The sequence below is a fragment of the Idiotropiscis lumnitzeri genome, unplaced genomic scaffold, assembly GCF_059441095.1.
Source record: "Idiotropiscis lumnitzeri isolate Australia: NSW breed Sydney's pygmy pipehorse unplaced genomic scaffold, RoL_Ilum_1.0 HiC_scaffold_109, whole genome shotgun sequence".
Classification (NCBI taxonomy): domain Eukaryota; kingdom Metazoa; phylum Chordata; class Actinopteri; order Syngnathiformes; family Syngnathidae; genus Idiotropiscis; species Idiotropiscis lumnitzeri.
Window position 1 is genome coordinate 560346 of NW_028283647.1, and position 72089 is coordinate 632434.

The following is a 72089-nucleotide window of genomic DNA, read 5'->3' on the forward strand; positions in this document are numbered from 1 at the left end:
TTCTTGTGACAGGTAAGTCACGCCCTCATGGAACATCAGCTGATAAAGACGGGTCACAAGACACCATCATGTGACACTCTGAAGAAGGCGAAAGACTTTCGTATTGTGACATCCTCAAGGCCTAAACACTCATCCGAGCAAATATAAGGTAGATTTTGTTAACCTGCCCGGAGAAAAACATAAACGAAAATAATTTGTATTTGTTTTAACCAGTTGGTGGCGCTACCACTGCGATCAAAAATAAGTTGGCAGCCGTCTTCAGGGCCTGAATATCCTCAAATGTGAAAAATTTCAAGAAGATGGATCATCTGAATCATTTTGCAGGAACTTTTGTTGCCACGGAGATTAATCAGACTCTGCGGCACCGTAATAGCCACGCCCTTCGAAGGAAAGTCACAAAAATAGGGATAGAGTAAGATCAATGTCTTGAGTCTTTTCTAGCCAATTTTCAATCGGATTCGTTAAAAGGGCACCGTGCAGTACGTCAAAATGTAAAAAATGATATTGATTGGCGCAAGGTGTATAACTGAATATAAACATATAGATGTCTTCAGGTACCGACTCTTTATGTACATGTGAAGTTTTGGATTTTTAGCTGCATGTGCAGGAGAGTTATTAAGCATTTTGTCCATTGCGGCGAAGGAAATCTTAAGTGAAAACTTCGAAGCCCCGCCCCCGTTCATATAGTATTTCGGAAACAAAAAATTTTAGCCCCAGTGTTTGTCCCAGGTCTTAAGATGCTACAGACAGAATTTTAAGGCAATCAGATGAAGCCTTTAGGATCAGGGTGCAAAAGAATGACCCCTGTAAACATGCAAAAAAGGGCAAAAGTCGGACTTTCAAAAATCCATAACTCACTTCCTGTTCATATTAGACGTTAAAATATCAAATTTTTCGCCATGCCCGATGAGACTGCCAAGTTTGGTGAATTTTTGTGCATGTTTCGGGGGTCAAAAATGCGATCGAACAATCGGAAAAATAATAATAAGAATAATTTCTACAAAAACAATAGGGACTTCGCAGCGGTCGCTGCTCAGGCCCTAATAATAATAATAATAATAATAATAAAAGTAATAATATTTTCTACAAAAACAATAGGGACCTCGCAGCCGTCGCAGCTCGGGCCCTAATAACAATAGGGACCTCGCAGCGGTCACTGCTCGGGCCCTAATAATAATAATAATAATAATTTCCACAAAAACAATGGGGACCTCGTAGCGGTCGCTGCTCGGGCCCTAATAATAATTTCTACATAAACAATAGGGACCTCGCCGCGGTCGCTGCTCGGGCCCCAATAATAATTTCTACACAAAGTCCATTGTGGTGACCCGCCCCCTTTTAAGTAAATTCAAAATGGCCGACTTCCTGTAAAACCTATCTCATTGCTCCAAGAGACTTTTTTGTAGGTCTTGGTCTTATACATACAGTGAACCCTCGCTACTTCGCGGTTCACCTTTCGCGGGTTCAGTGCTTCGCGGGTCTAAAAAATATTCGGGGGCATTGTAGTTTCGCCGAGCGGCACGACGGGGCGCTGGAGCGGTTAGACGGCCGGCGTGCGCCGAAGAAGAGCGTGGGCGAAGAGGAGAGTGGACGAAGAAGAGCACGTTCCCCCGGACACGATCGGTGGCGACGTTTCGCGCGGTTCGGACCGTACCAGAGCTCCGGCCGGCGTGCGTGGCAGTTAAGCCGTAGAGGAGCACCTTCCCCGGGCACGGGCGGTGCCAAGCGGCCCCTAAGTTTAACCGAATGGAAGCTCCGGAGGAGGAGGGCATGCTCGCGACACAGTAAGCCGAAGAGGAGCACCTTCCCCGGGCACGGGCGGTGCCAAGCGGCCCCTAAGTTTAACCGAATGGAAGCTCCGGGGGAGGAGGGTGGGCGTGTGTCACAGTTAAGCCGAATCGGAGCACCTCTTCCGCGCACGAGCGGAGCGCGAAGCTGTCAGTTATGAATGAATAAATGAATAAATAAATAAATAAATAAAGAATGGCACCTTTCATTTCACAGGGCACACCGGACGGCGTACCAGCAGGTAAAAGTCAGAGTAATTAAATAAATTAAAAAAGAATGGCTGGGGAATAAAAAAATAATACGTTTGAATAATAATTTGGTTTTTTTGTTATAACATGAATTTCACTCTCTCTCTCTCTCCCCGTATATATATATATATATATATATATATATTTATATATTTATTATATATATTGTATTTTTTTTTAAGCATTTTTGAAGGTGCGCCGCTACTTCGCGGATTTTCAGTTTTCGCGGGTGGTCTCGGTCCCCATTAACCGCGATAACCGTGGGTTCACTGTACTCCATAAAATTTACAAAAAGCGAGGTGAAACACTCAACCAGGGCTGCTTTTTTGAACATTTCTCGAGGGCCATGGCGAGCCATTTAAAAAAAGCTGCACAACTAACGTATAAAATATTGATAAATTTGCTCTGCCTGATGTGTGTGTAAAGTTTCACGAGTTGTCGTTCATATTTAGAACCTCATAATCAGCGTTGTTTTATTGCCGAACAGTGCAATGCCACTCCCACAACTTTTCACGAAAAAGGATGAATTTCGTATTGTGACATCCTCATGGGCGAAACAGTCATCCGAGCATATATGAGGGCGACCTTGTTGAGTTGCACGGAGAAAAACATCCAAGAAAATAACTTGTATTAGCTTTTACCAGTTGGTGGCGCTACTACTACGATGAAAAATAAGTTGGTAGATGTCTTCAGGGCTGAAGTATCCTCAAATGTGTACAACTTCGAGAAGATAGGATCATCTGAGTCATGTTGCCGGAGCTTTTGTTGCCACAAAGTACAATCGGACTTTTCAGCACCGTAATAGCCACGCCTTTTGCCAAAACGTCACAAAATTCGGCAGAGAGTAAGATCATTGTCTTGAGTCTTTTCTGACTAATTTTCAGTCGGATTCGTCAAAAGGGCACGTTGCAGTACGTGAAAATTAAAATAAAAACACATTTTTTATTCCACTTGGCGGCGCTCTGTGTATAACAAAATAATAACATTAAGATGTCTTCAGGTCGGGACGTTTTATTTACAGGTGAAGGTTTGGATTTTTAGGAGCATGTGCAGGGGAGTTATTAAGCATTCATTTATTTGTATTAGGTACATTTTGTCTTCTTATTATTGATATTTGACTGATTCATTAAAAGCAGACAATTATGTTTTAGGTTAATTTTTTACCTGACATGTTTCGGCGAGTCTTTCGCCTTCTTCAGAGTGTCGCATGATGGTGTCTTGAGACCCGTCTTTATCAGCTGATGTTCCATGAGGGTGTGACTTACCTGTCAAAAAAATGAAAAATCAGAGCAGTAAAAGAACAAGCACAACATGAACATTACAAATCAGCAATCACTGACCACTGCAAAAGGGAAAACCACATCATGGACCGGGAGAAGGGCAGGGTCATCCGCACCGAAGAGAACAAACAACAGCGCTGGATCAGAAGGCCATTGAGATCTGCAAGCGAGGCATAAAAACCATGAACAGAGACAAGGGAGCCTTCATCCTCTCTACCACCTGGAGCAACATCTTGGCGGAGTGAACGGACAGCGGGGGGCGTGACTTGCCTTCATTCTTGTGAATGGTAAGTCACGCCCTCATGGAACATCAGCTGATAAAGACGGGCCACAAGACACCATCATGTGACACTCTGAAGAAGGCGAAAGACTTTCGTATTGTGACATCCTCAAGGCTTAAACACTCATCCGAGCAAATATAAGGTAGATTTTGTAAACCTGCCCGGAGAAAAACATCAACGAAAATAATTTGTATTTGTTTTAACCAGTTGGTGGCGCTACCACTGCGATCAAAAATAAGTTGGCAGCCGTCTTCAGGGCCTGAATATCCTCAAATGTGAAAAATTTCAAGAAGATGGATCATCTGAATCATTTTGCAGGAACTTTTGTTGCCACGGAGAATAATCAGACTCTGCGGCACCGTAATAGCCACGCCCTTCGAAGGAAAGTCACAAAAATAGGGATAGAGTAAGATCAATGTCTTGAGTCTTTTCTAGCCAATTTTCAATCGGATTCGTTAAAAGGGCACCGTGCAGTACGTCAAAATGTAAAAAATGATATTGATTGGCGCAAGGTGTATAACTGAATATAAACATATAGATGTTTTCAGGTACCGACTCTTTATGTACATGTGAAGTTTTGGATTTTTAGCAGCATGTGCAAGAGAGTTATTAAGCATTTTGTCCATTGCGGCGAAGGAAATCTTAAGTGAAAACTTCGAAGCCCCGCCCCCGTCATATAGTATTTCGGAAACAAAAAATTTTAGCCCCAGTGTTTGTCCCAGGTCTTAAGATGCTACAGACAGAATTTTAAGGCAATCAGATGAAGCCTTTAGGATCAGGGTGCAAAAGAATGACCCCTGTAAACATGCAAAAAAGGGCAAAAGTCGGACTTTCAAAAATTCATAACTCACTTCCTATTCATATTAGACATTAAAATATCAAATTTTTCGCCATGCCCGATGAGACTGCCAAGTTTGGTGAATTTTTGTGCATGTTTCGGGGGTCAAAAATGCAATCGAACAATCGGAAAAATAATAATAATAATAATTTCTACAAAAACAATAGGGACTTCGCAGCGGTCGCTGCTCAGGCCCTAATAATAATAATAATAATAAGAGAAGATAAGATAAGATGTCCTTTATTAGTCCCACAATGGGGAAATTTGAAAGTAATAATATTTTCTACAAAAACAATAGGGACTTCGCAGCCGTCGCAGCTCGGGCCCTAATAACAATTTCTAGAAAAACAATAGGGACCTCGCAGCGGTCACTGCTCGGGCCCTAATAATAATAATAATAATAATTTCCACAAAAACAATGGGGACCTCGTAGCGGTCGCTGCTCGGGCCCTAATAATAATTTCTACATAAACAATAGGGACCTCGCCGCGGTCGCTGCTCGGGCCCCAATAATAATTTCTACACAAAGTCCATTGTGGTGACCCGCCCCCTTTTAATAAATTCAAAATGGCCGACTTCCTGTAAAACCTAGCTCATTGCTCCAAGAGACTTTTTTGTAGGTCTTGGTCTTATACATACAGTGAACCCTCGCTACTTCGCGGTTCACCTTTCGCGGGTTCAGTGCTTCGCGGGTATAAAAAATATTCGGGGGCATTGTAGTTTCGCCGAGCGGCACGACGGGGCGCTGGAGCGGTTAGACGGCCGGCGTGCGCCGAAGAAGAGCGTGGGCGAAGAGGAGAGTGGACGAAGAAGAGCACGTTCCCCCGGACACGATCGGTGGCGACGTTTCGCGCGGTTCGGACCGTACCAGAGCTCCGGCCGGCGTGCGTGGCAGTTAAGCCGTAGAGGAGCACCTTCCCCGGGCACGGGCGGTGCCAAGCGGCCCCTAAGTTTAACCGAATGGAAGCTCCGGAGGAGGAGGGCATGCTCGCGTCACAGTAAGCCGAAGAGGAGCACCTTCCCCGGGCACGGGCGGTTCCAAGCGGCCCCTAAGTTTAACCGAATGGAAGCTCCGGAGGAGGAGGGCATGCTCGCGACACAGTAAGCCGAAGAGGAGCACCTTCCCCGGGCACGGGCGGTTCCAAGCGGCCCCTAAGTTTAACCGAATGGAAGCTCCGGAGGAGGAGGGCATGCTCGCGTAACAGTAAGCCGAAGAGGAGCACCTTCCCCGGGCACGGGCGGTGCCAAGCGGCCCCTAAGTTTAACCGAATGGAAGCTCCGGGGGAGGAGGGCGGGTGTGTGTCACAGTTAAGCCGAATTGGAGCACCTCTTCCGCCCGGGCACGAGCGGAGCGCGAAGCTGTCAGTTATGAATGTATAAAAGAATAAATAAATAAATAAATAAAGAATGCCATATAACATGTATTTCACTCTCTCTCTCCCCGTATATATATATATATATATATATATATTTATTATATATATTGTATATTTTTTTAAGCATTTTTGAAGGTGCGCCGCTACTTCGCGGATTTTCAGTTTTCGCGGGTGGTCTCTGTCCCCATTAACCGCGATAACCGAGGATTCACTGTACTCCATAAAATTTACAAAAAGCGAGGTGAAACACTCAACCAGGGCTGCTTTTTTTAACATTTCTCGAGGGCCATGGCGAGCCATTTCAAAAAGGCTGCACAACTAGCGTATAAAATATTGATAAATTTGCTCGGCCTGATGTGTGTGTAAAGTTTCACGAGTTGTCGTTCATATTTAGAACCTCATAATCAGCGTTGTTTTATTGCCGAACAGTGCAATGCCACTCCCACAACTTTTCACGAAAAAGGATGAATTTCTTATTGTGACATCCTCATGGCCGAAACAGTCATCCGAGCATATATGAGGGCGACCTTGTTGAGTTGCACGGAGAAAAACATCCAAAAAAATAACTTGTATTAGCTTTTACCAGTTGGTGGCGCTACTACTACGATGAAAAATAAGTTGGTGGATGTCTTCAGGGCTGAAGTATCCTCAAATGTGTACAACTTCGAGAAGATAGTATCATCTGAGTAATGTTGCCGGAGCTTTTGTTGCCACAGAGTACAATCGGACTTTTCAGCACCGTAATAGCCACGCCTTTTGCCAAAACGTCACAAAATTCGGCAGAGAGTAAGTGAGTCTTTTCTGACTAATTTTCAGTCGGATTCGTCAAAAGGGCACCGTGCAGTACGTGAAAATTAAAATAAAAACAAATTTTTGATTCCACTTGGCGGCGCTGTGTGTATAACAAAATAATAACATTAAGATGTCTTCAGGTCGGGACGTTTTATTTACAGGTGAAGGTTTGGATTTTTAGGAGCATGTCCAGGGGAGTTATTAAGCATTCATTTATTTGTATTAGGTTCATTTTGTCTTCTTATTATTGATATTTGACTGATTCATTAAAAGCAGACAATTATGTTTTAGGTAAATTTTTTACCTGACATGTTTCGGCGAGCCTTTCGCCTTCTTCAGAGTGTCGCATGATGGTGTCTTGAGACCCGTCTTTATCAGCTGATGTTCCATGAGGGTGTGACTTACCTGTCAAAAAAATTAAAAAAATCAGAGCAGTAAAAGAACAAGCACAACATGGATATTACAAATCAGCAATCACTGACCACTGCAAAAGGGAAAACCACATCATGGACTGGGAGAAGGGCAGGGTCATCCGCACCGGAGAGAACAAACTACAGCGCTGGATCAAAGAAGCAATTGAGATCTGCAAGCGAGGCATAAAAACCATGAACAGAGACAAGGGAGCCTTCATCCTCTCTACCACCTGGAGCAGCATCTTGGCGGAGTGAACGGACAGCGGGGGGCGTGACTTGCCTTCATTCTTGTGACAGGTAAGGCACGCCTTCATGGAACATCAGCTGATAAAGACTGGTCACAAGACACCATCACAGGGTTCGAAGTTAACTTTAAAAACTGCTTCCCCATAGGGCAAGTGCCACTAAAATTTGCCTTGCCCGAGTGGCCAAATTACTTGCCCAACTTGGGCAAGTGACAATTTTTTTTCTCTTGCCCTGAGTGACTTTTTGTATGACAAAGTGTCTAATTACAAATTGCATGAATTTTTTTGTTCGGACAGTTCCCGCCTAGAAAGAATTAAAAATACGTTACAATCATAAGTGTTGCTTATATAAAAATGTATCATGTATTAACACATTAATTAGGTGTCTGCTGACCCAGGATTATGTTATTGTTATGTTATGTTATATATCAAAGAGAATGTGGAATGACACTGAACGATGGAAGGTGGAAGGATGTGGAAAGATCGTGAATGACATTGAATGATTTGGAATGACACTGAAAGATTTTGAATAATACTGAATGACACTGAATGAAGTAAAACTCTCTGGGAACGGGCCAATTCAAGATAGCTGCCGCACTGTGGGGGAGGCTTTGGTACCAAATTTGGAAAGAGACCCAAACGGTTGGGTCCATTTTATATCAGTGTGGGGGTGAAACGTTGGTCTTGGCGGAGCTGTCTGAATATTGGAGAAGTGAGAAGACAAAGTAAAACAGAACAATTAAAATCACTCTTCAAATACATATTGTTTGGTAAGCAGAGCATGATTTACAGCTCACCATTTTATTGCATGCACCAAGCATGTTATACATTTTTCTGTCCACGGGATGGCGTAGTCAAGAAAAATGAAGCATCTCGAAGCCCATTCGTGTGTGAAGTATTTCCCTGCAGGGCTTGGCTGCTTTATGGGGCTTCATTTTGCCATCACTAGTTTTAGATAGTTTTAATTTTTGAAAGAGCATTTTCATTTTACAGTGAACCCTCGCTACTTCGCGGTTCACCTTTCGCGGGTTCAGTGCTTCGCGGGTCTAAAAAATATTCGGGGGCATTGTAGTTTCGCCGAGCGGCACGACGGGGCGCTGGAGCTGTTAGACGGCCGGCATGCGCCGAAGAAGAGCGTGGGCGAAGAGGAGAGTGGACGAAGAAGAGCACGTTCCCCCGGGCACGATTTGGGGCGACGTTTCGCGCGGTTCGGACCGTACCAGAGCTCCGGCCAGCGTGCGTGGCAGTTAAGCCGAAGAGGAACAACTTCCGCCCGGGCACTAGCGGGGCGACATTTCGCTCTGTTCGGGAGCGTACGAGAGCTCCGGAGGAGGCCGGCCGGCGTGCGTGGCAGTTAAGCCGAAGAGGAGCACCTTCCCCGGGCACGGGCGGTGTCAAGCGGCCCCTAAGTTTAACCGAATGGAAGCTCCGGAGGAGGAGGGCATGCTCGCGTCACAGTTAAGCCGAAGAGAAGCACCTTCCCCGGGCACGGGCGGTGCCAAGCGGCCCTTAAGTTTAACCGAATGGAAGCTCCGGGGGAGGAGGGCGGGCATGTGTCACAGTTAAGCCGAATAGGAGCACCTTCCCCGGGCACGGGCGGGGCGAAATGAAACCGAGTTCAATCGAACGGAGACACGCTTCGGGGGAGCAGGTCCGGCGTGCATGACAATTAAGCCGAAGAGGAGCACCTCTTCCGCCCGAGCACGAGCGGAGCGCGAGGCTGTCAGTTATGAATGAATAAATGAATAAAAAAAATAAATGAAGAATGCCACCTTTCATTTCACAGGGCACACCGGACGCCGTACCAGCAGGTAAAGGTCGAAGCAATTAAAAAAATACAAAAAGAAGTAATTGAATAAATACAAAAATAATGGCTGGGGAATAAAAAAATAATAAGTTTTAATAATAATAATTTTTTTTTTTGTTATAGCATGAATTTCACTCTCTCTCTCTCTACCCGTGTATATATATATATATATATATATATATATATATATTTATTAATTTTTTTTTTTTAAACATTTTTGAAGGTGCACCACTACTTCGCACTTTTTTTTTAAAGCATTTTTGAAGGTGCGCCGCTACTTCGCGGATTTTCAGTTTTCGCGGGTGGTCTCGGTCCCCATTAACCGCGATAACCGAGGGTTCACTGTATTTTTTTCATTATCGAATTTTATTTTTTTCTATTCAAGTTTTGAGTTCATTTTCGTTTACTAAAATAACCTTGGGCTGCAACTACTATCACAGCAACGGCTCATTATATTTTGGCTGCTAAATATGCCAATTTGTCAGAGAGAAGACCGTGACAAAGAATGGCCCAATCGCAATAAACACTCTACACCATACGTTCCTCGTTGACGTGTACATGGGGTGTTGCAGAGCACAGGTTCCAAGCGTACCGATATTGCAAAATTGGGACAATGCGTGTGACGACACCAACTTCCGCCTCCTATGTCATCGAGCTTGGCGGCACGTTATCATTATGTATTTATTTGTAACAATTTTGACGTTGAGAGTGATATTAAAACTTAAGTAATGTGGTAGTTAGGAAAAAACCCTGGCTTGGGACCCACCGGAACAAGCTATAGCTTCATTTGTACTATTTGAGGCGCTCTCACAATCTGCGGCGCATGCACACAAGGTCGCTAAGTACGCTAGCTGCACTGGGACAAAACACGTAGGTGACTTTAAAAGAGTGACCGAAATTGCACACATGCAACTGTTTATCATAATGTCATAATTCGATATGTAGATTTGAAGAGAATTTTTTTCAGCATGGGCACAAGAATTCCACCGAACATCGCCAGTTCAATGGGATTTTGGTTAAGTCCGCAAATAATTGTGGACAATATACTTTGGCTGCGCGCTCGAATAATTTTACTCGTATATACTTCAATGAGGGTGTAGTGTGGGTATCGGGATCTTTAACACGCCCTAACACGAAGCTGACTCTCCAACCGCCACAGCCTTTTAATGACGATATTATAAAATAAACAAAAACACTGTTCAACAACATAAAATAAAATAAAAAATCACATCATACTTACATTTATAAACTTTAATCCTCAAGAACATTATTCTCAGGTTGACCGAAAGACGAGGACACGGGAGCGCCTCGGGCATGTTCTTCTTCCTTGTGTAGGCGAATGACATTTTAAGGTGCTTGTCCGCCACCTGCTGTGCTGAACTATGTATTAAATAAGAAAAGCAAATTGTTGAATGTTTTTTCCCCAATGAAGACTGAATTGTAAAATACCCGGAAATGGCTTTTCTGTTTTATTGTGCATTTAAAAAAAATTCAGATTGTCCTTTTTTGTTGAGATAATTGTTGAATATTGAAATTGCACATGTAACTGGTAATTTAGTTTTAGATATTATTTGAACCAGTGGAGGGCCATGCATTTCACACCTGGGCCTTCAATGAAGTCCTACTTCGTCCTACTTGAATAAATCCCCCTCATAATACCATAATTTATGACACCACGGGTGGACAAACAATATACAGAAAAGCACTTAGACAGCACTGACCGAGTGTTGGACGATATAGCTTCTCTTGAAAGGTCCGTGTTGAAAATGGCCTCGCAAGTGAATCTTCAATTTCTAAAGATAAAGATGTCTTTTAATTGTCCCATAACGGGGACATTTGCAGTGTTACAGCAGCAAAGATATACATCACACAGTGGCACCGACGTAATGTAGCCGTTAATGTATAACATTGGCAGCAGGCATTCATAAAAAGCATGCAAATATACACAGTATATACGTATATACTCAGATCCCCATGTATATACACACTTACAGCCCACAACATATACAAGTGTAAGGAAACACTCCTAATGCCTGTCTATGGTTCAGAGGGGAAATAAATAAAAACGCTGCAATGATAAAAAAAAATACTGAATGATTGAAAATACTGCAATGATAAAAATACTGCAAGAATAAAAGTACTGTACCCAGCCAACATGTCCAACTGGGCCCCAAATGGGGTAAATGCGGGATTCCTGGGTACCAAGTGGGAATGGGCTAGAAGTGGGCAATGGTACAGGGTTCCATGTGGGCGCCATCTGGGATTGGTGGGCATGGGCTTAAACTGGGCAAATGTTGTGGGTGCAATACGGGTTGTGTATGGGCTAAGTGGGCATGGGTTAGAACTGGTAAAGATAAAGATAAAGATGTCCTTTATTAGTCCCACAATGGGGAAATTTGAGGTGTTACAGCAGCAAAGATATAGCTCACACAGAGTCGGCGGCGTAATGTAGCCGTTAATGTATAACATTAGCAGCAGACATTCATAAAAAGCATGCAAATATACACAGTATAAACGTATCTAAGTGTAAGGAAACACTCCTAATGTCTGTCCATTATACAGAGGGGAAAATGCTGTAATGATAAAAACTACTGAATCTACTACTGAAACCATTTATAGGTCCTATTTGGGTTATGTGTGGGCTAAGTGGGCATGGGTTAGAACTGGTCAACCATGTGAGGGTCTCATATGGGCTGTATATGGGCCAAGTGGGCATGGGTTAGAGCTGGTCAACCATGTCTGGGTCCTATTTGGGTTATGTGTGGGCTAAGTGGGCATGGGTTAGAAGTGGTCACCATTTATCGGTCCTGTTTGGGTTATGTGTGGGATAAGTGGGCATAGGTTAGAGCTGGTCAACCATGTCTGGGTCCTGTATGGGTTATAGATGAGCTAAGCGGGCATGGGTTTGAAAATTTGTTCTGGAGCCTTTTTGATATTTAATGCATGCTATGCTAATAGTAACCACCCGAAGACTATTCTCAGTAGAACTATTCAATGGATGCCAAAACGATAGAGACATGGCCATGGAGCCTATGCTGCGAGATTGTGAAAGGACTAAAATAAGTGTAGGATTTTTGAGGACCAGAAGTCAGCTTTTATTAGGTTTGACATTGATTTAACTTATGGAACAATGCAAATTATGGTCGGGTTGTTGTTGGACTTTTTCCGCTTTTGACTAAGGGACGGGTGTTTTTATTTTCTGGGACTCTTTAGAACAAGCGGCACGGTGGCGGACTGGTTAGCAAGTCCGCATCACAGTACAGAAGTGCAAGGTTCTCCCTGTGCCTGCTAGGGTTTTCGCCGGTTTCCTCCCACTTTCCAAAAACATTCATGATAGGTTGATTGGTCACTGGTCCAAGGTCTGAGTGTGAGAGCGGATGGTTGCTTGTCTCTGTGTGCCCTGCGATTGACTGGCAACCAGTTCAGGGTGTACCCTGTCGACTGCCCGAAGACAGCTGGGATAGGCTCCAGCACTCCCGGGGACCCTTGTGAGGACAAGAAGCAGTACAGAGGATTGATTGATTTATTAAAATTAAAATTAAATTCATGTATTTATCTATGCTAAATTTAACAAGGCTGGACGTTATATTTTGTGAATTTACATGTACCCCCAACTGTGACTTAATAACCCTTAAGGGACAAGATAACATTTTATAATATTCCAGACAGCTAAGATTGTCATCTATGAACTATTTGACAAGGCAGGTCCAGCATTGTCAGCCACATCCAACAGTCAACACAGTTACTTTTTTTTTAATAAACAAAATCAACATTATTAATTAATGTTATTTTATTAATTCTGTATGCTGTGAAAGATCTTTATTCAAAGTATATTTGAAGTTATTTCTACCTTATTGCTTGATTTTTGTAGATTCAAGTTGGAGTTGTCAAAATTACAGATTCTTTTGAAGGCAGCATATTCAAACTGTGAGAAAAGGAGCGAATGCAAGCTACGCGGTCTTTGAGGTGCGGCAGAAGAGCTGAAAGCACGGTGAGTCCCGAACGATAATTGAATTAATTAATTAATCTTGGGTAAATGTCTGGCTCTCATTTTTTAGACTTACTTTACAATGTGTTTTGTAATTTTTCAAGGTTGCCTGTGTTGGAAAACTGCTTGGTGCGTTAGCTAAAACACAGTATGCTAAAATGATAAGTGACGAGAACACAGAGGGTATATCAACAACGTACGTACTCGAATTATTTTGGGGAAAACTTAAGTACATTATAATCACCCTTTTAATAATACTGATAAGCGTTGTGTGTTTTATTTATTTTTATGAGGACCTTTACAACGAGCTACATATTGTTAGCATTGGGCCTACGACGCTAAACACAGTGTCCCTCGATCTCTCTCCAAAATTCTCCAAAAGACTTAAGCTTTCACTCAAATTAATACAATCTACTCCACTCGCTCATTTAAGGCTTTTTTGTGATGTGTTTGATTTGGGTAAGTAAAGCAAAACATATTAACTGTTGAATGTTGCCTGTTATTTAAATAATAGAAATTCAAGATGAAAGTTGAACAGATATTGAAATGCTAGATTGGCTCATTCAGAATCATGCCACAATGTGCTTTGTATGTTTTGTGTGTGGGTTTATCAAGCTCTAATTCAATGCAGTGTCCAAAACGAGCGCGCATAATTGTTGGATGAATGTTGGTTAATAGAGTCAGATAATAGTTAAAATTCCAACAGTTGAACAGATGTTGAAATGCTAGATTGGCTCATTCAGAATCATGCCACAATGTGCTTTGTATGTTTTGTGTGTAGGCTTATCAAGCTCTAATTCAATGCAGTGTTGAGCTGCATTTGAGAGGAACTACGTAAGTAACTAATGTGGAAAAATTGTGACTTCTTTGTGTACTTTTATTTTGAATATTCAAATTTTGTGGGTAAAGGTTAGAGAAAATAAGTTAAAAATGAGAGCTGTACAGGTATTTAAGTTTTTGGTTTGTAAAATACCCGAATGTGGGTTTCAGCAGGTGAGGCAATGATTGGACAGAGCAAAAGCTATGCTCCAAAATAGAAGTGATTACACCTTCACTAGACTAACCTGCAGCTAATTACATAATTATAAAATTAACACTTTAACCTGGCTTCCCCATCACAGATGTATTCTTTTAAATGCAAAGCTTTTTGTTCTAGCTTTTGTTGTTAAATGACATTCATGCCCAAGTGTCTATGCATCCATTGCAGGGATGTTTTCTCAAGTGACGAGTCTGAAGCCTGTGATGACGAAGTACCATCTACACTTCCCCATGGATTGTCACAGAGAAAAAGCTTCCTAACCAAGAGAGGCGCTGCAGAAGGTCCTTGAGTACGTCCAACGTGTTGAGTCTGTGAGTCTACTGCAGGATCTAATGCAGGTATGAAAATGATGAAATTTTAATGTATTATCTTCAAAATTATAAATAATTATTTAATTTCTTGAAATATAAAATTAGGTACCCTAAACCCAAGTAGGAACCCCAGTCCCAGTACATTCCTGATTCTGGAGCTACAGAGATCAAACCATCCTACTGTATCACTAAATAGCCCCACCTCTAAAACCCTGATTCGGAAGGCCGAGTTGAAAGACTTCAGAGTTCAAGATGGTCAACTGCAACTATGATAAGCCGAATGTGTTCACCCCAAGTCGGAAACTGAGAAAAAGACTCAATTTTCACATGATTTCAGTCCCTTCTATATTTAAAAGAATGTATTGGGGCTCTAAAAATGTGAAATATTTTTACAAGTATTTCTTTTACTACTCATAGGCAGTTTCATAATAATAGTACAATTTGGCATCGTGTATTGTTTTTTGGTTCCATTCAAAATGCACAAGACGTATAGACATATTTTGTTTGTGGATCGCTGCAGCATCACACGAGCGCACAGAGACAAACGTGGCAGCAACTTAAAACAATTAAAATATCGAATCGAAATCGAGAACTGAAAATCAAAAATCTAATCGGGGCTTGAGTGAATCGTTACCTCCCTAATCATAATCATTTTGGTAGAATGTTGGGCTCTTGCCCTTTGAGTGTATATGGCGTTACCGAAGCTGTTCACTTAATCAACAATTCCTTTCCTGTGACGTTTATCATACCCAGTTTAACTGCCAAAATATTTTTAAGTGTGTGATGATTATCTGGATCGAGTGACACCCATGTTATAATGGTTGCAGGTATTGGTGGATTGGACGATAGTGTCAGAACAATGATGGCGTTCATCATGACAAATCCTCTGTCTCTGAAGTACAATCTCTTTGGACATCGTAGCAAGAACAAGCGCCGAGACCTGCCTTTTTCTGATGTTCTATACGGTAATATATATATATTTTTTTTTTTTTTTTTAAGGGATTGTGGTGTGAAGACATTTCAGCATGTCCCATAAGGTTTCACAATCATTAAATAGCTTTACTAAGTTGGCTTCTTGTCTTTTTTGTTTTAGGAGCACTGAAAAGGAATGGAGCCACAAAGGACATCAACGAGAAGGACACAGGCAACCCTGTCCAAGTGGTTCATGGGAGCTTGTGATCAAGGTGGGAATAGGGCAGTTCGAGCTCGGAGATCTCAAGGCAACTGTCAGGTTTAAAACGTCCTGACGCCATTTTTAGACTGAAGGTGGCATAAATCCAGACCAAACCAGTTAGAGTTCTGTTTTTGACCATTCGCGAATGGGAGAGGAAGTCAGGAGGTGAAGCAGGCGTCTTGCCAGTTCAATCTCGCGCACTCTCTCTCACTCTCTACCACCCGTTCGGTCTTTTATCAGCAACCTAAGCAGACAATGGAGGTCTGTCTGAAATTCTAGCAGGCAGGCAGGAAGCAATCAACCACAGTAGTCAGTCAGGAATTCGAAACTAAAGTGTGTGCGTGTGTTCCAGTTGTGCGCGTGTGTGCTAAAGCAATAATGTGAGTGTCTGTGTGTGTGTGCGCAATTATAACTGATACAAATAGTGTATAAAAACATGATTAGAAATACACAAACTATTTACATATCCTCATCCCATCTCACATTCCCCCGTTTGTGGGTTTAAATCATGTCCTTACGGCTTTAAGACAGATCATCATAATGAAATCATACAACAGTGTGGTCATCCGTGGAGGGGCGAAAACCCTCAGTAGGGACAAAATTCCCCTCCTCCCTTCCGGCGTGGAACGAGATTCTCATGGTATGTTGGTCACTTGGGAATAAAACATAAAAAAACTTCAATATACCTAGTGAAAAATAACAAAACTGTCTCCACGCAGAGCTTGTCTCCACGCAGAGCTTGTCTCTGCGGCGACTTGATGGAGGCCCTTGCCTCGTTGTAGGAGGGGACAGCCGTCTTTACCTCCCGGATCTTCGTGTGTGGTGTATGTGTGTGCATGTGTGGGGGCAGGGGCAAAAGGGTCCATGTGTTATTTAGGTTTCAGTGTCCAGTTCGAGTTTGTCATTGTCCAGTTCGAATTCGTCATTCTCAACATCAATCAGGTTGTAATGGTACATTTGGGCAACAAACATGCAGTTAATAATCATCTTTGTCATAAGAATAATGCAACATGAACAGACTACAAATAACAAAAATGAAAACCATAATTATCCCGACATATTGTCTTTCAAATTCTTCGTAGTGGTCATAACATCAATAATTGTTTCATTTTATTAAAAATGTAAATGCAGTAATGTTCTCCAATCAAGGCTAAAATTCTTTATGTACGTCATTAATTTCCAAACAATATCTAATCTTTTTGTTCTGTGGCTTCAACATTCGTATCTGTGGCTGGTTGTGCGGTTCCGATGTGCGTGTGGTCCGATATTGTGACTCAGGTGGGCTCCTGTTCGAGGGATTCGCGTTGCTCGGCCTTTAGCTGGAAACCGGAGAAGCTTGTACTGCAACTGGTGGATCCAGCTGCCACGCCCCGCGACCTTTGCTGCCGTCGGGGTCACTGCAATCATCTGGCGAGGGCCATCTCAGCATTCACTTGTCCCAACGAAGTCGTTTCAGCACCTTGAAGAAGAGTTGGTCTCCCACACGGACGTGATTTCTCTGTGGATCAGAACACACTGGCCAGTAATTGCGTCTTTTTTTTTTTTTTTTTTTTTTTGGTCAAAACATGTTTCCCATGTGGACTGGGACTGATGTGCCAGTCGCTGGTGGTTCTGATGAACCTGAGAGTCGATAGGGGATAGTGTCCTAACTTCGGCTGGCACTATCCTCATTGCTGTGATTGAAACACAGTCTGGTCATTGTCTCCTTTTTTTCCCTCATATTCTTGATAAGTCTGCCCTTAACAGTCCCATTAGTGCGTTCCACAAGTCCTGCAGACTGTATGCACAATGACGCTTTGAGTCAATTTTGCAACAACTGTCCCACTTGTTACAACATCATTCACAAAATGCATAATTTTCACTTCAAATCACTTCTTGAAATTCCAAATGTCAGGATAATTTGTGTTAGGTTGAAGATGTATTTTATCCCATATTTTACTCTATTAGTATTGCAAAAGAATTGTTCCACAGCGTGACCCATGTTTGACCATATGGATGAGAAGACTTCACAGAGAAGCGGATGCCTGAAGACTGGATCAACGTCTGCAACATCAAAGGAGGTGTGCTGAGACACACCTCTGAAACAAAAGGACTGAGACTTTAGTACCAGAGCACTAAAAGGGCATATCTGCCTTTTCAATCAGTGGATGACTGCCATTGATGTCTGTCTTTCCTCTTGTGTCTGAGATGTTTACATGTTCCTGCTGGTGCTCCCCCCTTCATCCCTTAGTGCAAATACATTGTATTGTTAGGGACTTCCCTAATAAAATAGAGGGCTCGGCGGAGTGTGCTCCAGAACGAATTTGGAGATGTAACTGAGCACACCTCTGTTCGTTCTCCTCGCGAGTAAAAGATCAACTCTTGTCTTCCTTCCATTCATTTAGCCTATGTTCAGTGAATGCTTAGGTGATTGAACCTGACAATTTGATTACACAACACTTTTTCCAACTGTTTTAGCATCAACATATGTTGTCGGAAACAACTTAATCCATTTTGAAAACATATGAATTACAACCAAACAATATTGCATCTCAAACAAATAACACTGTCTAAAAAAAAGTTTTTTGTTGAAAAGTCTGTATGTGGGAACAATTTCATATCATACTACCCCTCTCTTGACTCATGGTTATGCTCGTGTGTCACTCTTATTACTTTTCCAATCAATGAATTAGGCAGCCAGGATTTGCCATCTGCCAATTTGCTGATCCTGTCCTCAGCAATGTTTGCACCTTTGTTCTCCCAATTTGTGCGTTCAATTACTGGTACCTTTTTCCCTGGCGTGGGATCAAATTGTCAAGTTGATTTTCTGCGTGTGTGTGCGTGTGGGGGTGTGTTCATTTTCCCTTTTAGCTGCGCTGTGTCGATATAAAGGCGAGGCAGTTTCCAATTGTAATTGTGTCATTTTCTGTTAAGTGAATTTTGCGTTAACAAATAACTATTTTAGACGTGCTTTATGCACAACTTTTCTTTTCCTGTTGTGGTTTTTAAAGCCCAATGTCGACAGAACGCATGAACATTTATCTTGACTGTCAGTCCACATTGTAACCATACAACTCATACAAGATGGGAAACCCCAAATTTTAATTAGCTCACACCCGCCTACGCTCTTCCTGCTTATCCTAACAATCTCTTATCCGTTGGTATCACAATGTTAGTACTCCCATCGCATAAAAGTCAGTTTGATTTCAGGCTGCGACCTTGGTTCTCAAACACTTTTACTTCTTATCAGTCTGGAATGCGCACCTGGTCTGTGTTACAAGTCTGAGTTCCTCCAGTCGGGAGGAAGGTCAAGTCGCGGTTTGGTGATAATTTGGACGGCTCCACAGTCGTGTGGCGCCTCCTAGATGATGCGGGGAAAAAATGACGCTGGGCTGAAATGCACCGCAACTTATCAGTATAATGTGTCCCTGTGACAATTAGGCCGGCGTGCAATGTGAATGTGGTGGGAAAAGAATGTAATTTTTTGATTCCTTAAAGCAGCAGTGAAAGCTCTTAATCACACTCTAAGTGGTTCTCTGCCACGAAATCCAAATTGTTGTGACTAAATATGCAAATGAATTCATTTTGCCCTGGTTCCTGCAGTAACCCAGGCTAATGAAGTCATTTTTTGCAGTCACTGTTTTGCTCAAATGGCTTATAATAATTTGGTAGTGCGTTAAGATGCTTTGTCGATACAATCTTGTAGTGTATCTTCACAAGTTCCAACATACACAACCCATTCCATGGCCATGACGATACTGTTTTAAAGATTACCAAGGCTTGTTGGACCTTTCTCTGCCACATAAATTACAGCCCTGAGAGGCACTGGGCCTCAACTTTATCTATGAAGGGTCAGGGATTTAATGGGGGTCACCGAGGCGTCCCAAGGAAAGTTTTTACAGAAAAGTGGTCTGGCAATATCTTTTCTCTTTCTTATCACTGACAATGCGCCCCTTTAAAGTTTTGACGTTTGTTTGAATTCGCCCGTGCTTATTAATTCTATTGAAGTCCAATTTTGTCAGTGTATCACGGCCTAATGAGTAAAACGCATGTTGATGTAGAACTCCTTCTACACACACTTTTATGTTTGACTTTTTACGTCACGTGATCCTCCATTGCTACCACAACTCGTCCTGAAAAGTTAATGTTTTGTAACAAGACTTACTGCTTCCTCCTTTCTTTCTTTTCTTTTTCCTTCCTTCTGCCCAACACGTTCATGCTTTCTGTGCATAATTTAGAATTTTCTTTTCCATTTTACAAGTTGGCCAATTTAAATTACTAGGTTGTTTTATTTGAAAAGCCTGTAATTCTCTTTTTTTTCCCCTTTTCACCTAATCACAAATTTCTTATCACAAAAATGAACATGTTAATTCTATTGTATTTCCTATTTTTCCAATCTTGTGACTCATTTCACTTCAACCAGTTCTACCTTAAAGTGGACAAGTACACATCAATGTTTTTTGTCGTTTCTATTTTCTTCTCTGCTTTAATGAAAATTATAGCCCTTCTAGCCAAATTTTTCCTGTGTCATTTCTATCTCTGCATTTCATTCCATTTCTGGCCTACCTTAATACTAAAACAAAAATGCTCTTTCAAAAATTAAAACTATCTAAAACTAGTGATGGCAAAATGAAGCCCCATAAAGCAGCCAAGCCCTGCAGGGAAATACTTCACACACGAATGGGCTTCGAGATGCTTCATTTTTCTTGACTACGCCATCCCATGGACAGAAAAATGTATAACATGCTTGGTGCATGCAATAAAATGGTGAGCTGTAAATCATGCTCTGCCCACCAAACAATATGTATTTGAAGAGTGATTTTAATTGTTCTGTTTTACTTTGTCTTCTAACTTCTCCAATATTCAGACAGCTCCGCCGAGACCAACGTTTCACCCCCACACTGATATAAAATGGACCCAACCGTTTGGGTCTCTTTCCAAATTTGGTACCAAAGCCTCCCCCACAGTGCGGCAGCTATCTTGAATTGGCCCGTTCCCAGAAAGTTTTACTTCATTCAGTGTCATTCAGTATTATTCAAAATCTTTCAGTGTCATTCCAAATCATTCAATGTCATTCACAATCTTTCCACATCCTTCCACCTTCCATCGTTCAGTGTCATTCCACATTCTCTTTCATATATAACATAACATAACAATAACATAATCCTGGGTCAGCAGACACCTAATTAATGTGTTAATACATGATACATTTTTCTATAAGCAACCCTTATGATTGTAACGTATTTTTAATTCTTTCTAGGCGGGAACTGTCCGAACAAAAAATTCATGCAATTTGTAATTAGACACTTTGTCATACAAAAAGTCACTCAGGGCAAGAGAAAAAAAATTGTCACTTGCCCAAGTTGGGCAAGTAATTTGGCCACTCGGGCAAGGCAAATTTTAGTGGCACTTGCCCTATGGGCAAGCAGTTTTTAAAGTTAACTTCGAACCCTGTGATGGTGTCTTGTGACCTGTCTTTATCAGCTGATGTTCCATGAAGGCGTGCCTTACCTGTCACAAGAATGAAGGCAAGTCACGCCCCCCGCTGTCCATTCACTCCGCCAAGACGCTGCTCCAGGTGGTAGAGAGGATGAAGGCTCCCTTGTCTCTGTTCATGGTTTTTATGCCTCGCTTGCAGATCTCAATGGCCTCTCTGATCCAGCGCTGTAGTTTGTTCTCTTCTGTGCGGATGACCCTGCCCTTCTCCCGGTCCATGATGTGGTTTTCCCTTTTGCAGTGGTCAGTGATTGCTGATTTGTAATGTTCATGTTGTGCTTGTTCTTTTACTGCTCTGATTTTTTAATTTTTTTGACAGGTAAGTCACACCCTCATGGAACATCAGCTGATAAAGACTGGTCTCAAGACACCATCATGCGACACTCTGAAGAAGGCGAAAGACTCGCCGAAACATGTCAGGTAAAAAATTAACCTAAAACATAAATGTCTGCTTTTAATGAATCAGTCAAATATCAATAATAAGAAGACAAAATGAACCTAATACAAATAAATGAATGCTTAATAACTCCCCTGCACATGCTCCTAAAAATCCAAACCTTCACCTGTAAATAAAACGTCCCGACCTGAAGACATCTTAATGTTATTATTTTGTTTTACACACAGCGCCGCCAAGTGGAATCAAAAATTTGTTTTTATTTTAATTTTCACGTACTGCACGGTGCCCTTCTGACGAATCCGACTGAAAATTAGTCAGAAAAGACTCAAGACAATGATCTTACTCTCTGCCGAATTTTGTGACGTTTTGGCAAAAGGCGTGGCTATTACGGTGCTGAAAAGTCCGATTGTACTTTGTGACAACAAAAGCTCCGGCAACATGACTCAGATGATCCTATCTTCTCGAAGTTGTACACATTTGAGGATACTTCAGCCCTGAAGACTTCTACCAACTTATTTTTCATCGTAGTAGTAGCGCCACCAACTGGTAAAAGCTAATACAAGTTATTTTCTTGGATGTTTTTCTCCGTGCAACTCGACAAGGTCGCCCTCATATATGCTCGGATTACTGTTTCGGCCATGAGGATGTCACAATACGAAATTCGTCCTTTTTCGTGAAAGGTTGTGGGAGTGGCATTGCACTGTTCGGCAATAAAACAACGCTGATTATGAGGTTGTAAATATGAACGACAACTCGTGAAACTTTACACACACATCAGGCCGAGCAAATTTATAAATATATATATATATATATATATATATATATATATATATATACGGGGAGAGAGAGAGTGAAATTCATGTTACAACAAAAAAAACAAATTATTATTAAAACATATTATTTTTTAATTCCCCAGCCATTCTTTTTGTATTTATTTAATTACTCCGACTTTTACCTGCTGGTACGCTGTCCGGTGTGCCCTGTGAAATGAAAGGTGGCATTCTTTATTTATTTATTCATTTATTCATTCATAACTGACAGCCTCGCGCTCCGCTCGTGCCCGGGCGGAAGAGGTGCTCCAATTCGGCTTAACTGTGACACACGCCCGCCCTCCTCCCCCGGAACTTCCATTCGGTTAAACTTAGGGGCCGCTTGGCACCGCCCGTGCCCGGGAAGGTGCTCCTCTTCGGCTTACTGTGACGCGAGCATGCCCTCCTCCTCCGGAGCTTCCATTCAGTTAAACTTAGGGGCCGCTTGAAACCGCCCGTGCCCGGGGAAGGTGCTCCTCTTCGGCTTACTGTGACGCGAGCATCCCCTCCTCCTCCGGAGCTTCCATTCGGTTAAACTTAGGGGCCGCTTGGAACCGCCCGTGCCCGTGGAAGGTGCTCCTCTTCGGCTTACTGTGACGCGAGCATGCCCTCCTCCTCCGGAGCTTCCATTCGGTTAAACTTAGGGGCCGCTTGGCACCGCCCGTGCCCGGGGAAGGTGTTCCTCTACGGCTTAACTGCCACGCACGCCGGCCGGAGCTCTGGTACGGTTCAAACTGCGCGAAACGTCGCCACCGATCGTGTCCGGGGGAACGTGCTCTTCTTCGTCCACTCTCCTCTTCGCCCACGCTCTTCTTCGGCGCACGCCGGCCGTCTAACTGCTCCAGCGCCCCGTCGTGCCGCTCGGCGAAACTACAATGCCCCCGAATATTTTTTAGACCCGCGAAGCACTGAACCCGCGAAAGGTGAACCGCGAAGTAGCGAGGGTTCACTGTATGTATAAGACCAAGACCTACAAAAAAGTCTCTTGGAGCAATGAGCTAGGTTTTACAGGAAGTCGGCCATTTTTAATTTACTTAAAAGGGGGCGGGTCACCACAATGGACTTTGTGTAGAAATTATTATTTGGGCCCGAGCAGCGACGGCGGCGAGGTCCCTATTGTTTTTGAAGAAATTATTATTAGGGCCCGAGCAGCGACCGCTACGAGGTCCCCATTGTTTTTGTGGAAATTATTATTATTTTTATTATTATTATTAGGGCCCGAGCAGTGACCGCTGCGAGGTCCCTATTGTTTTTCTAGAAATTGTTATTAGGGCCCGAGCTGCGACGGCTGCGAGGTCCCTATTGTTTTTGTAGAAAATATTATTACTTTTATTATTATTATTATTATTATTATTAGGGCCTGAGCAGCGACCGCTGCGAAGTCCCTATTGTTTTTGTAGAAATTATTCTTATTATTATTTTTCCGATTGTTCGATCGCATTTTTGACCCCCGAAACATGCACAAAAATTCACCAAACTTGGCAGTCTCATCGGGCATGGCGAAAAATTTGATATTTTAACGTCTAATATGAACAGGAAGTGAGTTATGAATTTTTGAAAGTCCGACTTTTGCCCTTTTTTGCATGTTTACAGGGGTCATTCTTTTGCACCCTGATCCTAAAGGCTTCATCTGATTGCCTTAAAATTCTGTCTGTAGCATCTGAAGACCTGGGACAAACACTGGGGCTAAAATTTTTTGTTTCCGAAATACTATATGACGGGGGCGGGGCATCAAAGTTTTCACTTAAGATTTCCTTCGCCGCAATGGACAAAATGCTTAATAACTCTCCTGCACATGCTGCTAAAAATCCAAAACTTCACATGTACATAAAAAGTCTGTACCTGAAGACATCTATATGTTTATATTCAGTTATACACCTTGCGCCAATCAATATCATTTTTTACATTTTGACGTACTGCACGGTGCCCTTTTAACGAATCTGATTGAAAATTGGCTAGAAAAGACTCAAGACATTGATCTTACTCTATCCCTATTTTTGTGACTTTCCTTCGAAGGGCGTGGCTATTACGGTGCCGCAGAGTCTGATTATTCTCCGTGGCAACAAAAGTTCCTGCAAAATGATTCAGATGATCCATCTTCTCGAAATTTTTCACATTTGAGGATATTCAGGCCCTGAAGACGGCTGCCAACTTATTTTTGATCGCAGTGGTAGCGCCACCAACTGGTTAAAACAAATACAAATTATTTTCGTTGATGTTTTTCTCCGGGCAGGTGAACAAAATCTACCTTATATTTGCTCGGATGAGTGTTTAGGCCTTGAGCATGTCACAATACGAAAGTCTTTCGCCTTCTTCAGAGTGTCACATGATGCTGTCTTGTGACCCGTCTTTATCAGCTGATGTTCCATGAGGGCGTGACTTACCTGTCACAAGAATGAAGGCAAGTCACGCCCCCCGCTGTCCGTTCACTCCGCCAAGATGCTGGTCCAGGTGGTAGAGAGGATGAAGGCTCCCTTGTCTCTGTTCATGGTTTTTATGCCTCGCTTGCAGATCTCAATGGCCTCTCTGATCCAGCGCTGTTGTTTGTTCTCTTCTGTGCGGATGACCCTGCCCTTCTCCCGGTCCATGATGTGGTTTTCCCTTTTGCAGTGGTCAGTGATTGCTGATTTGTAATGTTCATGTTGTGCTTGTTCTTTTACTGCTCTGATTTTTTTCATTTTTTTGACAGGTAAGTCACACCCTCATGGAACATCAGCTCAAGACACCATCATGCGACACTCTGAAGAAGGCGAAAGACTCGCCGAAACATGTCAGGTAAAAAATTAACCTAAAACATAATTGTCTGCTTTTAATGAATCAGTCAAATATCAATAATAAGAAGACAAAATGAACCTAATACAAATAAATGAATGCTAAATAACTCCCCTGCACATGCTCCTAAAAATCCAAACCTTCACCTGTAAATAAAACGTCCCGACCTGAAGACATCGTAATGTTATTATTTTGTTATACACACAGTGCCGCCAAGTGGAATCAAAAATTTGTTTTTATTTTAATTTTCACGTACTGCACGGTGCCCTTTTGACGAATCCGACTGAAAATTAGTCAGAAAAGACTCAAGACAATGATCTTACTCTCTGCCGAATTTTGTGACGTTTTGGCAAAAGGCGTGGCTATTAAGGTGCTGAAAAGTCCGATTGTACTCTGTGGCAACAAAAGCTCCGGCAACATGACTCAGATGATCCTATCTTCTCGAAGTTGTACACATTTGAGGATACTTCAGCCCTGAAGACATCTACCAACTTATTTTACATCGTAGTAGTAGTGCCACCAACTGGTAAAAGCTAATACAAGTTATTTTCTTGGATGTTTTTCTCCGTGCAACTCAACAAGGTCGCCCTCATATATGCTCGGATGACTGTTTCGGCCATGAGGATGTCACAATACGAAATTCGTCCTTTTTCGTGAAAAGTTGTGGGAGTGGCATTGCACTGTTCGGCAATAAAACAAAGCTGATTATGAGGTTCTAAATATGAACGACAACTCGTAAAACTTTACACACACATCAGGCCGAGCAAATTTATCAATATTTTATACGTTAGTTGTGCAGCTTTTTTGAAATGGCTCGCCATGGCCCTCGAGAAATGTTAAAAAAAGCAGCTCTGGTTGAGTGTTTCACCTCGCTTTTTGTAAATTTTATGGAGTACAGTGAACCCTCGGTTATCGCGGTTAATGGGGACCGAGACCACCCGCGAAAACTGAAAATCCGCGAAGTAGCGGCGCACCTTCAAAAATGCTTAAAAAAAATAAACAATATATATAATAAATATATATATATATATATATATATATATATATATATATATATATATATATATACGGGGAGAGAGAGAGTGAAATTCATGTTATAACAAAAAAACCAAATTATTATTAAAACGTATTATTTTTTTCTTCCCCAGCCATTCTTTTAGTATTTATTTAATTACTCCGACTTTTACCTGCTGGTACGCCGTCCGGTGTGCCCTGTGAAATGAAAGGTGGCATTCTTTATTTATTTATTCATTTATTCATTCATAACTGACAGCCTCGCGCTCCGCTCGTGCCCGGGCAGAAGAGGTGCTCCAATTTGGCTTAACTGTGACACACGCCCGCCCTCCTCCCCCGGAGCTTCCATTCGGTTAAACTTAGGGGCCGCTTGGCACCGCCCGTGCCCGGGGAAGGCGCTCCTCTTCGGCTTACTGTGACGCGAGCATGCCCTCCTCCTCCGGAGCTTCCATTCGGTTAAACTTAGGGGCCGCTTGGAACCGCCCGTGCCCGGGGAAGGTGCTCCTCTACGGCTTAACTGCCACGCACGCCGGCCGGAGCTCTGGTACGGTCCGAACCGCGCGAAACGTCGCCACCGATCGTGTCCGGGGGAACGTGCTCTTCTTCGTCCACTCTCCTCTTCGCCCACGCTCTTCTTCGGCGCACGCCGGCCGTCTAACCGCTCCAGCGCCCCGTCGTGCCGCTCGGCGAAACTACAATGCCCCCGAATATTTTTTAGACCCGCGAAGCACTGAACCCGCGAAAGGTGAACCGCGAAGTAGCGAGGGTTCACTGTATGTATAAGACCAAGACCTACAAAAAAGTCTCTTGGAGCAATGAGCTAGGTTTTACAGGAAGTCGGCCATTTTGAATTTACTTAAAAGGGGGCGGGTCACCACAATGGACTTTGTGTAGAAATTATTATTGGGGCCCGAGCAGCGACCGCGGCGAGGTCCCTATTGTTTTTGTAGAAAACATTATTACTTTTATTGTTATTATTATTATTATTATTAGGGCCTGAGCAGCGACCGCTGCGAAGTCCCTATTGTTTTTGTAGAAATTATTATTATTATTATTTTTCCGATTGTTCGATCGCATTTTTGACCCCCGAAACATGCACAAAAACTCACCAAACTTGGCAGTCTCATCGGGCATGGCGAAAAATTTGATATTTTAACGTCTAATATGAACAGGAAGTGAGTTATGAATTTTTGAAAGTCCGACTTTTGCCCTTTTTTGCATGTTTACAGGGGTCATTCTTTTGCACCCTGTTCCTAAAGGCTTCATCTGATTGCCTTAAAATTCTGTCTGTAGCATCTGAAGACCTGGCACAAACACTGGGGCTAAAATTTTTTGTTTCCGAAATACTATATGACGGGGGCGGGGCATCAAAGTTTTCACTTAAGATTTCCTTCGCCGCAATGGACAAAATGCTTAATAACTCTCCTGCACATGCTGCTAAAAATCCAAAACTTCACATGTACATAAAGAGTCTGTACCTGAAGACATCTATATGTTTATATTCAGTTATACACCTTGCGCCAATCAATATCATTTTTTACATTTTGACGTACTGCACGGTGCCCTTTTAACGAATCTGATTGAAAATTGGCTAGAAAAGACTCAAGACATTGATCTTACTCTATCCCTATTTTTGTGACTTTCCTTCGAAGGGCGTGGCTATTACGGTGCCGCAGAGTCTGATTATTCTCCGTGGCAACAAAAGTTCCTGCAAAATGATTCAGATGATCCATCTTCTCGAAATTTTTCACATTTGAGGATATTCAGGCCCTGAAGACGGCTGCCAACTTATTTTTGATCGCAGTGGTAGCGCCACCAACTGGTTAAAACAAATACAAATTATTTTCGTTGATTTTTTTCTCCGGGCAGGTTAACAAAATCTACCTTACATTTGCTCGGATGAGTGTTTAGGCCTTGAGGATGTCACAATACGAAAGTCTTTCGCCTTCTTCAGAGTGTCACATGATGGTGTCTTGTGGCCCGTCTTTATCAGCTGATGTTCCATGAGGGCGTGACTTACCTGTCACAAGAATGAAGGCAAGTCACGCCCCCCGCTGTCCGTTCACTCCGCCAAAATGCTGCTCCAGGTGGTAGAGAGGATGAAGGCTCCCTTGTCTCTGTTCATGGTTTTTATGCCTCGCTTGCAGATCTCAATGGCCTCTCTGATCCAGCGCTGTTGTTTGTTCTCTTCGGTGCGGTTGACCCTGCCCTTCTCCCGGTCCATGATGTGGTTTTCCCTTTTGCAGTGGTCAGTGATTGCTGATTTGTAATGTTCATGTTGTGCTTGTTCTTTTACTGCTCTGATTTTTCATTTTTTTGACAGGTAAGTCACACCCTCATGGAACATCAGCTGATAAAGACGGGTCTCAAGACACCATCATGCGACACTCTGAAGAAGGCGAAAGACTCGCCGAAACATGTCAGGTAAAAAATTAACCTAAAACATAATTGTCTGCTTTTAATGAATCAGTCAAATATCAATAATAAGAAGACAAAATGAACCTAATACAAATAAATGAATGCTTAATAACTCCCCTGCACATGCTCCTAAAAATCCAAACCTTCACCTGTAAATAAAACGTCCCGACCTGAAGACATCTTAATGTTATTATTTTGTTATACACACAGTGCCGCCAAGTGGAATCAAAAATTTGTTTTTATTTTAATTTTCACGTACTGCACGGTGCCTTTTTGACGAATCCGACTGAAAATTAGTCAGAAAAGACTCAAGACAATGATCTTACTCTCTGCCGAATTTTGTGACGTTTTGGCAAAAGGCGTGGCTATTAAGGTGCTGAAAAGTCCGATTGTACTTTGTGGCAACAAAAGCTCCGGCAACATGACTCAGATGATCCTATCTTCTCGAAGTTGTACACATTTGAGGATACTTCAGCCCTGAAGACATCTACCAACTTATTTTACATCGTAGTAGTAGCGCCACCAACTGGTAAAAGCTAATACAAGTTATTTTCTTGGATGTTTTTCTCCGTGCAACTCAACAAGGTCGCCCTCATATATGCTCGGATGACTGTTTCGGCCATGAGGATGTCACAATACGAAATTCGTGATTTTTCGTGAAAAGTTGTGGGAGTGGCATTGCACTGTTCGGCAATAAAACAAAGCTGATTATGAGGTTCTAAATATGAACGACAACTCGTAAAACTTTACACACACATCAGGCCGAGCAAATTCATCAATATTTTATAAGTTAGTTGTGCAGCTTTTTTGAAATGGCTCGCCATGGCCCTCGAGAAATGTTAAAAAAAAGCAGCTCTGGTTGAGTGTTTCACCTCGCTTTTTGTAAATTTTATGGAGTACAGTGAACCCTCGGTTATCGCGGTTAATGGGGACCGAGACCACCCGCGAAAACTGAAAATCCGCGAAGTAGCGGCGCACCTTCAAAAATGCTTAAAAAAAATATACAATATATATCATAAATATATATATATATATATATATATATATATATATATATATATATATATATATATATATATACGGGGAGAGAGAGAGTGAAATTCATTTTATAACAAAAAAACCAAATTATTATTAAAACGTATTATTTTTTTATTCCCCAGCCATTCTTTTTGTATTTATTTAATTACTCCGACTTTTACCTGCTGGTACGCCGTCCGGTGTGCCCTGTGAAATGAAAGGTGGCATTCTTTATTTATTTATTCATTTATTCATTCATAACTGACAGCCTCGCGCTCCGCTCGTGCCCGGGCGGAAGAGGTGCTCCAATTCGGCTTAACTGTGACACACGCCCGCCCTCCTCCCCCGGAACTTCCATTCGGTTAAACTTAGGGGCCGCTTGGCACCGCCCGTGCCCGGGGAAGGTGCTCCTCTTCGGCTTACTGTGACGCGAGCATGCCCTCCTCCTCCGGAGCTTCCATTCAGTTAAACTTAGGGGCCGCTTGGAACCGCCCGTGCCCGGGGAAGGTGCTCCTCTTCGGCTTACTGTGACGCGAGCATGCCCTCCTCCTCCGGAGCTTCCATTCGGTTAAACTTAGGGGCCGCTTGGAACCGCCCGTGCCCGGGGAAGGTGCTCCTCTTCGGCTTACTGTGACGCGAGCATGCCCTCCTCCTCCGGAGCTTCCATTCGGTTAAACTTAGGGGCCGCTTGGCACCGCCCGTGCCCGGGGAAGGTGCTCCTCTACGGCTTAACTGCCACGCACGCCGGCCGGAGCTCTGGTACGGTCCGAACCGCGCGAAACGTCGCCACCGATCGTGTCCGGGAGAACGTGCTCTTCTTCGTCCACTCTCCTCTTCGCCCACGCTCTTCTTCGGCGCACGCCGGCCGTCTAACCGCTCCAGCGCCCCGTCGTGCCGCTCGGCGAAACTACAATGCCCCCGAATATTTTTTAGACCCGCGAAGCACTGAACCCGCGAAAGGTGAACCGCGAAGTAGCGAGGGTTCACTGTATGTATAAGACCAAGACCTACAAAAAAGTCTCTTGGAGCAATGAGCTAGGTTTTACAGGAAGTCGGCCATTTTGAATTTACTTAAAAGGGGGCGGGTCACCACAATGGACTTTGTGTAGAAATTATTATTGGGGCCCGAGCAGCGACCGCGGCGAGGTCCCTATTGTTTTTGTAGAAATTATTATTAGGGCCTGAGCAGCGACCGCTACGAGGTCCCCATTGTTTTTGTGGAAATTATTATTATTTTTATTATTATTATTATTAGGGCCCGAGCAGTGACCGCTGCGAGGTCCCTATTGTTTTTCTAGAAATTGTTATTAGGGCCCGAGCTGCGACGGCTGCGAGGTCCCTATTGTTTTTGTAGAAAATATTATTACTTTTATTATTATTAATATTATTATTATTATTATTAGGGCCTGAGCAGCGACCGCTGCGAAGTCCCTATTGTTTTTGTAGAAATTATTATTATTATTATTTTTCCGATTGTTCGATCGCATTTTTGACCCCCGAAACATGCACAAAAACTCACCAAACTTGGCAGTCTCATCGGGCATGGCGAAAAATTTGATATTTTAACGTCTAATATGAACAGGAAGTGAGTTATGAATTTTTGAAAGTCCGACTTTTGCCCTTTTTTGCATGTTTACAGGGGTCATTCTTTTGCACCCTGATCCTAAAGGCTTCATCTGATTGCCTTAAAATTCTGTCTGTAGCATCTGAAGACCTGGGACAAACACTGGGGCTAAAATTTTTTGTTTCCGAAATACTATATGACGGGGGCGGGGCTTCAAAGTTTTCACTTAAGATTTCCTTCGCCGCAATGGACAAAATGCTTAATAACTCTCCTGCACATGCTGCTAAAAATCCAAAACTTCACATGTACATAAAAAGTCTGTACCTGAAGACATCTATATGTTTATATTCAGTTATACACCTTGCGCCAATCAATATCATTTTTTACATTTTGACGTACTGCACGGTGCCCTTTTAACGAATCTGATTGAAAATTGGCTAGAAAAGACTCAAGACATTGATCTTACTCTATCCCTATTTTTGTGACTTTCCTTCGAAGGGCGTGGCTATTACGGTGCCGCAGAGTCTGATTATTCTCCGTGGCAACAAAAGTTCCTGCAAAATGATTCAGATGATCCATCTTCTCGAAATTTTTCACATTTGAGGATATTCAGGCCCTGAAGACGGCTGCCAACTTATTTTTGATCGCAGTGGTAGCGCCACCAACTGGTTAAAACAAATACAAATTATTTTCGTTGATTTTTTTCTCCGGGCAGGTTAACAAAATCTACCTTACATTTGCTCGGATGAGTGTTTAGGCCTTGAGGATGTCACAATACGAAAGTCTTTCGCCTTCTTCAGAGTGTCACATGATGGTGTCTTGTGGCCCGTCTTTATCAGCTGATGTTCCATGAGGGCGTGACTTACCTGTCACAAGAATGAAGGCAAGTCACGCCCCCCGCTGTCCGTTCACTCCGCCAAAATGCTGCTCCAGGTGGTAGAGAGGATGAAGGCTCCCTTGTCTCTGTTCATGGTTTTTATGCCTCGCTTGCAGATCTCAATGGCCTCTCTGATCCAGCGCTGTTGTTTGTTCTCTTCGGTGCGGTTGACCCTGCCCTTCTCCCGGTCCATGATGTGGTTTTCCCTTTTGCAGTGGTCAGTGATTGCTGATTTGTAATGTTCATGTTGTGCTTGTTCTTTTACTGCTCTGATTTTTCATTTTTTTGACAGGTAAGTCACACCCTCATGGAACATCAGCTGATAAAGACGGGTCTCAAGACACCATCATGCGACACTCTGAAGAAGGCGAAAGACTCGCCGAAACATGTCAGGTAAAAAATTAACCTAAAACATAATTGTCTGCTTTTAATGAATCAGTCAAATATCAATAATAAGAAGACAAAATGAACCTAATACAAATAAATGAATGCTTAATAACTCCCCTGCACATGCTCCTAAAAATCCAAACCTTCACCTGTAAATAAAACGTCCCGACCTGAAGACATCTTAATGTTATTATTTTGTTATACACACAGTGCCGCCAAGTGGAATCAAAAATTTGTTTTTATTTTAATTTTCACGTACTGCACGGTGCCTTTTTGACGAATCCGACTGAAAATTAGTCAGAAAAGACTCAAGACAATGATCTTACTCTCTGACGAATTTTGTGACGTTTTGGCAAAAGGCGTGGCTATTAAGGTGCTGAAAAGTCCGATTGTACTTTGTGGCAACAAAAGCTCCGGCAACATGACTCAGATGATCCTATCTTCTCGAAGTTGTACACATTTGAGGATACTTCAGCCCTGAAGACATCTACCAACTTATTTTACATCGTAGTAGTAGCGCCACCAACTGGTAAAAGCTAATACAAGTTATTTTCTTGGATGTTTTTCTCCGTGCAACTCAACAAGGTCGCCCTCATATATGCTCGGATGACTGTTTCGGCCATGAGGATGTCACAATACGAAATTCGTGATTTTTCGTGAAAAGTTGTGGGAGTGGCATTGCACTGTTCGGCAATAAAACAAAGCTGATTATGAGGTTCTAAATATGAACGACAACTCGTAAAACTTTACACACACATCAGGCCGAGCAAATTCATCAATATTTTATAAGTTAGTTGTGCAGCTTTTTTGAAATGGCTCGCCATGGCCCTCGAGAAATGTTAAAAAAAAGCAGCTCTGGTTGAGTGTTTCACCTCGCTTTTTGTAAATTTTATGGAGTACAGTGAACCCTCGGTTATCGCGGTTAATGGGGACCGAGACCACCCGCGAAAACTGAAAATCCGCGAAGTAGCGGCGCACCTTCAAAAATGCTTAAAAAAAATATACAATATATATCATAAATATATATATATATATATATATATATATATATATATATATATATATATATATATACGGGGAGAGAGAGAGTGAAATTCATTTTATAACAAAAAAACCAAATTATTATTAAAACGTATTATTTTTTTATTCCCCAGCCATTCTTTTTGTATTTATTTAATTACTCCGACTTTTACCTGCTGGTACGCCGTCCGGTGTGCCCTGTGAAATGAAAGGTGGCATTCTTTATTTATTTATTCATTTATTCATTCATAACTGACAGCCTCGCGCTCCGCTCGTGCCCGGGCGGAAGAGGTGCTCCAATTCGGCTTAACTGTGACACACGCCCGCCCTCCTCCCCCGGAACTTCCATTCGGTTAAACTTAGGGGCCGCTTGGCACCGCCCGTGCCCGGGGAAGGTGCTCCTCTTCGGCTTACTGTGACGCGAGCATGCCCTCCTCCTCCGGAGCTTCCATTCAGTTAAACTTAGGGGCCGCTTGGAACCGCCCGTGCCCGGGGAAGGTGCTCCTCTTCGGCTTACTGTGACGCGAGCATGCCCTCCTCCTCCGGAGCTTCCATTCGGTTAAACTTAGGGGCCGCTTGGAACCGCCCGTGCCCGGGGAAGGTGCTCCTCTTCGGCTTACTGTGACGCGAGCATGCCCTCCTCCTCCGGAGCTTCCATTCGGTTAAACTTAGGGGCCGCTTGGCACCGCCCGTGCCCGGGGAAGGTGCTCCTCTACGGCTTAACTGCCACGCACGCCGGCCGGAGCTCTGGTACGGTCCGAACCGCGCGAAACGTCGCCACCGATCGTGTCCGGGAGAACGTGCTCTTCTTCGTCCACTCTCCTCTTCGCCCACGCTCTTCTTCGGCGCACGCCGGCCGTCTAACCGCTCCAGCGCCCCGTCGTGCCGCTCGGCGAAACTACAATGCCCCCGAATATTTTTTAGACCCGCGAAGCACTGAACCCGCGAAAGGTGAACCGCGAAGTAGCGAGGGTTCACTGTATGTATAAGACCAAGACCTACAAAAAAGTCTCTTGGAGCAATGAGCTAGGTTTTACAGGAAGTCGGCCATTTTGAATTTACTTAAAAGGGGGCGGGTCACCACAATGGACTTTGTGTAGAAATTATTATTGGGGCCCGAGCAGCGACCGCGGCGAGGTCCCTATTGTTTTTGTAGAAATTATTATTAGGGCCTGAGCAGCGACCGCTACGAGGTCCCCATTGTTTTTGTGGAAATTATTATTATTTTTATTATTATTATTATTAGGGCCCGAGCAGTGACCGCTGCGAGGTCCCTATTGTTTTTCTAGAAATTGTTATTAGGGCCCGAGCTGCGACGGCTGCGAGGTCCCTATTGTTTTTGTAGAAAATATTATTACTTTTATTATTATTAATATTATTATTATTATTATTAGGGCCTGAGCAGCGACCGCTGCGAAGTCCCTATTGTTTTTGTAGAAATTATTATTATTATTATTTTTCCGATTGTTCGATCGCATTTTTGACCCCCGAAACATGCACAAAAACTCACCAAACTTGGCAGTCTCATCGGGCATGGCGAAAAATTTGATATTTTAACGTCTAATATGAACAGGAAGTGAGTTATGAATTTTTGAAAGTCCGACTTTTGCCCTTTTTTGCATGTTTACAGGGGTCATTCTTTTGCACCCTGATCCTAAAGGCTTCATCTGATTGCCTTAAAATTCTGTCTGTAGCATCTGAAGACCTGGGACAAACACTGGGGCTAAAATTTTTTGTTTCCGAAATACTATATGACGGGGGCGGGGCTTCAAAGTTTTCACTTAAGATTTCCTTCGCCGCAATGGACAAAATGCTTAATAACTCTCCTGCACATGCTGCTAAAAATCCAAAACTTCACATGTACATAAAAAGTCTGTACCTGAAGACATCTATATGTTTATATTCAGTTATACACCTTGCGCCAATCAATATCATTTTTTACATTTTGACGTACTGCACGGTGCCCTTTTAACGAATCTGATTGAAAATTGGCTAGAAAAGACTCAAGACATTGATCTTACTCTATCCCTATTTTTGTGACTTTCCTTCGAAGGGCGTGGCTATTACGGTGCCGCAGAGTCTGATTATTCTCCGTGGCAACAAAAGTTCCTGCAAAATGATTCAGATGATCCATCTTCTCGAAATTTTTCACATTTGAGGATATTCAGGCCCTGAAGACGGCTGCCAACTTATTTTTGATCGCAGTGGTAGCGCCACCAACTGGTTAAAACAAATACAAATTATTTTCGTTGATGTTTTTCTCCGGGCAGGTGAACAAAATCTACCTTATATTTGCTCGGATGAGTGTTTAGGCCTTGAGCATGTCACAATACGAAAGTCTTTCGCCTTCTTCAGAGTGTCACATGATGCTGTCTTGTGACCCGTCTTTATCAGCTGATGTTCCATGAGGGCGTGACTTACCTGTCACAAGAATGAAGGCAAGTCACGCCCCCCGCTGTCCGTTCACTCCGCCAAGATGCTGGTCCAGGTGGTAGAGAGGATGAAGGCTCCCTTGTCTCTGTTCATGGTTTTTATGCCTCGCTTGCAGATCTCAATGGCCTCTCTGATCCAGCGCTGTTGTTTTGTTCTCTTATGTGCGGATGACCCTGCCCTTCTCCCGGTCCATGATGTGGTTTTCCCTTTTGCAGTGGTCAGTGATTGCTGATTTGTAATGTTCATGTTGTGCTTGTTCTTTTACTGCTCTGATTTTTTTCATTTTTTTGACAGGTAAATCACACCCTCATGGAACATCAGCTCAAGACACCATCATGCGACACTCTGAAGAAGGCGAAAGACTCGCCGAAACATGTCAGGTAAAAAATTAACCTAAAACATAATTGTCTGCTTTTAATGAATCAGTCAAATATCAATAATAAGAAGACAAAATGAACCTAATACAAATAAATGAATGCTTAATAACTCCCCTGCACATGCTCCTAAAAATCCAAACCTTCACCTGTAAATAAAACGTCCCGACCTGAAGACATCGTAATGTTATTATTTTGTTATACACACAGTGCCGCCAAGTGGAATCAAAAATTTGTTTTTATTTTAATTTTCACGTACTGCACGGTGCCCTTTTGACGAATCCGACTGAAAATTAGTCAGAAAAGACTCAAGACAATGATCTTACTCTCTGCCGAATTTTGTGGCGTTTTGGCAAAAGGCGTGGCTATTAAGGTGCTGAAAAGTCCGATTGTACTCTGTGGCAACAAAAGCTCCGGCAACATGACTCAGATGATCTTATCTTCTCGAAGTTGTACACATTTGAGGATACTTCAGCCCTGAAGACATCTACCAACTTATTTTACATCGTAGTAGTAGCGCCACCAACTGGTAAAAGCTAATACAAGTTATTTTCTTGGATGTTTTTCTCCGTGCAACTCAACAAGGTCGCCCTCATATATGCTCGGATGACTGTTTCGGCCATGAGGATGTCACAATACGAAATTCGTCCTTTTTCGTGAAAAGTTGTGGGAGTGGCATTGCACTGTTCGGCAATAAAACAAAGCTGATTATGAGGTTCTAAATATGAACGACAACTCGTAAAACTTTACACACACATCAGGCCGAGCAAATTTATCAATATTTTATACGTTAGTTGTGCAGCTTTTTTGAAATGGCTCGCCATGGCCCTCGAGAAATGTTAAAAAAAGCAGCTCTGGTTGAGTGTTTCACCTCGCTTTTTGTAAATTTTATGGAGTACAGTGAACCCTCGGTTATCGCGGTTAATGGGGACCGAGACCACCCGCGAAAACTGAAAATCCGCGAAGTAGCGGCGCACCTTCAAAAATGCTTAAAAAAAATATACAATATATATAATAAATATATATATATATATATATATATATATATATATATATATATATATATATATATATACGGGGAGAGAGAGAGTGAAATTCATGTTATAACAAAAAAAACAAATTATTATTAAAACGTATTATTTTTTTATTCCCCAGCCATTCTTTTAGTATTTATTTAATTACTCCGACTTTTACCTGCTGGTACGCCGTCCGGTGTGCCCTGTGAAATGAAAGGTGGCTTTCTTTATTTATTTATTCATTTATTCATTCATAGCTGACAGCCTCGCGCTCCGCTCGTGCCCGGGCAGAAGAGGTGCTCCAATTTGGCTTAACTGTGACACACGCCCGCCCTCCTCCCCCGGAGCTTCCATTCGGTTAAACTTAGGGGCCGCTTGGCACCGCCCGTGCCCGGCGAAGGTGCTCCTCTTCGGCTTACTGTGACGCGAGCATGCCCTCCTCCTCCGGAGCTTCCATTCGTTTAAACTTAGGGGCCGCTTGGAACCGCCCGTGCCCGGGGAAGGTGCTCCTCTACGGCTTCACTGCCACGCACGCCGGCCGGAGCTCTGGTACGGTCCGAACCGCGCGAAACGTCGCCACCGATCGTGTCCGGGGGAACGTGCTCTTCTTCGTCCACTCTCCTCTTCGCCCACGCTCTTCTTCGGCGCACGCCGGCCGTCTAACCGCTCCAGCGCCCCGTCGTGCCGCTCGGCGAAACTACAATGCCCCCGAATATTTTTTAGACCCGCGAAGCACTGAACCCGCGAAAGGTGAACCGCGAAGTAGCGAGGGTTCACTGTATGTATAAGACCAAGACCTACAAAAAAGTCTCTTGGAGCAATGAGCTAGGTTTTACAGGAAGTCGGCCATTTTGAATTTACTTAAAAGGGGGCGGGTCACCACAATGGACTTTGTGTAGAAATTATTATTGGGGCCCGAGCAGCGACCGCGGCGAGGTCCCTATTGTTTTTGTAGAAAACATTACTACTTTTATTATTATTATTATTATTATTATTAGGGCCTGAGCAGCGACCGCTGCGAAGTCCCTATTGTTTTTGTAGAAATTATTATTATTATTATTTTTCCGATTGTTCGATCGCATTTTTGACCCCCGAAACATGCACAAAAACTCACCAAACTTGGCAGTCTCATCGGGCATGGCGAAAAATTTGATATTTTAACGTCTAATATGAACAGGAAGTGAGTTATGAATTTTTGAAAGTCCGACTTTTGCCCTTTTTTGCATGTTTACAGGGGTCATTCTTTTGCACCCTGATCCTAAAGGCTTCATCTGATTGCCTTAAAATTCTGTCTGTAGCATCTGAAGACCTGGGACAAACACTGGGGCTAAAATTTTTTGTTTCCGAAATACTACATGACGGGGGCGGGGCTTCAAAGTTTTCACTTAAGATTTCCTTCGCCGCAATGGACAAAATGCTTAATAACTCTCCTGCACATGCTGCTAAAAATCCAAAACTTCACATGTACATAAAGAGTCTGTACCTGAAGACATCTATATGTTTATATTCAGTTATACACCTTGCGCCAATCAATATCATTTTTTACATTTTGACGTACTGCATGGTGCCCTTTTAACGAATCCGATTGAAAATTGGCTAGAAAAGACTCAAGACATTGATCTTACTCTATCCCTATTTTTATGACTTTCCTTCAAAGGGCGTGGCTATTACGGTGCCGCAGAGTCTGATTATTCTCCGTGGCAACAAAAGTTCCTGCAAAATGATTCAGATGATCCATCTTCTGGAAATCTTTCACATTTGAGGATATTCAGGCCCTGAAGACGGCTGCCAACTTATTTTTGATCGCAGTGGTAGCGCCACCAACTGGTTAAAACAAATACAAATTATTTTCGTTGATGTTTTTCTCCGGGCAGGTGAACAAAATCTACCTTATATTTGCTCGGATGAGTGTTTAGGCCTTGAGCATGTCACAATACAAAAGTCTTTCGCCTTCTTCAGAGTGTCACATGATGCTGTCTTGTGACCCGTCTTTATCAGCTGATGTTCCATGAGGGCGTGACTTACCTGTCACAAGAATGAAGGCAAGTCACGCCCCCCGCTGTCCGTTCACTCCGCCAAGATGCTGGTCCAGGTGGTAGAGAGGATGAAGGCTCCCTTGTCTCTGTTCATGGTTTTTATGCCTCGCTTGCAGATCTCAATGGCCTCTCTGATCCAGCGCTGTTGTTTGTTCTCTTCTGTGCGGATGACCCTGCCCTTCTCCCGGTCCATGATGTGGTTTTCCCTTTTGCAGTGGTCAGTGATTGCTGATTTGTAATGTTCATGTTGTGTTTGTTCTTTTACTGCTCTGATTTTTTCATTTTTTTGACAGGTAAGTCACACCCTCATGGAACATCAGCTGATAAAGACGGGTCTCAAGACACCATCATGCGACACTCTGAAGAAGGCGAAAGACTCGCCGAAACATGTCAGGTAAAAAATTAACCTAAAACATAATTGTCTGCTTTTAATGAATCAGTCAAATATCAATAATAAGAAGACAAAATGAACCTAATACAAATAAATGAATGCTTAATAACTCCCCTGCACATGCTCCTAAAAATCCAAACCTTCACCTGTAAATAAAACGTCCCGACCTGAAGACATCTTAATGTTATTATTTTGTTATACACACAGTGCCGCCAAGTGGAATCAAAAATTTTTTTTAATTTTAATTTTCACGTACTGCACGGTGCCCTTTTGACGAATCCGACTGAAAATTAGTCAGAAAAGACTCAAGACAATGATCTTACTCTCTGCCGAATTTTGTGACGTTTTTGCAAAAGGCGTGGCTATTAAGGTGCTGAAAAGTCCGATTGTACTCTGTGGCAACAAAAGCTCCGGCAACATGACTCAGATGATCCTATCTTCTCGAAGTTGTACACATTTGAGGATACTTCAGCCCTGAAGACATCTACCAACTTATTTTACATCGTAGTAGTAGCGCCACCAACTGGTAAAAGCTAATACAAGTTATTTTCTTGGATGTTTTTCTCCGTGCAACTCAACAAGGTCGCCCTCATATATGCTCGGATGACTGTTTCGGCCATGAGGATGTCACAATACGAAATTAGTCCTTTTTCGTGAAAAGTTGTGGGAGTGGCATTGCACTGTTCGGCAATAAAACAACGCTGATTATGAGGTTCTAAATATGAACGACAACTCGTGAAACTTTACACACACATGAGGCCGAGCAAATTTATCAATATTTTATACGTTAGTTGTGCAGCTTTTTTGAAATGGCTCGCCATGGCCCTCGAGAAATGTTAAAAAAAGCAGCTCTGGTTGAGTGTTTCACCTCGCTTTTTGTAAATTTTATGGAGTACAGTGAACCCTCGGTTATCGCGGTTAATGGGGACCGAGACCACCCGCGAAAACTGAAAATCCGCGAAGTAGCGGCGCACCTTCAAAAATGCTTAAAAAAAATATACAATATATATAATAAATATATAAATATATATATATATATATATATATATATATATATATATATATATATATATATACGGGGAGAGAGAGAGTGAAATTCATGTTATAACAAAAAAACCAAATTATTATTAAAACGTATTATTTTTTTATTCCCCAGCCATTCTTTTTGTATTTATTTAATTACTCCGACTTTTACCTGCTGGTACGCCGTCCGGTGTGCCCTGTGAAATGAAAGGTGGCATTCTTTATTTATTTATTCATTTATTCATTCATAACTGACAGCCTCGCGCTCCGCTCGTGCCCGGGCAGAAGAGGTGCTCCAATTTGGCTTAACTGTGACACACGCCCGTCCTCCTCCCCCGGAGCTTCCATTCGGTTAAACTTAGGGGCCGCTTGGCACCGCCCGTGCCCGGGGAAGGTGCTCCTCTTCGGCTTACTGTGACGCGAGCATGCCCTCCTCCTCCGGAGCTTCCATTCGGTTAAACTTAGGGGCCGCTTGGAACCGCCCGTGCCCGGGGAAGGTGCTCCTCTTCGGCTTACTGTGACGCGAGCATGCCCTCCTCCTCCGGAGCTTCCATTCGGTTAAACTTAGGGGCCGCTTGGAACCGCCCGTGCCCGGGGAAGGTGCTCCTCTTCGGCTTACTGTGACGCGAGCATGCCCTCCTCCTCCGGAGCTTCCATTCGGTTAAACTTAGGGGCCGCTTGGCACCGCCCGTGCCCGGGGAAGGTGCTCCTCTACGGCTTAACTGCCACGCACGCTGGCCGGAGCTCTGGTACGGTCCGAACCGCGCGAAACGTCGCCACCGATCGTGTCCGGGGGAACGTGCTCTTCTTCGTCCACTCTCCTCTTCGCCCACGCTCTTCTTCGGCGCACGCCGGCCGTCTAACCGCTCCAGCGCCCCGTCGTGCCGCTCGGCGAAACTACAATGCCCCCGAATATTTTTTAGACCCGCGAAGCACTGAACCCGCGAAAGGTGAACCGCGAAGTAGCGAGGGTTCACTGTATGTATAAGACCAAGACCTACAAAAAAGTCTCTTGGAGCAATGAGCTAGGTTTTACAGGAAGTCGGCCATTTTGAATTTACTTAAAAGGGGGCGGGTCACCACAATGGACTTTGTGTAGAAATTATTATTGGGGCCCGAGCAGCGACCGCGGCGAGGTCCCTATTGTTTTTGTAGAAAATATTATTACTTTTATTATTATTATTATTATTATTATTAGGGCCTGAGCAGCGACCGCTGCGAAGTCCCTATTGTTTTTGTAGAAATTATTATTATTATTATTTTTCGGATTGTTCGATCGCATTTTTGACCCCCGAAACATGCACAAAAACTCACCAAACTTGGCAGTCTCATCGGGCATGGCGAAAAATTTGATATTTTAACGTCTAATATGAACAAGAAGTGAGTTATGAATTTTTGAAAGTCCGACTTTTGCCCTTTTTTGCATGTTTACAGGGGTCATTCTTTTGCACCCTGATCCTAAAGGCTTCATCTGATTGCCTTAAAATTCTGTCTGTAGCATCTGAAGACCTGGGACAAACACTGGGGCTAAAATTTTTTGTTTCCGAAATACTATATGACGGGGGCGGGGCATCAAAGTTTTCACTTAAGATTTCCTTCGCCGCAATGGACAAAATGCTTAATAACTCTCCTGCACATGCTGCTAAAAATCCAAAACTTCACATGTACATAAAGAGTCTGTACCTGAAGACATCTATATGTTTATATTCAGTTATACACCTTGCGCCAATCAATATCATTTTTTACATTTTGACGTACTGCACGGTGCCCTTTTAACGAATCTGATTGAAAATTGGCTAGAAAAGACTCAAGACATTGATCTTACTCTATCCCTATTTTTGTGACTTTCCTTCGAAGGGCGTGGCTATTACGGTGCCGCAGAGTCTGATTATTCTCCGTGGCAACAAAAGTTCCTGCAAAATGATTCAGATGATCCATCTTCTCGAAATTTTTCACATTTGAGGATATTCAGGCCCTGAAGACGGCTGCCAACTTATTTTTGATCGCAGTGGTAGCGCCACCAACTGGTTAAAACAAATACAAATTATTTTCGTTGATTTTTTTCTCCGGGCAGGTTAACAAAATCTACCTTACATTTGCTCGGATGAGTGTTTAGGCCTTGAGGATGTCACAATACGAAAGTCTTTCGCCTTCTTCAGAGTGTCACATGATGGTGTCTTGTGGCCCGTCTTTATCAGCTGATGTTCCATGAGGGCGTGACTTACCTGTCACAAGAATGAAGGCAAGTCACGCCCCCCGCTGTCCGTTCACTCCGCCAAAATGCTGCTACAGGTGGTAGAGAGGATGAAGGCTCCCTTGTCTCTGTTCATGGTTTTTATGCCTCGCTTGCAGATCTCAATGGCCTCTCTGATCCAGCGCTGTTGTTTGTTCTCTTCGGTGCGGATGACCCTGCCCTTCTCCCGGTCCATGATGTGGTTTTCCCTTTTGCAGTGGTCAGTGATTGCTGATTTGTAATGTTCATGTTGTGCTTGTTCTTTTACTGCTCTGATTTTTTCATTTTTTTGACAGGTAAGTCACACCCTCATGGAACATCAGCTGATAAAGACGGGTCTCAAGACACCATCATGCGACACTCTGAAGAAGGCAAAAGTCTCGCCGAAACATGTCAGGTAAAAAATTAACCTAAAACATAATTGTCTGCTTTTAATGAATCAGTCAAATATCAATAATAAGAAGACAAAATGAACCTAATACAAATAAATGAATGCTTAATAACTCCCCTGCACATGCTCCTAAAAATCCAAACCTTCACCTGTAAATAAAACGTCCCGACCTGAAGACATCTTAATGTTATTATTTTGTTATACACACAGCGCCGCCAAGTGGAATCAAAAATTTGTTTTTATTTAAATTTTCACGTACTGCACGGTGCCCTTTTGACGAATCCGACTGAAAATTAGTCAGAAAAGACTCAAGACAATGATCTTACTCTCTGCCGAATTTTGTGACGTTTTGGCAAAAGGCGTGGCTATTACGGTGCTGAAAAGTCCGATTGTACTCTGTGGCAACAAAAGCTCCGGCAACATGACTCAGATGATCCTATCTTCTCGAAGTTGTACACATTTGAGGATACTTCAGCCCTGAAGACATCTACCGACTTATTTTTCATCGTAGTAGTAGCGCCACCAACTGGTAAAAGCTAATACAAGTTATTTTCTTGGATGTTTTTCTCCGTGCAACTCAACAAGGTCGCCCTCATATATGCTCGGATGACTGTTTCGGCCATGAGGATGTCACAATACGAAATTAGTCCTTTTTCGTGAAAAGTTGTGGGAGTGGCATTGCACTGTTCGGCAATAAAACAACGCTGATTATGAGGTTCTAAATATGAACGACAACTCGTGAAACTTTACACACACATCAGGCCGAGCAAATTTATCAATATTTTATACGTTAGTTGTGCAGCTTTTTTGAAATGGCTCGCCATGGCCCTCGAGAAATGTTCAAAAAAGCAGCCCTGATTGAGTGTTTCACCTCGCTTTTTGTAAATTTTATGGAGTACAGTGAACCCTCGGTTATCGCGGTTAATGGGGACCGAGACCACCCGCGCAAACTGAAAATCCGCGAAGTAGCGGCGCACCTTCAAAAATGCTTAAAAAAAATATACAATATATATAATAAATATATATATATATATACATATATATATATATACGGGGAGAGAGAGAGTGAAATTCATTTTATAACAAAAAAACCAAATTATTATTAAAACGTATTATTTTTTTATTCCCCAGCCATTCTTTTTGTATTTATTTAATTACTCCGACTTTTACCTGCTGGTACGCCGTCCGGTGTGCCCTGTGAAATGAAAGGTGGCATTCTTTATTTATTTATTCATTCATAACTGACAGCCTCGCGCTCCGCTCGTGCCCGGGCGGAAGAGGTGCTCCAATTCGGCTTAACTGTGACACACGCCCGCCCTCCTCCCCCGGAACTTCCATTCGGTTAAACTTAGGGGCCGCTTGGCACCGCCCGTGCCCGGGGAAGGTGCTCCTCTTCGGCTTACTGTGACGCGAGCATGCCCTCCTCCTCCGGAGCTTCCATTCAGTTAAACTTAGGGGCCGCTTGGAACCGCCCGTGCCCGGGGAAGGTGCTCCTCTTCGGCTTACTGTGACGCGAGCATGCCCTCCTCCTCCGGAGCTTCCATTCGGTTAAACTTAGGGGCCGCTTGGAACCGCCCGTGCCCGGGGAAGGTGCTCCTCTTCGGCTTACTGTGACGCGAGCATGCCCTCCTCCTCCGGAGCTTCCATTCGGTTAAACTTAGGGGCCGCTTGGCACCGCCCGTGCCCGGGGAAGGTGCTCCTCTACGGCTTAACTGCCACGCACGCCGGCCGGAGCTCTGGTACGGTCCGAACCGCGCGAAACGTCGCCACCGATCGTGTCCGGGAGAACGTGCTCTTCTTCGTCCACTCTCCTCTTCGCCCACGCTCTTCTTCGGCGCACGCCGGCCGTCTAACCGCTCCAGCGCCCCGTCGTGCCGCTCGGCGAAACTACAATGCCCCCGAATATTTTTTAGACCCGCGAAGCACTGAACCCGCGAAAGGTGAACCGCGAAGTAGCGAGGGTTCACTGTATGTATAAGACCAAGACCTACAAAAAAGTCTCTTGGAGCAATGAGCTAGGTTTTACAGGAAGTCGGCCATTTTGAATTTACTTAAAAGGGGGCGGGTCACCACAATGGACTTTGTGTAGAAATTATTATTGGGGCCCGAGCAGCGACCGCGGCGAGGTCCCTATTGTTTTTGTAGAAATTATTATTAGGGCCTGAGCAGCGACCGCTACGAGGTCCCCATTGTTTTTGTGGAAATTATTATTATTTTTATTATTATTATTATTAGGGCCCGAGCAGTGACCGCTGCGAGGTCCCTATTGTTTTTCTAGAAATTGTTATTAGGGCCCGAGCTGCGACGGCTGCGAGGTCCCTATTGTTTTTGTAGAAAATATTATTACTTTTATTATTATTAATATTATTATTATTATTATTAGGGCCTGAGCAGCGACCGCTGCAAAGTCCCTATTGTTTTTGTAGAAATTATTATTATTATTATTTTTCCGATTGTTCGATCGCATTTTTGACCCCCGAAACATGCACAAAAACTCACCAAACTTGGCAGTCTCATCGGGCATGGCGAAAAATTTGATATTTTAACGTCTAATATGAACAGGAAGTGAGTTATGAATTTTTGAAAGTCCGACTTTTGCCCTTTTTTGCATGTTTACAGGGGTCATTCTTTTGCACCCTGATCCTAAAGGCTTCATCTGATTGCCTTAAAATTCTGTCTGTAGCATCTGAAGACCTGGGACAAACACTGGGGCTAAAATTTTTTGTTTCCGAAATACTATATGACGGGGGCGGGGCTTCAAAGTTTTCACTTAAGATTTCCTTCGCCGCAATGGACAAAATGCTTAATAACTCTCCTGCACATGCTGCTAAAAATCCAAAACTTCACATGTACATAAAAAGTCTGTACCTGAAGACATCTATATGTTTATATTCAGTTATACACCTTGCGCCAATCAATATCATTTTTTACATTTTGACGTACTGCACGGTGCCCTTTTAACGAATCTGATTGAAAATTGGCTAGAAAAGACTCAAGACATTGATCTTACTCTATCCCTATTTTTGTGACTTTCCTTCGAAGGGCGTGGCTATTACGGTGCCGCAGAGTCTGATTATTCTCCGTGGCAACAAAAGTTCCTGCAAAATGATTCAGATGATCCATCTTCTCGAAATTTTTCACATTTGAGGATATTCAGGCCCTGAAGACGGCTGCCAACTTATTTTTGATCGCAGTGGTAGCGCCACCAACTGGTTAAAACAAATACAAATTATTTTCGTTGATGTTTTTCTCCGGGCAGGTGAACAAAATCTACCTTATATTTGCTCGGATGAGTGTTTAGGCCTTGAGCATGTCACAATACGAAAGTCTTTCGCCTTCTTCAGAGTGTCACATGATGCTGTCTTGTGACCCGTCTTTATCAGCTGATGTTCCATGAGGGCGTGACTTACCTGTCACAAGAATGAAGGCAAGTCACGCCCCCCGCTGTCCGTTCACTCCGCCAAGATGCTGGTCCAGGTGGTAGAGAGGATGAAGGCTCCCTTGTCTCTGTTCATGGTTTTTATGCCTCGCTTGCAGATCTCAATGGCCTCTCTGATCCAGCGCTGTTGTTTGTTCTCTTCTGTGCGGATGACCCTGCCCTTCTCCCGGTCCATGATGTGGTTTTCCCTTTTGCAGTGGTCAGTGATTGCTGATTTGTAATGTTCATGTTGTGCTTGTTCTTTTACTGCTCTGATTTTTTTCATTTTTTTGACAGGTAAGTCACACCCTCATGGAACATCAGCTCAAGACACCATCATGCGACACTCTGAAGAAGGCGAAAGACTCGCCGAAACATGTCAGGTAAAAAATTAACCTAAAACATAATTGTCTGCTTTTAATGAATCAGTCAAATATCAATAATAAGAAGACAAAATGAACCTAATACAAATAAATGAATGCTTAATAACTCCCCTGCACATGCTCCTAAAAATCCAAACCTTCACCTGTAAATAAAACGTCCCGACCTGAAGACATCGTAATGTTATTATTTTGTTATACACACAGTGCCGCCAAGTGGAATCAAAAATTTGTTTTTATTTTAATTTTCACGTACTGCACGGTGCCCTTTTGACGAATCCGACTGAAAATTAGTCAGAAAAGACTCAAGACAATGATCTTACTCTCTGCCGAATTTTGTGGCGTTTTGGCAAAAGGCGTGGCTATTAAGGTGCTGAAAAGTCCGATTGTACTCTGTGGCAACAAAAGCTCCGGCAACATGACTCAGATGATCTTATCTTCTCGAAGTTGTACACATTTGAGGATACTTCAGCCCTGAAGACATCTACCAACTTATTTTACATCGTAGTAGTAGCGCCACCAACTGGTAAAAGCTAATACAAGTTATTTTCTTGGATGTTTTTCTCCGTGCAACTCAACAAGGTCGCCCTCATATATGCTCGGATGACTGTTTCGGCCATGAGGATGTCACAATACGAAATTCGTCCTTTTTCGTGAAAAGTTGTGGGAGTGGCATTGCACTGTTCGGCAATAAAACAAAGCTGATTATGAGGTTCTAAATATGAACGACAACTCGTAAAACTTTACACACACATCAGGCCGAGCAAATTTATCAATATTTTATACGTTAGTTGTGCAGCTTTTTTGAAATGGCTCGCCATGGCCCTCGAGAAATGTTAAAAAAAGCAGCTCTGGTTGAGTGTTTCACCTCGCTTTTTGTAAATTTTATGGAGTACAGTGAACCCTCGGTTATCGCGGTTGGCCGAGTGGTCTAAGGCGCCGCGTTCCGGACCCAGTCTCCCCAGGAGGCCTGGGTTCGAATCTCGAATTTTTTTGGCTGCCAGGATGGCCGAGTGGTCTAAGGCGCCGCGTTCCGGACCCAGTCTCCCCAGGAGGCCTGGGTTCGAATCTCGTGGCTACCAGGATGGCCGAGTGGTCTAAGGCGCCGCGTTCAGGACCCAGTCTCCCCAGGAGGCCTGGGTTCGAATCTCGAATTTCCCCATTGTGGGACTAATAAAGGCATTATTAATGGGGACAGAGACCACCCGCGAAAACTGAAAATCCGCGAAGTAGCGGCGCACCTTCAAAAATGCTTAAAAAAAATATACAATATATATAATAAATATATATATATATATATATATATATATATATATATATATATATATATATATACGGGGAGAGAGAGAGTGAAATTCATGTTATAACAAAAAAAACAAATTATTATTAAAACGTATTATTTTTTTATTCCCCAGCCATTCTTTTAGTATTTATTTAATTACTCCGACTTTTACCTGCTGGTACGCCGTCCGGTGTGCCCTGTGAAATGAAAGGTGGCTTTCTTTATTTATTTATTCATTTATTCATTCATAGCTGACAGCCTCGCGCTCCGCTCGTGCCCGGGCAGAAGAGGTGCTCCAATTTGGCTTAACTGTGACACACGCCCGCCCTCCTCCCCGGAGCTTCCATTCGGTTAAACTTAGGGGCCGCTTGGCACCGCCCGTGCCCGGGGAAGGTGCTCCTCTTCGGCTTACTGTGACGCGAGCATGCCCTCCTCCTCCGGAGCTTCCATTCGGTTAAACTTAGGGGCCGCTTGGAACCGCCCGTGCCCGGGGAAGGTGCTCCTCTACGGCTTCACTGCCACGCACGCCGGCCGGAGCTCTGGTACGGTCCGAACCGCGCGAAACGTCGCCACCGATCGTGTCCGGGGGAACGTGCTCTTCTTCGTCCACTCTCCTCTTCGCCCACGCTCTTCTTAGGCGCACGCCGGCCGTCTAACCGCTCCAGCGCCCCGTCGTGCCGCTCGGCGAAACTACAATGCCCCCGAATATTTTTTAGACCCGCGAAGCACTGAACCCGCGAAAGGTGAACCGCGAAGTAGCGAGGGTTCACTGTATGTATAAGACCAAGACCTACAAAAAAGTCTCTTGGAGCAATGAGCTAGGTTTTACAGGAAGTCGGCCATTTTGAATTTACTTAAAAGGGGGCGGGTCACCACAATGGACTTTGTGTAGAAATTATTATTGGGGCCCGAGCAGCGACCGCGGCGAGGTCCCTATTGTTTTTGTAGAAAACATTATTACTTTTATTATTATTATTATTATTATTATTAGGGCCTGAGCAGCGACCGCTGCGAAGTCCCTATTGTTTTTGTAGAAATTATTATTATTATTATTTTTCCGATTGTTCGATCGCATTTTTGACCCCCGAAACATGCACAAAAACTCACCAAACTTGGCAGTCTCATCGGGCATGGCGAAAAATTTGATATTTTAACGTCTAATATGAACAGGAAGTGAGTTATGAATTTTTGAAAGTCCGACTTTTGCCCTTTTTTGCATGTTTACAGGGGTCATTCTTTTGCACCCTGATCCTAAAGGCTTCATCTGATTGCCTTAAAATTCTGTCTGTAGCATCTGAAGACCTGGGACAAACACTGGGGCTAAAATTTTTTGTTTCCGAAATACTACATGACGGGGGCGGGGCTTCAAAGTTTTCACTTAAGATTTCCTTCGCCGCAATGGACAAAATGCTTAATAACTCTCCTGCACATGCTGCTAAAAATCCAAAACTTCACATGTACATAAAGAGTCTGTACCTGAAGACATCTATATGTTTATATTCAGTTATACACCTTGCGCCAATCAATATCATTTTTTACATTTTGACGTACTGCATGGTGCCCTTTTAACGAATCCGATTGAAAATTGGCTAGAAAAGACTCAAGACATTGATCTTACTCTATCCCTATTTTTATGACTTTCCTTCAAAGGGCGTGGCTATTACGGTGCCGCAGAGTCTGATTATTCTCCGTGGCAACAAAAGTTCCTGCAAAATGATTCAGATGATCCATCTTCTGGAAATCTTTCACATTTGAGGATATTCAGGCCCTGAAGACGGCTGCCAACTTATTTTTGATCGCAGTGGTAGCGCCACCAACTGGTTAAAACAAATACAAATTATTTTCGTTGATGTTTTTCTCCGGGCAGGTGAACAAAATCTACCTTATATTTGCTCGGATGAGTGTTTAGGCCTTGAGCATGTCACAATACAAAAGTCTTTCGCCTTCTTCAGAGTGTCACATGATGCTGTCTTGTGACCCGTCTTTATCAGCTGATGTTCCATGAGGGCGTGACTTACCTGTCACAAGAATGAAGGCAAGTCACGCCCCCCGCTGTCCGTTCACTCCGCCAAGATGCTGGTCCAGGTGGTAGAGAGGATGAAGGCTCCCTTGTCTCTGTTCATGGTTTTTATGCCTCGCTTGCAGATCTCAATGGCCTCTCTGATCCAGCGCTGTTGTTTGTTCTCTTCTGTGCGGATGACCCTGCCCTTCTCCCGGTCCATGATGTGGTTTTCCCTTTTGCAGTGGTCAGTGATTGCTGATTTGTAATGTTCATGTTGTGTTTGTTCTTTTACTGCTCTGATTTTTTCATTTTTTTGACAGGTAAGTCACACCCTCATGGAACATCAGCTGATAAAGACGGGTCTCAAGACACCATCATGCGACACTCTGAAGAAGGCGAAAGACTCGCCGAAACATGTCAGGTAAAAAATTAACCTAAAACATAATTGTCTGCTTTTAATGAATCAGTCAAATATCAATAATAAGAAGACAAAATGAACCTAATACAAATAAATGAATGCTTAATAACTCCCCTGCACATGCTCCTAAAAATCCAAACCTTCACCTGTAAATAAAACGTCCCGACCTGAAGACATCTTAATGTTATTATTTTGTTATACACACAGTGCCGCCAAGTGGAATCAAAAATTTTTTTTAATTTTAATTTTCACGTACTGCACGGTGCCCTTTTGACGAATCCGACTGAAAATTAGTCAGAAAAGACTCAAGACAATGATCTTACTCTCTGCCGAATTTTGTGACGTTTTTGCAAAAGGCGTGGCTATTAAGGTGCTGAAAAGTCCGATTGTACTCTGTGGCAACAAAAGCTCCGGCAACATGACTCAGATGATCCTATCTTCTCGAAGTTGTACACATTTGAGGATACTTCAGCCCTGAAGACATCTACCAACTTATTTTACATCGTAGTAGTAGCGCCACCAACTGGTCAAAGCTAATACAAGTTATTTTCTTGGATATTTTTCTCCGTGCAACTCAACAAGGTCGCCCTCATATATGCTCGGATGACTGTTTCGGCCATGAGGATGTCACAATACGAAATTAGTCCTTTTTCGTGAAAAGTTGTGGGAGTGGCATTGCACTGTTCGGCAATAAAACAACGCTGATTATGAGGTTCTAAATATGAACGACAACTCGTGAAACTTTACACACACATGAGGCCGAGCAAATTTATCAATATTTTATACGTTAGTTGTGCAGCTTTTTTGAAATGGCTCGCCATGGCCCTCGAGAAATGTTAAAAAAAAGCAGCTCTGGTTGAGTGTTTCACCTCGCTTTTTGTAAATTTTATGGAGTACAGTGAACCCTCGGTTATCGCGGTTAATGGGGACCGAGACCACCCGCGAAAACTGAAAATCCGCGAAGTAGCGGCGCACCTTCAAAAATGCTTAAAAAAAATATACAATATATATAATAAATATATAAATATATATATATATATATATATATATATATATATATATATATATATACGGGGAGAGAGAGAGTGAAATTCATGTTATAACAAAAAAACCAAATTATTATTAAAACGTATTATTTTTTTATTCCCCAGCCATTCTTTTTGTATTTATTTAATTACTCCGACTTTTACCTGCTGGTACGCCGTCCGGTGTGCCCTGTGAAATGAAAGGTGGCATTCTTTATTTATTTATTCATTTATTCATTCATAACTGACAGCCTCGCGCTCCGCTCGTGCCCGGGCAGAAGAGGTGCTCCAATTTGGCTTAACTGTGACACACGCCCGTCCTCCTCCCCCGGAGCTTCCATTCGGTTAAACTTAGGGGCCGCTTGGCACCGCCCGTGCCCGGGGAAGGTGCTCCTCTTCGGCTTACTGTGACGCGAGCATGCCCTCCTCCTCCGGAGCTTCCATTCGGTTAAACTTAGGGGCCGCTTGGAACCGCCCGTGCCCGGGGAAGGTGCTCCTCTTCGGCTTACTGTGACGCGAGCATGCCCTCCTCCTCCGGAGCTTCCATTCGGTTAAACTTAGGGGCCGCTTGGAACCGCCCGTGCCCGGGGAAGGTGCTCCTCTTCGGCTTACTGTGACGCGAGCATGCCCTCCTCCTCCGGAGCTTCCATTCGGTTAAACTTAGGGGCCGCTTGGCACCGCCCGTGCCCGGGGAAGGTGCTCCTCTACGGCTTAACTGCCACGCACGCTGGCCGGAGCTCTGGTACGGTCCGAACCGCGCGAAACGTCGCCACCGATCGTGTCCGGGGGAACGTGCTCTTCTTCGTCCACTCTCCTCTTCGCCCACGCTCTTCTTCGGCGCACGCCGGCCGTCTAACCGCTCCAGCGCCCCGTCGTGCCGCTCGGCGAAACTACAATGCCCCCGAATATTTTTTAGACCCGCGAAGCACTGAACCCGCGAAAGGTGAACCGCGAAGTAGCGAGGGTTCACTGTATGTATAAGACCAAGACCTACAAAAAAGTCTCTTGGAGCAATGAGCTAGGTTTTACAGGAAGTCGGCCATTTTGAATTTACTTAAAAGGGGGCGGGTCACCACAATGGACTTTGTGTAGAAATTATTATTGGGGCCCGAGCAGCGACCGCGGCGAGGTCCCTATTGTTTTTGTAGAAAATATTATTACTTTTATTATTATTATTATTATTATTATTAGGGCCTGAGCAGCGACCGCTGCGAAGTCCCTATTGTTTTTGTAGAAATTATTATTATTATTATTTTTCGGATTGTTCGATCGCATTTTTGACCCCCGAAACATGCACAAAAACTCACCAAACTTGGCAGTCTCATCGGGCATGGCGAAAAATTTGATATTTTAACGTCTAATATGAACAAGAAGTGAGTTATGAATTTTTGAAAGTCCGACTTTTGCCCTTTTTTGCATGTTTACAGGGGTCATTCTTTTGCACCCTGATCCTAAAGGCTTCATCTGATTGCCTTAAAATTCTGTCTGTAGCATCTGAAGACCTGGGACAAACACTGGGGCTAAAATTTTTTGTTTCCGAAATACTATATGACGGGGGCGGGGCATCAAAGTTTTCACTTAAGATTTCCTTCGCCGCAATGGACAAAATGCTTAATAACTCTCCTGCACATGCTGCTAAAAATCCAAAACTTCACATGTACATAAAGAGTCTGTACCTGAAGACATCTATATGTTTATATTCAGTTATACACCTTGCGCCAATCAATATCATTTTTTACATTTTGACGTACTGCACGGTGCCCTTTTAACGAATCTGATTGAAAATTGGCTAGAAAAGACTCAAGACATTGATCTTACTCTATCCCTATTTTTGTGACTTTCCTTCGAAGGGCGTGGCTATTACGGTGCCGCAGAGTCTGATTATTCTCCGTGGCAACAAAAGTTCCTGCAAAATGATTCAGATGATCCATCTTCTCGAAATTTTTCACATTTGAGGATATTCAGGCCCTGAAGACGGCTGCCAACTTATTTTTGATCGCAGTGGTAGCGCCACCAACTGCTTAAAACAAATACAAATTATTTTCGTTGATTTTTTTCTCCGGGCAGGTTAACAAAATCTACCTTACATTTGCTCGGATGAGTGTTTAGGCCTTGAGGATGTCACAATACGAAAGTCTTTCGCCTTCTTCAGAGTGTCACATGATGGTGTCTTGTGGCCCGTCTTTATCAGCTGATGTTCCATGAGGGCGTGACTTACCTGTCACAAGAATGAAGGCAAGTCACGCCCCCCGCTGTCCGTTCACTCCGCCAAAATGCTGCTCCAGGTGGTAGAGAGGATGAAGGCTCCCTTGTCTCTGTTCATGGTTTTTATGCCTCGCTTGCAGATCTCAATGGCCTCTCTGATCCAGCGCTGTTGTTTGTTCTCTTCGGTGCGGATGACCCTGCCCTTCTCCCGGTCCATGATGTGGTTTTCCCTTTTGCAGTGGTCAGTGATTGCTGATTTGTAATGTTCATGTTGTGCTTGTTCTTTTACTGCTCTGATTTTTTCATTTTTTTGACAGGTAAGTCACACCCTCATGGAACATCAGCTGATAAAGACGGGTCTCAAGACACCATCATGCGACACTCTGAAGAAGGCAAAAGTCTCGCCGAAACATGTCAGGTAAAAAATTAACCTAAAACATAATTGTCTGCTTTTAATGAATCAGTCAAATATCAATAATAAGAAGACAAAATGAACCTAATACAAATAAATGAATGCTTAATAACTCCCCTGCACATGCTCCTAAAAATCCAAACCTTCACCTGTAAATAAAACGTCCCGACCTGAAGACATCTTAATGTTATTATTTTGTTATACACACAGCGCCGCCAAGTGGAATCAAAAATTTGTTTTTATTTAAATTTTCACGTACTGCACGGTGCCCTTTTGACGAATCCGACTGAAAATTAGTCAGAAAAGACTCAAGACAATGATCTTACTCTCTGCCGAATTTTGTGACGTTTTGGCAAAAGGCGTGGCTATTACGGTGCTGAAAAGTCCGATTGTACTCTGTGGCAACAAAAGCTCCGGCAACATGACTCAGATGATCCTATCTTCTCGAAGTTGTACACATTTGAGGATACTTCAGCCCTGAAGACATCTACCGACTTATTTTTCATCGTAGTAGTAGCGCCACCAACTGGTAAAAGCTAATACAAGTTATTTTCTTGGATGTTTTTCTCCGTGCAACTCAACAAGGTCGCCCTCATATATGCTCGGATGACTGTTTCGGCCATGAGGATGTCACAATACGAAATTAGTCCTTTTTCGTGAAAAGTTGTGGGAGTGGCATTGCACTGTTCGGCAATAAAACAACGCTGATTATGAGGTTCTAAATATGAACGACAACTCGTGAAACTTTACACACACATCAGGCCGAGCAAATTTATCAATATTTTATACGTTAGTTGTGCAGCTTTTTTGAAATGGCTCGCCATGGCCCTCGAGAAATGTTCAAAAAAGCAGCCCTGATTGAGTGTTTCACCTCGCTTTTTGTAAATTTTATGGAGTACAGTGAACCCTCGGTTATCGCGGTTAATGGGGACCGAGACCACCCGCGAAAACTGAAAATCCGCGAAGTAGCGGCGCACCTTCAAAAATGCTTAAAAAAAATATACAATATATATAATAAATATATATATATATATATATATATATATATATATATATATATATATATACGGGGAGAGAGAGAGTGAAATTCATTTTATAACAAAAAAACCAAATTATTATTAAAACGTATTATTTTTTTATTCCCCAGCCATTCTTTTTGTATTTATTTAATTACTCCGACTTTTACCTGCTGGTACGCCGTCCGGTGTGCCCTGTGAAATGAAAGGTGGCATTCTTTATTTATTTATTCATTCATAACTGACAGCCTCGCGCTCCGCTCGTGCCCGGGCGGAAGAGGTGCTCCAATTCGGCTTAACTGTGACACACGCCCGCCCTCCTCCCCCGGAACTTCCATTCGGTTAAACTTAGGGGCCGCTTGGCACCGCCCGTGCCCGGGGAAGGTGCTCCTCTTCGGCTTACTGTGACGCGAGCATGCCCTCCTCCTCCGGAGCTTCCATTCAGTTAAACTTAGGGGCCGCTTGGAACCGCCCGTGCCCGGGGAAGGTGCTCCTCTTCGGCTTACTGTGACGCGAGCATGCCCTCCTCCTCCGGAGCTTCCATTCGGTTAAACTTAGGGGCCGCTTGGAACCGCCCGTGCCCGGGGAAGGTGCTCCTCTTCGGCTTACTGTGACGCGAGCATGCCCTCCTCCTCCGGAGCTTCCATTCGGTTAAACTTAGGGGCCGCTTGGCACCGCCCGTGCCCGGGGAAGGTGCTCCTCTACGGCTTAACTGCCACGCACGCCGGCCGGAGCTCTGGTACGGTCCGAACCGCGCGAAACGTCGCCACCGATCGTGTCCGGGAGAACGTGCTCTTCTTCGTCCACTCTCCTCTTCGCCCACGCTCTTCTTCGGCGCACGCCGGCCGTCTAACCGCTCCAGCGCCCCGTCGTGCCGCTCGGCGAAACTACAATGCCCCCGAATATTTTTTAGACCCGCGAAGCACTGAACCCGCGAAAGGTGAACCGCGAAGTAGCGAGGGTTCACTGTATGTATAAGACCAAGACCTACAAAAAAGTCTCTTGGAGCAATGAGCTAGGTTTTACAGGAAGTCGGCCATTTTGAATTTACTTAAAAGGGGGCGGGTCACCACAATGGACTTTGTGTAGAAATTATTATTGGGGCCCGAGCAGCGACGGCGGCGAGGTCCCTATTGTTTTTGTAGAAATTATTATTAGGGCCTGAGCAGCGACCGCTACGAGGTCCCCATTGTTTTTGTGGAAATTATTATTATTTTTATTATTATTATTATTAGGGCCCGAGCAGTGACCGCTGCGAGGTCCCTATTGTTTTTCTAGAAATTGTGATTAGGGCCCGAGCTGCGACGGCTGCGAGGTCCCTATTGTTTTTGTAGAAAATATTATTACTTTTATTATTATTAATATTATTATTATTATTATTAGGGCCTGAGCAGCGACCGCTGCGAAGTCCCTATTGTTTTTGTAGAAATTATTATTATTATTATTTTTCCGATTGTTCGATCGCATTTTTGACCCCCGAAACATGCACAAAAACTCACCAAACTTGGCAGTCTCATCGGGCATGGCGAAAAATTTGATATTTTAACGTCTAATATGAACAGGAAGTGAGTTATGAATTTTTGAAAGTCCGACTTTTGCCCTTTTTTGCATGTTTACAGGGGTCATTCTTTTGCACCCTGATCCTAAAGGCTTCATCTGATTGCCTTAAAATTCTGTCTGTAGCATCTGAAGACCTGGGACAAACACTGGGGCTAAAATTTTTTGTTTCCGAAATACTATATGACGGGGGCGGGGCTTCAAAGTTTTCACTTAAGATTTCCTTCGCCGCAATGGACAAAATGCTTAATAACTCTCCTGCACATGCTGCTAAAAATCCAAAACTTCACATGTACATAAAAAGTCTGTACCTGAAGACATCTATATGTTTATATTCAGTTATACACCTTGCGCCAATCAATATCATTTTTTACATTTTGACGTACTGCACGGTGCCCTTTTAACGAATCTGATTGAAAATTGGCTAGAAAAGACTCAAGACATTGATCTTACTCTATCCCTATTTTTGTGACTTTCCTTCGAAGGGCGTGGCTATTACGGTGCCGCAGAGTCTGATTATTCTCCGTGGCAACAAAAGTTCCTGCAAAATGATTCAGATGATCCATCTTCTCGAAATTTTTCACATTTGAGGATATTCAGGCCCTGAAGACGGCTGCCAACTTATTTTTGATCGCAGTGGTAGCGCCAACAACTGGTTAAAACAAATACAAATTATTTTCGTTGATGTTTTTCTCCGGGCAGGTGAACAAAATCTACCTTATATTTGCTCGGATGAGTGTTTAGGCCTTGAGCATGTCACAATACGAAAGTCTTTCGCCTTCTTCAGAGTGTCACATGATGCTGTCTTGTGACCCGTCTTTATCAGCTGATGTTCCATGAGGGCGTGATTTACCTGTCACAAGAATGAAGGCAAGTCACGCCCCCCGCTGTCCGTTCACTCCGCCAAGATGCTGGTCCAGGTGGTAGAGAGGATGAAGGCTCCCTTGTCTCTGTTCATGGTTTTTATGCCTCGCTTGCAGATCTCAATGGCCTCTCTGATCCAGCGCTGTTGTTTGTTCTCTTCTGTGCGGATGACCCTGCCCTTCTCCCGGTCCATGATGTGGTTTTCCCTTTTGCAGTGGTCAGTGATTGCTGATTTGTAATGTTCATGTTGTGCTTGTTCTTTTACTGCTCTGATTTTTTTCATTTTTTTGACAGGTAAGTCACACCCTCATGGAACATCAGCTCAAGACACCATCATGCGACACTCTGAAGAAGGCGAAAGACTCGCCGAAACATGTCAGGTAAAAAATTAACCTAAAACATAATTGTCTGCTTTTAATGAATCAGTCAAATATCAATAATAAGAAGACAAAATGAACCTAATACAAATAAATGAATGCTAAATAACTCCCCTGCACATGCTCCTAAAAATCCAAACCTTCACCTGTAAATAAAACGTCCCGACCTGAAGACATCGTAATGTTATTATTTTGTTATACACACAGTGCCGCCAAGTGGAATCAAAAATTTGTTTTTATTTTAATTTTCACGTACTGCACGGTGCCCTTTTGACGAATCCGACTGAAAATTAGTCAGAAAAGACTCAAGACAATGATCTTACTCTCTGCCGAATTTTGTGACGTTTTGGCAAAAGGCGTGGCTATTAAGGTGCTGAAAAGTCCGATTGTACTCTGTGGCAACAAAAGCTCCGGCAACATGACTCAGATGATCCTATCTTCTCGAAGTTGTACACATTTGAGGATACTTCAGCCCTGAAGACATCTACCAACTTATTTTACATCGTAGTAGTAGTGCCACCAACTGGTAAAAGCTAATACAAGTTATTTTCTTGGATGTTTTTCTCCGTGCAACTCAACAAGGTCGCCCTCATATATGCTCGGATGACTGTTTCGGCCATGAGGATGTCACAATACGAAATTCGTCCTTTTTCGTGAAAAGTTGTGGGAGTGGCATTGCACTGTTCGGCAATAAAACAAAGCTGATTATGAGGTTCTAAATATGAACGACAACTCGTAAAACTTTACACACACATCAGGCCGAGCAAATTTATCAATATTTTATACGTTAGTTGTGCAGCTTTTTTGAAATGGCTCGCCATGGCCCTCGAGAAATGTTAAAAAAAGCAGCTCTGGTTGAGTGTTTCACCTCGCTTTTTGTAAATTTTATGGAGTACAGTGAACCCTCGGTTATCGCGGTTAACGGGGACCGAGACCACCCGCGAAAACTGAAAATCCGCGAAGTAGCGGCGCACCTTCAAAAATGCTTAAAAAAAATAAACAATATATATAATAAATATATATATATATATATATATATATATATATATATATATATATATATATATATATATATATATACGGGGAGAGAGAGAGTGAAATTCATGTTATAACAAAAAAACCAAATTATTATTAAAACGTATTATTTTTTTCTTCCCCAGCCATTCTTTTAGTATTTATTTAATTACTCCGACTTTTACCTGCTGGTACGCCGTCCGGTGTGCCCTGTGAAATGAAAGGTGGCATTCTTTATTTATTTATTCATTTATTCATTCATAACTGACAGCCTCGCGCTCCGCTCGTGCCCGGGCAGAAGAGGTGCTCCAATTTGGCTTAACTGTGACACACGCCCGCCCTCCTCCCCCGGAGCTTCCATTCGGTTAAACTTAGGGGCCGCTTGGCACCGCCCGTGCCCGGGGAAGGTGCTCCTCTTCGGCTTACTGTGACGCGAGCATGCCCTCCTCCTCCGGAGCTTCCATTCGGTTAAACTTAGGGGCCGCTTGGAACCGCCCGTGCCCGGGGAAGGTGCTCCTCTACGGCTTAACTGCCACGCACGCCGGCCGGAGCTCTGGTACGGTCCGAACCGCGCGAAACGTCGCCACCGATCGTGTCCGGGGGAACGTGCTCTTCTTCGTCCACTCTCCTCTTCGCCCACGCTCTTCTTCGGCGCACGCCGGCCGTCTAACCGCTCCAGCGCCCCGTCGTGCCGCTCGGCGAAACTACAATGCCCCCGAATATTTTTTAGACCCGCGAAGCACTGAACCCGCGAAAGGTGAACCGCGAAGTAGCGAGGGTTCACTGTATGTATAAGACCAAGACCTACAAAAAAGTCTCTTGGAGCAATGAGCTAGGTTTTACAAGAAGTCGGCCATTTTGAATTTACTTAAAAGGGGGCGGGTCACCACAATGGACTTTGTGTAGAAATTATTATTGGGGCCCGAGCAGCGACCGCGGCGAGGTCCCTATTGTTTTTGTAGAAAACATTATTACTTTTATTGTTATTATTATTATTATTATTAGGGCCTGAGCAGCGACCGCTGCGAAGTCCCTATTGTTTTTGTAGAAATTATTATTATTATTATTTTTCCGATTGTTCGATCGCATTTTTGACCCCCGAAACATGCACAAAAACTCACCAAACTTGGCAGTCTCATCGGGCATGGCGAAAAATTTGATATTTTAACGTCTAATATGAACAGGAAGTGAGTTATGAATTTTTGAAAGTCCGACTTTTGCCCTTTTTTGCATGTTTACAGGGGTCATTCTTTTGCACCCTGTTCCTAAAGGCTTCATCTGATTGCCTTAAAATTCTGTCTGTAGCATCTGAAGACCTGGCACAAACACTGGGGCTAAAATTTTTTGTTTCCGAAATACTATATGACGGGGGCGGGGCATCAAAGTTTTCACTTAAGATTTCCTTCGCCACAATGGACAAAATGCTTAATAACTCTCCTGCACATGCTGCTAAAAATCCAAAACTTCACATGTACATAAAGAGTCTGTACCTGAAGACATCTATATGTTTATATTCAGTTATACACCTTGCGCCAATCAATATCATTTTTTACATTTTGACGTACTGCACGGTGCCCTTTTAACGAATCTGATTGAAAATTGGCTAGAAAAGACTCAAGACATTGATCTTACTCTATCCCTATTTTTGTGACTTTCCTTCGAAGGGCGTGGCTATTACGGTGCCGCAGAGTCTGATTATTCTCCGTGGCAACAAAAGTTCCTGCAAAATGATTCAGATGATCCATCTTCTCGAAATTTTTCACATTTGAGGATATTCAGGCCCTGAAGACGGCTGCCAACTTATTTTTGATCGCAGTGGTAGCGCCACCAACTGGTTAAAACAAATACAAATTATTTTCGTTGATTTTTTTCTCCGGGCAGGTTAACAAAATCTACCTTACATTTGCTCGGATGAGTGTTTAGGCCTTGAGGATGTCACAATACGAAAGTCTTTCGCCTTCTTCAGAGTGTCACATGATGGTGTCTTGTGGCCCGTCTTTATCAGCTGATGTTCCATGAGGGCGTGACTTACCTGTCACAAGAATGAAGGCAAGTCACGCCCCCCGCTGTCCGTTCACTCCGCCAAAATGCTGCTCCAGGTGGTAGAGAGGATGAAGGCTCCCTTGTCTCTGTTCATGGTTTTTATGCCTCGCTTGCAGATCTCAATGGCCTCTCTGATCCAGCGCTGTTGTTTGTTCTCTTCGGTGCGGATGACCCTGCCCTTCTCCCGGTCCATGATGTGGTTTTCCCTTTTGCAGTGGTCAGTGATTGCTGATTTGTAATGTTCATGTTGTGCTTGTTCTTTTACTGCTCTGATTTTTCATTTTTTTGACAGGTAAGTCACACCCTCATGGAACATCAGCTGATAAAGACGGGTCTCAAGACACCATCATGCGACACTCTGAAGAAGGCGAAAGACTCGCCGAAACATGTCAGGTAAAAAATTAACCTAAAACATAATTGTCTGCTTTTAATGAATCAGTCAAATATCAATAATAAGAAGACAAAATGAACCTAATACAAATAAATGAATGCTTAATAACTCCCCTGCACATGCTCCTAAAAATCCAAACCTTCACCTGTAAATAAAACGTCCCGACCTGAAGACATCTTAATGTTATTATTTTGTTATACACACAGTGCCGCCAAGTGGAATCAAAAATTTGTTTTTATTTTAATTTTCACGTACTGCACGGTGCCCTTTTGACGAATCCGACTGAAAATTAGTCAGAAAAGACTCAAGACAATGATCTTACTCTCTGCCGAATTTTGTGACGTTTTGGCAAAAGGCGTGGCTATTAAGGTGCTGAAAAGTCCGATTGTACTTTGTGGCAACAAAAGCTCCGGCAACATGACTCAGATGATCCTATCTTCTCGAAGTTGTACACATTTGAGGATACTTCAGCCCTGAAGACATCTACCAACTTATTTTACATCGTAGTAGTAGCGCCACCAACTGGTAAAAGCTAATACAAGTTATTTTCTTGGATGTTTTTCTCCGTGCAACTCAACAAGGTCGCCCTCATATATGCTCGGATGACTGTTTCGGCCATGAGGATGTCACAATACGAAATTCGTGATTTTTCGTGAAAAGTTGTGGGAGTGGCATTGCACTGTTCGGCAATAAAACAAAGCTGATTATGAGGTTCTAAATATGAACGACAACTCGTAAAACTTTACACACACATCAGGCCGAGCAAATTCATCAATATTTTATAAGTTAGTTGTGCAGCTTTTTTGAAATGGCTCGCCATGGCCCTCGAGAAATGTTAAAAAAAAGCAGCTCTGGTTGAGTGTTTCACCTCGCTTTTTGTAAATTTTATGGAGTACAGTGAACCCTCGGTTATCGCGGTTAATGGGGACCGAGACCACCCGCGAAAACTGAAAATCCGCGAAGTAGCGGCGCACCTTCAAAAATGCTTAAAAAAAATATACAATATATATCATAAATATATATATATATATATATATATATATATATATATATATATATATATATATATATATATATATATACGGGGAGAGAGAGAGTGAAATTCATTTTATAACAAAAAAACCAAATTATTATTAAAACGTATTATTTTTTTATTCCCCAGCCATTCTTTTTGTATTTATTTAATTACTCCGACTTTTACCTGCTGGTACGCCGTCCGGTGTGCCCTGTGAAATGAAAGGTGGCATTCTTTATTTATTTATTCATTTATTCATTCATAACTGACAGCCTCGCGCTCCGCTCGTGCCCGGGCGGAAGAGGTGCTCCAATTCGGCTTAACTGTGACACACGCCCGCCCTCCTCCCCCGGAACTTCCATTCGGTTAAACTTAGGGGCCGCTTGGCACCGCCCGTGCCCGGGGAAGGTGCTCCTCTTCGGCTTACTGTGACGCGAGCATGCCCTCCTCCTCCGGAGCTTCCATTCAGTTAAACTTAGGGGCCGCTTGGAACCGCCCGTGCCCGGGGAAGGTGCTCCTCTTCGGCTTACTGTGACGCGAGCATGCCCTCCTCCTCCGGAGCTTCCATTCGGTTAAACTTAGGGGCCGCTTGGAACCGCCCGTGCCCGGGGAAGGTGCTCCTCTTCGGCTTACTGTGACGCGAGCATGCCCTCCTCCTCCGGAGCTTCCATTCGGTTAAACTTAGGGGCCGCTTGGCACCGCCCGTGCCCGGGGAAGGTGCTCCTCTACGGCTTAACTGCCACGCACGCCGGCCGGAGCTCTGGTACGGTCCGAACCGCGCGAAACGTCGCCACCGATCGTGTCCGGGAGAACGTGCTCTTCTTCGTCCACTCTCCTCTTCGCCCACGCTCTTCTTCGGCGCACGCCGGCCGTCTAACCGCTCCAGCGCCCCGTCGTGCCGCTCGGCGAAACTACAATGCCCCCGAATATTTTTTAGACCCGCGAAGCACTGAACCCGCGAAAGGTGAACCGCGAAGTAGCGAGGGTTCACTGTATGTATAAGACCAAGACCTACAAAAAAGTCTCTTGGAGCAATGAGCTAGGTTTTACAGGAAGTCGGCCATTTTGAATTTACTTAAAAGGGGGCGGGTCACCACAATGGACTTTGTGTAGAAATTATTATTGGGGCCCGAGCAGCGACCGCGGCGAGGTCCCTATTGTTTTTGTAGAAATTATTATTAGGGCCTGAGCAGCGACCGCTACGAGGTCCCCATTGTTTTTGTGGAAATTATTATTATTTTTATTATTATTATTATTAGGGCCCGAGCAGTGACCGCTGCGAGGTCCCTATTGTTTTTGTAGAAAATATTATTACTTTTATTATTATTAATATTATTATTATTATTATTAGGGCCTGAGCAGCGACCGCTGCAAAGTCCCTATTGTTTTTGTAGAAATTATTATTATTATTATTTTTCCGATTGTTCGATCGCATTTTTGACCCCCGAAACATGCACAAAAACTCACCAAACTTGGCAGTCTCATCGGGCATGGCGAAAAATTTGATATTTTAACGTCTAATATGAACAGGAAGTGAGTTATGAATTTTTGAAAGTCCGACTTTTGCCCTTTTTTGCATGTTTACAGGGGTCATTCTTTTGCACCCTGATCCTAAAGGCTTCATCTGATTGCCTTAAAATTCTGTCTGTAGCATCTGAAGACCTGGGACAAACACTGGGGCTAAAATTTTTTGTTTCCGAAATACTATATGACGGGGGCGGGGCTTCAAAGTTTTCACTTAAGATTTCCTTCGCCGCAATGGACAAAATGCTTAATAACTCTCCTGCACATGCTGCTAAAAATCCAAAACTTCACATGTACATAAAAAGTCTGTACCTGAAGACATCTATATGTTTATATTCAGTTATACACCTTGCGCCAATCAATATCATTTTTTACATTTTGACGTACTGCACGGTGCCCTTTTAACGAATCTGATTGAAAATTGGCTAGAAAAGACTCAAGACATTGATCTTACTCTATCCCTATTTTTGCGACTTTCCTTCGAAGGGCGTGGCTATTACGGTGCCGCAGAGTCTGATTATTCTCCGTGGCAACAAAAGTTCCTGCAAAATGATTCAGATGATCCATCTTCTCGAAATTTTTCACATTTGAGGATATTCAGGCCCTGAAGACGGCTGCCAACTTATTTTTGATCGCAGTGGTAGCGCCACCAACTGGTTAAAACAAATACAAATTATTTTCGTTGATGTTTTTCTCCGGGCAGGTGAACAAAATCTACCTTATATTTGCTCGGATGAGTGTTTAGGCCTTGAGCATGTCACAATACGAAAGTCTTTCGCCTTCTTCAGAGTGTCACATGATGCTGTCTTGTGACCCGTCTTTATCAGCTGATGTTCCATGAGGGCGTGACTTACCTGTCACAAGAATGAAGGCAAGTCACGCCCCCCGCTGTCCGTTCACTCCGCCAAGATGCTGGTCCAGGTGGTAGAGAGGATGAAGGCTCCCTTGTCTCTGTTCATGGTTTTTATGCCTCGCTTGCAGATCTCAATGGCCTCTCTGATCCAGCGCTGTTGTTTGTTCTCTTCTGTGCGGATGACCCTGCCCTTCTCCCGGTCCATGATGTGGTTTTCCCTTTTGCAGTGGTCAGTGATTGCTGATTTGTAATGTTCATGTTGTGCTTGTTCTTTTACTGCTCTGATTTTTTTCATTTTTTTGACAGGTAAGTCACACCCTCATGGAACATCAGCTCAAGACACCATCATGCGACACTCTGAAGAAGGCGAAAGACTCGCCGAAACATGTCAGGTAAAAAATTAACCTAAAACATAATTGTCTGCTTTTAATGAATCAGTCAAATATCAATAATAAGAAGACAAAATGAACCTAATACAAATAAATGAATGCTTAATAACTCCCCTGCACATGCTCCTAAAAATCCAAACCTTCACCTGTAAATAAAACGTCCCGACCTGAAGACATCGTAATGTTATTATTTTGTTATACACACAGTGCCGCCAAGTGGAATCAAAAATTTGTTTTTATTTTAATTTTCACGTACTGCACGGTGCCCTTTTGACGAATCCGACTGAAAATTAGTCAGAAAAGACTCAAGACAATGATCTTACTCTCTGCCGAATTTTGTGGCGTTTTGGCAAAAGGCGTGGCTATTAAGGTGCTGAAAAGTCCGATTGTACTCTGTGGCAACAAAAGCTCCGGCAACATGACTCAGATGATCTTATCTTCTCGAAGTTGTACACATTTGAGGATACTTCAGCCCTGAAGACATCTACCAACTTATTTTACATCGTAGTAGTAGCGCCACCAACTGGTAAAAGCTAATACAAGTTATTTTCTTGGATGTTTTTCTCCGTGCAACTCAACAAGGTCGCCCTCATATATGCTCGGATGACTGTTTCGGCCATGAGGATGTCACAATACGAAATTCGTCCTTTTTCGTGAAAAGTTGTGGGAGTGGCATTGCACTGTTCGGCAATAAAACAAAGCTGATTATGAGGTTCTAAATATGAACGACAACTCGTAAAACTTTACACACACATCAGGCCGAGCAAATTTATCAATATTTTATACGTTAGTTGTGCAGCTTTTTTGAAATGGCTCGCCATGGCCCTCGAGAAATGTTAAAAAAAGCAGCTCTGGTTGAGTGTTTCACCTCGCTTTTTGTAAATTTTATGGAGTACAGTGAACCCTCGGTTATCGCGGTTAATGGGGACCGAGACCACCCGCGAAAACTGAAAATCCGCGAAGTAGCGGCGCACCTTCAAAAATGCTTAAAAAAAATATACAATATATATAATAAATATATATATATATATATATATATATATATATATATATATACGGGGAGAGAGAGAGTGAAATTCATGTTATAACAAAAAAAACAAATTATTATTAAAACGTATTATTTTTTTATTCCCCAGCCATTCTTTTAGTATTTATTTAATTACTCCGACTTTTACCTGCTGGTACGCCGTCCGGTGTGCCCTGTGAAATGAAAGGTGGCTTTCTTTATTTATTTATTCATTTATTCATTCATAACTGACAGCCTCGCGCTCCGCTCGTGCCCGGGCAGAAGAGGTGCTCCAATTTGGCTTAACTGTGACACACGCCCGCCCTCCTCCCCCGGAGCTTCCATTCGGTTAAACTTAGGGGCCGCTTGGCACCGCCCGTGCCCGGGGAAGGTGCTCCTCTTCGGCTTACTGTGACGCGAGCATGCCCTCCTCCTCCGGAGCTTCCATTCGGTTAAACTTAGGGGCCGCTTGGAACCGCCCGTGCCCGGGGAAGGTGCTCCTCTACGGCTTCACTGCCACGCACGCCGGCCGGAGCTCTGGTACGGTCCGAACCGCGCGAAACGTCGCCACCGATCGTGTCCGGGGGAACGTGCTCTTCTTCGTCCACTCTCCTCTTCGCCCACGCTCTTCTTCGGCGCACGCCGGCCGTCTAACCGCTCCAGCGCCCCGTCGTGCCGCTCGGCGAAACTACAATGCCCCCGAATATTTTTTAGACCCGCGAAGCACTGAACCCGCGAAAGGTGAACCGCGAAGTAGCGAGGGTTCACTGTATGTATAAGACCAAGACCTACAAAAAAGTCTCTTGGAGCAATGAGCTAGGTTTTACAGGAAGTCGGCCATTTTGAATTTACTTAAAAGGGGGCGGGTCACCACAATGGACTTTGTGTAGAAATTATTATTGGGGCCCGAGCAGCGACCGCGGCGAGGTCCCTATTGTTTTTGTAGAAAACATTATTACTTTTATTATTATTATTATTATTATTATTAGGGCCTGAGCAGCGACCGCTGCGAAGTCCCTATTGTTTTTGTAGAAATTATTATTATTATTATTTTTCCGATTGTTCGATCGCATTTTTGACCCCCGAAACATGCACAAAAACTCACCAAACTTGGCAGTCTCATCGGGCATGGCGAAAAATTTGATATTTTAACGTCTAATATGAACAGGAAGTGAGTTATGAATTTTTGAAAGTCCGACTTTTGCCCTTTTTTGCATGTTTACAGGGGTCATTCTTTTGCACCCTGATCCTAAAGGCTTCATCTGATTGCCTTAAAATTCTGTCTGTAGCATCTGAAGACCTGGGACAAACACTGGGGCTAAAATTTTTTGTTTCCGAAATACTACATGACGGGGGCGGGGCTTCAAAGTTTTCACTTAAGATTTCCTTCGCCGCAATGGACAAAATGCTTAATAACTCTCCTGCACATGCTGCTAAAAATCCAAAACTTCACATGTACATAAAGAGTCTGTACCTGAAGACATCTATATGTTTATATTCAGTTATACACCTTGCGCCAATCAATATCATTTTTTACATTTTGACGTACTGCATGGTGCCCTTTTAACGAATCCGATTGAAAATTGGCTAGAAAAGACTCAAGACATTGATCTTACTCTATCCCTATTTTTATGACTTTCCTTCAAAGGGCGTGGCTATTACGGTGCCGCAGAGTCTGATTATTCTCCGTGGCAACAAAAGTTCCTGCAAAATGATTCAGATGATCCATCTTCTGGAAATCTTTCACATTTGAGGATATTCAGGCCCTGAAGACGGCTGCCAACTTATTTTTGATCGCAGTGGTAGCGCCACCAACTGGTTAAAACAAATACAAATTATTTTCGTTGATGTTTTTCTCCGGGCAGGTGAACAAAATCTACCTTATATTTGCTCGGATGAGTGTTTAGGCCTTGAGCATGTCACAATACAAAAGTCTTTCGCCTTCTTCAGAGTGTCACATGATGCTGTCTTGTGACCCGTCTTTATCAGCTGATGTTCCATGAGGGCGTGACTTACCTGTCACAAGAATGAAGGCAAGTCACGCCCCCCGCTGTCCGTTCACTCCGCCAAGATGCTGGTCCAGGTGGTAGAGAGGATGAAGGCTCCCTTGTCTCTGTTCATGGTTTTTATGCCTCGCTTGCAGATCTCAATGGCCTCTCTGATCCAGCGCTGTTGTTTGTTCTCTTCTGTGCGGATGACCCTGCCCTTCTCCCGGTCCATGATGTGGTTTTCCCTTTTGCAGTGGTCAGTGATTGCTGATTTGTAATGTTCATGTTGTGCTTGTTCTTTTACTGCTCTGATTTTTTCATTTTTTTGACAGGTAAGTCACACCCTCATGGAACATCAGCTGATAAAGACGGGTCTCAAGACACCATCATGCGACACTCTGAAGAAGGCGAAAGACTCGCCGAAACATGTCAGGTAAAAAATTAACCTAAAACATAATTGTCTGCTTTTAATGAATCAGTCAAATATCAATAATAAGAAGACAAAATGAACCTAATACAAATAAATGAATGCTTAATAACTCCCCTGCACATGCTCCTAAAAATCCAAACCTTCACCTGTAAATAAAACGTCCCGACCTGAAGACATCTTAATGTTATTATTTTGTTATACACACAGTGCCGCCAAGTGGAATCAAAAATTTGTTTTTATTTTAATTTTCACGTACTGCACGGTGCCCTTTTGACGAATCCGACTGAAAATTAGTCAGAAAAGACTCAAGACAATGATCTTACTCTCTGCCGAATTTTGTGACGTTTTGGCAAAAGGCGTGGCTATTAAGGTGCTGAAAAGTCCGATTGTACTCTGTGGCAACAAAAGCTCCGGCAACATGACTCAGATGATCCTATCTTCTCGAAGTTGTACACATTTGAGGATACTTCAGCCCTGAAGACATCTACCAACTTATTTTACATCGTAGTAGTAGCGCCACCAACTGGTAAAAGCTAATACAAGTTATTTTCTTGGATGTTTTTCTCCGTGCAACTCAACAAGGTCGCCCTCATATATGCTCGGATGACTGTTTCGGCCATGAGGATGTCACAATACGAAATTCGTGATTTTTCGTGAAAAGTTGTGGGAGTGGCATTGCACTGTTCGGCAATAAAACAAAGCTGATTATGAGGTTCTAAATATGAACGACAACTCGTAAAACTTTACACACACATCAGGCCGAGCAAATTTATCAATATTTTATACGTTAGTTGTGCAGCTTTTTTGAAATGGCTCGCCATGGCCCTCGAGAAATGTTAAAAAAAAGCAGCTCTGGTTGAATGTTTCACCTCGCTTTTTGTAAATTTTATGGAGTACAGTGAACTCTCTGTTATCGCGGTTAATGGGGACCGAGACCATCCGCGAAAACTGAAAATCCGCGAAGTAGCGGCGCACCTTCAAAAATGCTTAAAAAAAATATACAATATATATAATAAATATATAAATATATATATATATATATATATATATATATATATATATATATACGGGGAGAGAGAGAGTGAAATTCATGTTATAAAAAAAAAAACAAATTATTATTAAAACGTATTATTTTTTTATTCCCCAGCCATTCTTTTTGTATTTATTTAATTACTCCGACTTTTACCTGCTGGTACGCCGTCCGGTGTGCCCTGTGAAATGAAAGGTGGCATTCTTTATTTATTTATTTATTCATTTATTCATTCATAACTGACAGCCTCGCGCTCCGCTCGTGCCCGGGCAGAAGAGGTGCTCCAATTTGGCTTAACTGTGACACACGCCCGTCCTCCTCCCCCGGAGCTTCCATTCGGTTAAACTTAGGGGCCGCTTGGCACCGCCCGTGCCCGGGGAAGGTGCTCCTCTTCGGCTTACTGTGACGCGAGCATGCCCTCCTCCTCCGGAGCTTCCATTCGGTTAAACTTAGGGGCCGCTTGGAACCGCCCGTGCCCGGGGAAGGTGCTCCTCTTCGGCTTACTGTGACGCGAGCATGCCCTCCTCCTCCGGAGCTTCCATTCGGTTAAACTTAGGGGCCGCTTGGCACCGCCCGTGCCCGGGGAAGGTGCTCCTCTACGGCTTAACTGCCACGCACGCTGGCCGGAGCTCTGGTACGGTCCGAACCGCGCGAAACGTCGCCACCGATCGTGTCCGGGGGAACGTGCTCTTCTTCGTCCACTCTCCTCTTCGCCCACGCTCTTCTTCGGCGCACGCCGGCCGTCTAACCGCTCCAGCGCCCCGTCGTGCCGCTCGGCGAAACTACAATGCCCCCGAATATTTTTTAGACCCGCGAAGCACTGAACCCGCGAAAGGTGAACCGCGAAGTAGCGAGGGTTCACTGTATGTATAAGACCAAGACCTACAAAAAAGTCTATTGGAGCAATGAGCTAGGTTTTACAGGAAGTCGGCCATTTTGAATTTACTTAAAAGGGGGCGGGTCACCACAATGGACTTTGTGTAGAAATTATTATTGGGGCCCGAGCAGCGACCGCGGCGAGGTCCCTATTGTTTTTGTAGAAGATATTATTACTTTTATTATTATTATTATTATTATTATTAGGGTCTGAGCAGCGACCGCTGCGAAGTCCCTATTGTTTTTGTAGAAATTATTTTTATTATTATTTTTCCGATTGTTCGATCGCATTTTTGACCCCCGAAACATGCACAAAAACTCACCAAACTTGGCAGTCTCATCGGGCATGGCGAAAAATTTGATATTTTAACGTCTAATATGAACAGGAAGTGAGTTATGAATTTTTGAAAGTCCGACTTTTGCCCTTTTTTGCATGTTTACAGGGGTCATTCTTTTGCACCCTGATCCTAAAGGCTTCATCTGATTGCCTTAAAATTCTGTCTGTAGCATCTGAAGACCTGGCACAAACACTGGGGCTAAAATTTTTTGTTTCCGAAATACTATATGACGGGGGCGAGGCATCAAAGTTTTCACTTAAGATTTCCTTCGCCGCAATGGACAAAATGCTTAATAACTCTCCTGCACATGCTGCTAAAAATCCAAAACTTCACATGTACATAAAGAGTCTGTACCTGAAGACATCTATATATTTATATTCATTTATACACCTTGCGCCAATCAATATCATTTTTTACATTTTGACGTACTGCACGGTGCCCTTTTAACGAATCTGATTGAAAATTGGCTAGAAAAGACTCAAGACATTGATCTTACTCTATCCCTATTTTTGTGACTTTCCTTCGAAGGGCGTGGCTATTACGGTGCCGCAGAGTCTGATTATTCTCTGTGGCAACAAAAGTTCCTGCAAAATGATTCAGATGATCCATCTTCTCGAAATTTTTCACATTTGAGGATATTCAGGCCCTGAAGACGGCTGCCAACTTATTTTTGATCGCAGTGGTAGCGCCACCAACTGGTTAAAACAAATACAAATTATTTTCGTTGATTTTTTTCTCCGGGCAGGTTAACAAAATCTACCTTACATTTGCTCGGATGAGTGTTTAGGCCTTGAGGATGTCACAATACGAAAGTCTTTCGCCTTCTTCAGAGTGTCACATGATGGTGTCTTGTGGCCCGTCTTTATCAGCTGATGTTCCATGAGGGCGTGACTTACCTGTCACAAGAATGAAGGCAAGTCACGCCCCCCGCTGTCCGTTCACTCCGCCAAAATGCTGCTCCAGGTGGTAGAGAGGATGAAGGCTCCCTTGTCTCTGTTCATGGTTTTTA